At 36.7% G+C, this 72089-nt stretch overlaps 2 protein-coding genes across 2 annotated transcripts; one reads left to right on the plus strand and one right to left on the minus strand.

The window, feature by feature from the left end:
• Positions 1 to 2549: 2549 nt before the first annotated feature.
• On the plus strand, positions 2550 to 23937 carry dsc2l (desmocollin 2 like). Its single transcript, XM_007257007.4, has 16 exons — positions 2550 to 2738; positions 6288 to 6378; positions 6885 to 7081; positions 7213 to 7326; positions 7602 to 7757; positions 7940 to 8084; positions 8683 to 8837; positions 9113 to 9247; positions 10271 to 10456; positions 14586 to 14833; positions 15544 to 15686; positions 16612 to 16836; positions 17488 to 17712; positions 19515 to 19633; positions 20684 to 20977; positions 21656 to 23937. The coding sequence occupies exons 1-16, from the start codon at positions 2694 to 2696 to the stop codon at positions 21869 to 21871; spliced, it is 2694 nt and encodes an 897-aa protein (XP_007257069.3). The 5' UTR covers positions 2550 to 2693; the 3' UTR covers positions 21872 to 23937.
• Positions 23938 to 27571: 3634 nt separating this feature from the next.
• si:dkey-5n18.1 (uncharacterized protein LOC570444 homolog) lies at positions 27572 to 29460 on the minus strand. Its single transcript, XM_007257006.4, has 2 exons — positions 28895 to 29460; positions 27572 to 27943 (listed from the first exon to the last, which is right to left on the minus strand). Exons 1-2 carry the CDS (start codon positions 29363 to 29365, stop codon positions 27764 to 27766), a joined length of 651 nt encoding a protein of 216 aa, XP_007257068.1. The 5' UTR covers positions 29366 to 29460; the 3' UTR covers positions 27572 to 27763.
• Between the last annotated feature and the right edge of the window lie 42629 nt (positions 29461 to 72089).

Here is a 72089-nt window from a genome sequence, read left to right on the forward strand (position 1 = left end):
TCTCCTCAAACTAACAAATAATAAAATAGTGGGAGAGTTATTAAAAAAGGTTTGGTCTAGTGTGATGGTGACTGTGTAAGTGATTCAATGATGCGTAATATCAATGAGTATCACACACACACACACACACACACTCATGCACACGCACACACACAGCAATAAAGACAGCCATCTGATATGGAAAATAGGAATAAAGCTGGTTTTAAAATCCAGACGCCACAAGTGATTTTTCATAGTCTTACAATGTCTGGTTTACCGTCACACATATGTGGCACAGCTTGAGCAGTGGTGGAAAACAGCATAATGTATCACACCTGTTTCATGATCAAAAACATTAGGTACTAAATGAGAGCAAGTGTGTAAAATGGCTACCACAGTCCAAATTTTATACACTGCACTGCCCCCTCCTCACCAGACTCACCAAGCCCACGTGGGTTGCCAGGTTAAGGGCACTGAACCCACTTGAACACATAGAAGATTAAGAACTTGAGAAAGTGGCAATGAATAATCACATCCATAGCTATATTAAGTCTATATATACAGTCAAACATCTTCTGACGTATATTTCTTTCATGCCTGTATGCTCCTCCACTGTGACTGATTTCAGATCATGTTGGTATATTTAAGCATTATGGTGTTACCCAGCACTACATCAACTATACATAAAATACTGTGTGCCAGATAACCATGCTGAACGTGGACCAGTGAGTATAAATGCAAGCACTTGAATGTTGAAATTACTTAAATGACCAGCATATTTAGTGCTTACTGTTCAAATTGTCCATCTCAGCATCCATCTTGTAGTATTTCTAGACTATTTGCTGTCTCTGAGGCTGCAGCATGATGTTTTGCCTGCCTTATGAGTTCCATACCTGGCAACAGGGTGTGGTCTGGGGAATGGGCTGTGGGCAGGATCAGAGAATGAAACACAAACAAAATTCTGCTTCATAAACGAAAAATTCAAATAAGAAAATACTGGCTAAAGCATTGCTGTCAAGGGATACCTGTGCTTTATTATGAAACACACTGATCATTTTATAAGTTTGTTTGTAAACCCATTTCATTTTTTTGAAAGTTTACTTACAAAAAATAACTATACCTGACAGTTTCAAAGAGTGCTATTCTGCTATTAAATCCCTCATTTTACAGTTTTACTTGTAATAGCCTGTCGTAAACTCCTTATTTAGACAACTGCAAATGAGGCATGCAGCTCATATAAATGGAGCGCATACTTTCATTTTGTAACTGTAAGCAAACAGTAAATCCGGCCAGATCATAAGCTCACTACTACCAACAGAAACAGACCAGTGTTGTACTGTATTTACTGCACTTCCCATCTGGAACAAAGTCCACTCAGTATTACACACACCTCGCTCGCACACAGATACTTACCTGGACGAGACCTATATAGCAAAAGGGTGTTGAATCATATCTAATGCATTAAAACAACGCTGATCTCTTGTTTGTTCACAGCGGGTTTTACATTGATTGAACACTAAGCCAACATTATGGCTTTCTATGTACGGTTTGTATTCAACCTTAACTTACATTAAATATGTATATCTTGCAAAACTCTATTCTGTTCTTATAGCTTGTGTAGAAAGTGACATTTAAATAATTAAATCATTCCTAATATTACAATTATTATTTGAGAAAAGCAGCCTGCGCCTATATATATTGTAACTGTAGAAGAGCCCCAAACTTTTGAACATTTTTGACTTTTCTGTTCTAAAAATTCTGTTCTTAATTATTAGTTTTTATAACTTTTTCTTTTTTTAATATAATTTCATGTAATTTTATTTTAACATTGTTCTGTGTTATGTCTTAAATTAGTTTCTTATATTCCAATTTTATTCTTTTTTTTCAATTCTGTTTTACTTAGTATCTCAAAAATACGGTTTGCTATCTCAAAATAATAACTTACTATCTCAAAATAATGACTTAGTATCACAAAATAATGACTTAGTTCACAAAATAATGAGATAGTACCTCAAAATAATCAGATAGCATCTCAAAATAACAACATAGTATCTCAAAATAATAAGATAGTATCTTAAAATAATGACTTACTATCTCAAAATAATGACTTACTTTGTCAAAATAATGAGATAGCAGTTTAGTTAATAATAAATGTGCGGGATTATTTTTTTTTTTAGGTGGCAGGAATGGGCTTCCATAGGAAAGAGCCATTTTTTTATGCTTTTATTCATTATATTTTGACATTAGCAGACTTTACTTAAATATTTTTCTAACGTTATAGTTTCTATTACAACTAAGTTACAAGTGTGCTTTCACTAATGTTTATTCTGAAACATTTTTTTTACGTGATGCTTGAATAGAAATCCTCAGTAATTTATTGGTGTAATGTCAGGCAGACAACTGACAAAAATCCCGGGCTGTTAAGGGGTTAATCTCTCTCACTTTCTCACAGTCAGACAGTCAGTTTCACTAAAACTATTACTCATCTTCTGTCAGCACAGATCCTCCGGTGCTCTGTGTTCCAGGTAGGGCCTCCATAGGAGAGAGCCTGTAGCTAACGCCCCGCCGCCGCCACACCCAAAACCCCCGCCCGGCACGGAGCGAGCCACCGCCGCCCTCCGCACCACACCTCACCCACAGGACTTTAGCCTAGCCCCCCTCAGCCTCTGGAGCGGACACCACACACACACACACACAGTACTGACCGAGCTAACATGTCGCGGGTCGGCCCTTCCTGCGCTCTCCTGCTGCTGCTTTCGGTAAGTTTATAACATATATCACTAAATGGCCTGAGGGCTAGCTCTTTAGCTAACAAACTTAATAGGTTAATAGTCATTTCCCTTCGAGAGAGAGAGAGAAAGAAAGAGAGCGGTCTCTGGACTAGCGTTGTTTAGGACGTGTGTGTGCGCGTTATTTTACGCCGGAAAACTGCGCCCTGTTCTCACTCTCTCTTTTTAAAACAGACCAGAATAACAGAGAATAAACGCTGAATATACAGGGAAACATTAAACTGACTTTGTTAGCTAACCGCTGGCTGTGTTTTGGGAGGATAGCAGCTCCAGTTGCTAAGCTCTGCAGAGAGAGAGAGAGAGAGAGAGAGAGAGAGTTTACGGGACCACCAGAGGAATGTGGCGGTTAGGAGAAGACCAAGAGGGGCTTTCACCTCCCTATAAACCCGTTTACAGAGAATAACACATAACTAACTTAGTTTATATAACCTTGTTAACTTAGATAACACTACCAACGCCTATTTCACACCGCCTTTATCTACAGACACCGTCTCTCTGCACTCGTAGGTTAATAATTTACTCAGTGAATCCAGGGGTTTAGTCTGTTTTCACTAATCAGTTCTGTTAGAGGAAAGGCAGGTAGTATACATTTCCTACAGGCCTGTATTAATCTAGTCTTTTACCATTTGTTTACTAGGCAAATTTGAGTCAAATTAACATTGTTGTTTTATTCTATAAACTACGAACAACATTTCTCCCAAATTCCAAAAAAAAATTATTTAGAGCATTTATTTGCAGAAAATGGGAAATGCCTGAAACAACAAAAAAAGATTCAGAGCTTCCAGACCTCAAAAAATGCAAAGAAAACAAGCTTTAAGAGTTCAGAAATCAATATTTAGTGAAATAACCCTGTTTTTAATCACAGTTTTCATTCATCTTGGCATTCTCTTCAGTTTGGTAAAATCAAAGATTTAAGTGGTCTCTTAGTTTTTCCCAGAGCTGTATGTATAGACATACACATGTAGGTATGTTTAATTTATATTTCACTCAGTTCATATTAGGTTAAATATATTATGTTTTATGCTTTTTTTAGCATCTTTATATTTTTTGTAACTTGCCAAGCTATCAAAACTATAAATTGCCTAAAAATGTGAAATAATGTCTTCCATTGTCCCAATAAAACAGCAAAACTATAAGGCAGATTCTCGGACAGGGATTAAGCATAGTCATAGACTGCATTTTCCCTTCAATATAAAATCTCGATATAGGATGATGTCTAGTCCAAGACTGGGCCTAATCCCTAGAATCACTGATTGCCTAAATCTGCATTGAAAACATAGCTCGCTAGTCAGTAAGTAAACAAGTAGAAGCTGACTACTTTAATTTAATTTGTGAAAGTCACAAATCAAGTAGTCTCGTCAGTTCTGTGAAATTCCTGGACATCTGATCAATGACCTAATTGACCTTTCATTAAAAGTAATAAATGACTATAAATTAAATTGCTCAGATTCCAGGACTTAAAACTAAACATATACATTTGTTTTGTGAAATGAGTTTATTAAAAGTAATCAATGAATTAACTAGGGTTAGTGTTTTTTTTTTTACTTTTAGCACAGGTTAGCATCATCTGTCAGGCTATTTCAAGCTAATAAGCGACCAAAACCTTTAAGAAAAAAAGGTTCAGCCCCCGGCCATTAGGCAAAATTAGAGTGTATCAGTCATCTCAGATACAGCAGTATATTTTTGAGGAATATTGAAGGAACGTTTTGGAGGAATTCCTGGTACTGGATCGGGACTGGATCAGCCTGGGCATAAACTCACACACAGTGAAGAAAACATTAAAATATGAGTCTTTAATGAATCTAATGCATTGTAATGATTGTAATGATCCTGAGCAAGAACACAGCTGCCTTTATAAAACAGTCCAGAGGGATGTTGCCAAAATGTATGACAAGTTCAGCAGTTCAGTGTTGGACATTTTTCTTCAAAAAGATTTAGTGATTCTTTAAAAAGATCTGATGGAGGGATCAGAAAATGATACCAAATAAACATTCAATTATACTTGCCTTTTTATTGTTATTATAATGACAGTTAATTTCCTTTTTTATTTCTGTAAACAGAGTAATGATGTTTTTATTGCCCATAATTATTCGTTGGCATGTTGACAAACTTGCTGTGTCTGTTTGTATATCTGATTCCCGGGTTCATTCATAAATATACAAGTAATTAAATACAAAAAAACATACTGTTACCGTAATGTTTTGACGGTGTATAAATGTTGTCAATTCACTTTCACTTTATTATTACATATAATTCCTTGATTCCTTCTTCACACAACTGTCTTATCAAAATGCACTTCTAAAGATAAATTTAAGGTGCAATGGTTAAATGGTTCTTTGGGTAATTCCAGTGTTTCCATAAAGATCTATGTTGGTAATAGAGTTGTGTGAATGTGAAGATTTTTTTTTTCCACACATCTCTATTACAAAACAGAGTTTACCTGAATAGACCACATGGCTCTTTGTGGACAGTTTTTTTCAGACTAAGAACATCACAATATTTTATCAGCCTGTTGCACAGTAGAGTGTGTAAATGAATAGCTTGTAATGCACACATGTACTGTTACGTGGCCACTCGAAACCTGATTACATATTTTGCTGTGTTCTGGAAGTGTGTCAGTTTTTTTGCACACTCTGTGTAATGTTCCCATCACTCTGGCTCAGTGAATGGGTGCACCGCCCTGTAATGCTCATGCATTTAGCATGCAGTGACAGGGTGTGTGGGGAAAGGAGGAGGGAGTGGTGAATCAATGTAGTTTTGCTGACATTGACTGGAGAGCTACTGTTCACTTACAACATCTGCTTCTTATTACAATAAAAAAAACCTGCCCACTCATTGTATCACCCTCTGAACCACAAGCAGTGGCCACTGTAGAGCCATAGAGAGTGAAACAGAAAACAAGTCCCTCCTTTCACTGAAACATGCACCGTCTGAACTCATCAGCCTCACCCATTTTTTAAAGCTCTAGCTCACTCAGACTCATTTCCCACACTGCACTGGGGATTACAATGATGCAAGAATTAATTTAATATTGGCATGTAATGCTTAGATAATATAAGCATTAATTGATCCATCCATTTATTCACCAACTCACATATTCATCCACCCTCTCGCTTATCCTCCTTCTTATGCACTGACATATCAACTGTTCATCCATTTACAGACCCATCTTCAAACCCACCCATCTACCCACGTACTAACACCCCCTAAAAACCCACCCATCCATCCATCCACCTCCAAACCCCATCCATCTATGCATCTGTTGGCCCACCAATCCATCCAAATTTCTATCCACCCTTTCTTCTATTTACCTACCTTGCCTTGATATTGTTTTTTTTTTTTCCTTAATCATTTTCATTTGATTTTTCAAAATTGTGTTCATATGTAGATGTTTACATTTTTATTTTAGCAGAATTCAATCCATCACTCTCTTCAGCACAGTGTATTTGTGCCAGGTACATATTTAAGAAAAAACAGATGTCAGCTGGAACATTTTTCTACGCTCTCTCTCTTTTTCAGGTGCTGTGCTATTCAGTGGAGTCATGTGTTCAGAGGCATGTCAGAGCACAAGTTCCTGAGACGCTGCAGGCTGGTTATGCTGTCTCCAGAGGTACAGAATTTCAGAGTTTTGTTGTTGATCATTCGTTGCGTCACTTTTTTAAAAGGAATGTTTACTTGGGATGGGCAACAGCATCATCATTTACTTAATTTTGTCACACTGTGCTTTTTTAAACTTGTAGGAAAACATTCTGTTACACTTCATTAAATTTTGGCCTGTTTTCTGAATTTAAATTTGAATATCGATATATTTAAAACCTAACAAGATCTAAAAAGATGACATAACGAACCTCATATGCAGGTTGATTTCAAAGAAAAAAATGAGCATGGGTCATATATGAAAAACAGAGTACAGTCTTGCTGTAGAAACATTACAAAAGTAATGGCATCAGCATGGCATCTAGTCATGTATTGTAATATTATAATAGTATAAATTTTGCCCTGCTTATGTCTTTTCCAGTTGCTAACAGTTGTGTGTATGAATATTTGTTCTCATTAATATATACATTCTGGAAGCTGTTTAATATGTGTTTGTATTGTCTTTTACTCTTTTCATAGTGAATCTGGAAGGCTGTGGGATCAAGCGACTGCAATTGGCTTCTAGTGACCCGGACTTCACCATACAGACAGATGGAACCATTCTAACTGTGAGCATCACCACAGTACCAGACAGCGGCAAGTCTTTCTGCATATGGGTGCAAGACCAGAGAGGTCATAAGTGGAAGGTGGATGTCAGCCTTACTCCCACAGAGCAGGTAATTCCACTTAGTGAGTGATTTGAAGTTTGACAACTCAACTAGGATCCACTGTCTTCCTCATAGTGTGAAGATTACCAATCTTTCACTTTCACTTTCAACAAAACACCTTCTTCTGTTAATGATTACAGATTTCTCAGAAGTCCAGTAATGTGGTTCTTAGACGTGCTAAGAGAAGATGGAGTCCTCTACCTTTCAATATCAAAGAGAATGATCCAGGCCCTTTCCCTAAGGATGTGGAGTTTGTAAGATTTTCATACTTTTTATTTTGAGGAAATTTAATCTAAAGCATATACATGCAAAGAAATGTGATTCTTGATTACTAATGCAAAGTGTTGTGAAATGACTGAATGAATGAATTTATTACATTTGACTTTTTTTATTTATTTAATATTATACTGTTACTATACTGCCAATGGAAATAATATGTAAGTATAGATGATGTCTAATATGTTTCTTATGTTGCGTAATGGTGAAATTGTATTTCCTGACACCAGTACTGTGTTTTCTTTCTTGCCAGATTGCATCAGACTCCTCTTTAAATTTCTCAGTATATTACACGATTGATGGGCCTGGAGTTACCACTGAGCTTGTGGGCCTTTTCTCAGTTGTCCCCAATTCCGGCTTGCTGAGAGTCCACCAAACCGTTGACCGTGAGATGTACCCTCAGTTCGTAGTAAGTTGTACCTGCTCTGTTGCATCACTCTCTCTTACCTAGCATAGGCCATGTAGTCATTACGTGGTATAAAATTTAATGGATTTATACAGATATTTATAGCAGAATAGCTGAGAATGTGAAGCATTAGAACCAGTACGTATCCTGTGGCTCTTGCATTACAAACTGTTATTTTTCCTCAGTTCACAGCTCATGCATTTGACAGATACTCTAATAAGGAGACAGACCTTCCATTAAAAATCACTGTGAACGTGAATGACGTGAATGACAATGCTCCTCAGTTTTCAAGCCCTCTGTTCTTTATTGTGCCGGAGCAAAGTGACCCAGGTGAGTAAGCCTGATGCAGTTGTGTGCATGCTAGTGAACTACTAGACTCAAAATACATACATACAAGATGCATAGAATAATTATACATTCGTAAGTCTGGGAATTTTATGCCTAAAAACTGTGTATTAATAACCAAAAACAAACTAATGAAATAATGAAGAACATAAGCATATACTTTAATGTTTAGGTGTGACTGGCGTCCTGTATTTAATGACAGTGTTTTATTTATTATTCTGTGTTTGTAACCCTTTAAAAAATGTTATATGTGTTAGTAGTGCAACTTTTGATGCATGTAGCCCAAGCTTTACATTTTATGCATGCTTATGAGTCAAACTTCTTCCCTCTTTTTTGATTAAGCTATGCCACATACATTTATCTATTTTATTTTATTTTATTTATCTATTTTATTGTATATTGTTTTATTATTGTCTTGAGCAACTAATTCAAGTACATATGTAAGCACATTATTATTATTATTATTATTTATTTTTTTTACCAGAGCCTTAGCAGTATGGTAGTTAAACTGGTACATTAAATCATAGGTGTAAAGTCTTATATGAAGTTCAGAAACTAATAATGTTTTTTGGACCGTGTTCAGGCACTATTGTAGGACAAGTGAATGCAACAGATAGGGATGAGCCCAACACTCCCCACACCAAAATCAGGTACACTCTAATAAATGGCACGGACCTTTTCAACATCAATCCTTTCAGTGGAGTTATAACTACCAAAACCAACACACTGGACAGAGAGGTATGTCCGGCCTACATGTCATTGACACATTACACATCAAGATTACATCAGCATAATTATGTAGATAGAATTTCAGTGTATAATGACAAAATAATAATACACATAAAATTCATAAAGTACCTTTAATGCTTGATTTTCCAGCACATGCTGTATATGTGTATGTGATTTGCATTTAAGGTATTTTGAATAATTGTTTTATTTGATGTATAGAATAACTGTACATGTTGTAAAATGGCATTAAAATGATAACATTTAAACACATTTTTTTTCCTCAGACTCAGGACAGATACATTGTTAAAGTAGAGATCAGAGACATGGGTGGAGCATCAGATGGACTTTTCAGTCAAGGTTTGGCTTCGATCTCTCTGGGTGACATCAATGATAATCCACCTATCTTCAAAGAAAAAGCGGTATGTTTTTTTATTAATAATATTTATTTATTTATTTACTTATTTATTTATAGTTTAACACACAGTGTTTCTTATAATTGTGGCAAATGTGTATGGAAATTCTGTATTAAACATAGTTAAGATCCCTTACTTGTTACTGAAAGCATAAGCAGGATATCTGCAGGTCCATAAAAAGTCTTATAATATATCATATAATAAATATAATATTTTGTCTTTAATGTTTTAAATTAATCTCCTAAAGGTCTTAAAATGCCACTGGCAGAAAATTTAACTTTGGTATTATTTTTTATGTATTGCAATTTTCAGTTTCCAAATTTGACATACAAGTTAGCTTACAGTTTTGGTAGAACCAATGCAATTATTTATGGCTCAGGGGGTGATATTTTCAGGTAAGCTAATTACTCACCTTTATCTTGTACTGTAGAAATGGCAAAATCATAAGCAAAAAGGTTAAACAAGCCCAGTTTTGCACTGGACCGTATTTTCAGTGTATGAGAAGTTGTGTGCAAAAAAAAAAATCATTATACAAAAGTCAGTGTAAATTTATGCTTATTTGAAATATTGGTTTGTAGTAAAAAGCACACAAATCACATGTTTACTGTACAGTCTGTTAATAATAATAATAATAATAATAATAATAATAATAATAATAATAATAATAATAATAATAATGTGTTTGCTATTGTCTTTTAAGAGTGGTCCTAATTTTATATTTGAGTTTTATTTAAACGCCATAAAATAAATTTTCTTGTACAGACAGCCTGTAAAGGTTGTAAAAAGAAGTTAGTAGAGCAGGTGTTGGCATGTCAAAATACTGTTAATAAACCTCTGTGTTCTAATCTATTTGGACAGCTACACTGAGTTCTTTGCAACACTAAAACAGTTGTTTGGTTGCAACCTTCTATTCTAAACCAGCACCATTGTAACAGTATAGCCCAAGGGCCTCTGACACTCATCTATCAATCATGCAGTGTGAGAGTGGGTTCCTGTAATTTATTACCGTGTTTTGTGTTTGTGGAACAGTACAAGGCTCAGGTCCAGGAGAACCAGGCAAATGTGTTGGTCCTTAGAATCCCAGTAGAGGATAAGGACCTACAAGGAACTCCGAACTGGAAAGCAGTGTATGAGATCACCAAGGGCAATGAGACTGGAAACTTCTGGATCAAGACTGACCCCACCACCAATGAAGGGCTTCTCTACGTCACAAAGGTAGGACAGAGGGGATGAGTGTGGGGGAGGTGCAGAGAAAGAATTTGGGGTGGAAAAAAGTGTGTAGAAAGTCATTGTTTTAGAAACTAGGATTAGTGGTTTTAAAACCAAACAGATCTTCACCTCTTTGACCCTCATAAATTCAGCAACGACAGGATTCAACCTTTGTATTTACAGACAGGATTTAACCTCTGTTGGTAATAATAGCCTACAAAAAGGAATAGATGGGACCTAAATTTCAGGTTAACATTCAGCAAACACTCAATAGTTCTAATGTTTTACAGTGTTTAAAAAGCTGACACAGCTTACACAGTTGTAACAAAAATAATTGTATATATTTTCTGTTAAATTTGATGATATACTTTAAACATAATTAAAACACTGATACCAACATTTGAATAGTATTGTATATTTAGCATCAGGATGCAGTTTTCTTTTGTTGTCCTGAAACTGTACTGGAGCTGAAGCTCTGGTAACGCTCTGAATACATTATTTATAGCAGTGTTACACTGCTGGCATGGTATCTATGAGCAGGGTGTGAGAGATAGGCTGAGTGCTGGTCTGACGTGTTCTTGTGTGTCTCAGACACAGCGACTGACTGCAGGCACACCCTGCTCAAAGACCAACAAGCAGGCACAGGTAGAGCTTACCAATGCCTCTCTCTATTTAGAGAGAAATCCCATCCATCACATTAGTGAAACATTTCAGTTGTTGATTTTGTATAAAATGGATTAACTGTCGTGTCGTAATTGTTTTTATTGAGTTTTGTATGAGAAAGAGAATAAGTTTAAAGCTTCTCTAAACATTTATGTATTATTGTTATTGTATTAAATTTGGTGTATTTTACATATAGAGCTCTGGAAAAAAATGTAGAGACCACTTTAGTTTCTGGATCAGTTTCTCTGATTTTCCTATTAATAAGTATGAAGTAAAATGAGAAATAGCTGAAATAACAAAAAGATGCAGAACTTTCAGATCTTAAAAATGCAAAGAAAACAAATTCATATCCAAAAAGTTTAAAGAGTTAAAAAATCAATATTTGGTGGAATAACACTTCTTTTAATCACAGTTTTCATGCATCTTGGCATGTTTTCTTCCACCAGTCTTACACATTGCTTTTAGATAACTTTATGCCTTCTGGTGCAAAAAAAATTCAAGCAGTTCAGTTTGGTTTGATGGCTTGTGATCATCGATCTTCCTCTTTGTTCTGTTCCAGAGCTTTTCAATTTGGTAAAATCAAAGAAACTCATCATCTTTAAGTGGTCTCTTTTTTTTTCCAGAGCTGTATAATAACCATATAACCAAATAACCATATCATCCTTTTGAAAGACATCAGTTATTTTTTTACGATTGTAAATTATTTAATTTTAAATGGCTTTATCAGTGAAAAAATATATACATTATCTCCTAAAAATGCCTATCACATTTTTGTAAATATTTTATTATACCTTTTCGTGGGACAACCCTGAAGAAATTAAACTTTGATACAATGTAAAGTTTTTAGTGTACAGCTTTTATTGTGGTGTTCATTTGCCATTAATGTCTGTTGGCACTGCTGGCAACAAAAGTTAGTACAAGTGGGACGAAAGTGTCAATATTTTGTGTGGCCACCATTATTTTTCAGCACTGCCTTAACTCTTGTGCGTGGAGGTAAAATCATCTTCCACTACTCCATGAGGTGCTGGTGGATTTTGAGCTTTCCTCACAGATGCTCAATCGGGTTTAGATCTGGAGACATACCTTGCAAGTCAAACATTTTTAGCTTCCTCTGCAAGGAAATTGTCATCTTGGAGGTGTGTTTGGGTTTATTATTATGTTGCAAAACTGCTGTACGGCCCAGTTCTTTAGGATGAGGGATCGGGCTCTGCTACAAAATGTCACAGCACAAGTTGGGATTCAGCTTCCCAGTGCTGGCAGCACTCATACATCCCCAGACTGTGAAGCTACCATTGCCATTGCGCGTAAGCAAGGAACCATTGCCTTGGTACTCCTCACCAGGGCGCCGCAACACATGCTTGGCACCATCTGAGACAAACTGATATTGTTAGACCACAGGACATAGTTCCAGTAATCCATAACCTTTGACACTTGTCTTCAGCAAACAGGCTTTCTTGTGCCTCACTTTTAGAAGAAGCTTACTTTTAGGACAGTGCCATGCAATCAGAATAGGTACAGTATGTGGGATGTTCTCTGACCACTGCAGACAAACTGACTTGCATAAATGAGGTTTTTAACCAGCACATATTTTTTTATTATTTATTATAAGAAAAAAAAAAAACATTAATGGCTGTGTGTTGAGTCATTTTGAGGGCACAGAAAATCTACACTGTTATACAAGCTGTACACTGACAACTTTAAATTGTATCAAAGTGTTATATCTTTAGTATAGTCCTATGAAAAGATATAATAATCTATTTACAAAAATATGAGTACTTATTTTTGTGAGACAGTGTAAGTCTAAATATGTGAAATTATGTGAATTTTTATGTGAAAAAAATGTGGTTTGGAGTATATGTTGAAATTTATTTAATATTTATCTACTGTCTCCCTGGCAGTCCTTAGCTATGTATGTAGTTTATTTTATGATCTGTATTAGTTTTCTGATGAAAATGTAATAAATGTATAGTTTGCCAAGAAAAATGGACTTCCTGATAAAGCTGAAAAAGAGAGAACTCTTGGCTTTCTATGAACAACCTATGTTCTAAATTCTCTAAATTCCATTTTAAGCATGTTTCATTTAAATGACAACAATAAAAAGTCAAATCAAGTAACAAATGCTAAGATAATGAGGAAACCAGATTTGCCTCCAGGGGAATTCCATATACAGGTCTAGGGTTGCAACGGTATGAGATTTTCACGGTATGATAACCGTCTCAGAAAATACCGCGGTATCACGGTTATCACGGTATCACAGTTTGTTACATATATTATTAAACTGACCCTTAAAGAAATTACAACAAAGGTTTTTTGTTCAATTAACTATTTATTGTAGAAACCTGGAACAACTATATAGATAATGTCTCCTTAAAAAAATAAACTGTATACCATTAGGTGAAGGAAACCAGGTTTTTCCACTACTCTTAAGGGCATTAAGGGTGTATAAAAAAAAAAAAATATATATATATATATATATATATATACACACACACACACACACACACACGTGTCACACATTACATGTCCTCTAAGAAGTAAAGATCCTGTGTTTAAAATATTCAGTACAATTATTTAAGTTTAAATTATTTAATATCTGATAAACTGAGCCTGGGTCAGTGTCTGATCAACAACTGTTGTAAACGTCCGTTTTACTGCCAAGTTGGTATATAACCAGATACTGCAGAAAGAGGGGATTTATTTCTGACATGATCCTCACAATAGATATTTCTATTTTAAGGCTTTCACACAGAGTCTGGTTTTAACACATGAAAAACAGGCACGTCAGAATTTGAAAATTAACGCATGTAAATGAATGGCGTCTTTCACATCCAGTCCGGCCAGGACCTTTACACGGACACGTGAATCCGTCGTAGCACGCACTTCACGCCTGTACCTGCGTGCCCAAATTTCGGATAACTCAGCGCTTTTGCGGGCGCTTACCGCATGGGTTGTGCACGACTACAAAGAGGTTTTATTTATGTTCAGATTAAAATTATAAACTAAACACATACTTTGCGATGCACAGTGGGGTGGTGTTCTCGGAGATGGGAGAACAGGTTTGACGTATGTCCACCTTTAGCTGTGACTTTACGGCCACATTGATTATAAATCGGATAACCATCCTCGGGTGCTTTCGGCGGGTCTCTGAAATAGTCCCACACTGCTGATTTTAGTTTAGCCTTTTTGTAGGCGGACGGAGATTTGTTTAGTCTGATGCACTTTCTGCCGTTCTCACCGCTGTGTGCTGAGCAGCTGAAGCGGAGCAGAGTTGCGCATGCGCGGGTGAGTTTCTCCGCTGGCTTGCGTTTTACCGGTAATAAGCAAACACACACGGTATGATAACCGTGCATTTTAATACCACGGTATACCGTGAAACCGGTTACCGCTGCAACCCTATACAGGTCATACAGGGCGAACAGTTCTCCCCCATCCTGTATTTCCATAACTTTTATCTCTGCTTTCCTCACCTCAGCCTCTGGATCGTGAAAAGCAGGATTTGGTAAAGCTGGAGATTATGGCCCGTAATGAGGTTCCTCTGGTGCAGAGTAGCTCCTCTTGGATGAAGGTGCCTGTGGACCTCACTGTGACTGACGTGGATGAGGGACCAGAATTCTCTGCACCCATACTGCGGCTAAAAGTCAAAGAGAACGTAGCCAACGGAACTCTCATTGGAACCTACACAGCCATCGATCCAGAGACGAAGAGCAGCAAGGGCATAAAGTACGAGCCTGTGTGGTCTTATGGTGTCTGTAGTAATTGATTGACATTCTAATTCATTTTGCAGTGACACCTTTGAGGCATAGTTCATTTGAAAAATCTATATTCAAGTTTGATATTGAGTTTATTTATCAGCTCTTAGGGCTGTTTTACTCCAAGAACATAAGTAACATAAGTTGCACACATTATATTATATTGGCTACAGTGTTTAAGGGACCAAAATATCCATTGCTTTTTCTAATGCTGACATTGTGTTCCATTTTGGAAAGCAAGTGTCAATTAGAAGCGAAATTATGCCCAGTTTGATTTAGAGCTTGGAGGTTTGTCAACTGCTTGAAGTTGTTGGACATTTGCCCAAGGTACAGATTGCTAGGGCACAAAGTATCTGTCATCTTGGTTGATATTCCTAGAGATTGGTTCAGTGTGTTTATGTTGCCAGTATTTTTTTTTTATCTAAACAACAGTGACATTAAACCATTGTTGCCAAAATTGCTTTTGGTGTACAGGACACCAGCAGTTAAGATGTTATAATACATTGCACAATTTAAAGCATGCTTATTTTGTAAACCTCTTTACAAAAGGTTTCATTCTCAACTTAGTTCTTATACAAAAACCTGTAGATTCTTTCTTCAGCATGTCAGAGATTTCAATGCCATTATAGGTTTTGGGAAAGGAGAAACTAACCCATCACTTTATTTGTTATCCTTTCTCAGGTACTACAAGTTGACTGACCCAGGTTCCTGGATCAATGTGATGGAGACTACTGGTGAATTGAGGACCGCAAACACCATTGACCGAGAGTCACCTCTTGTCTACAATGAGACATACAACATCACTGTCAAAGCTGTGGATGAAAGTGAGTATATAACTATTTCTATGCAAGGGGCAAATATGTGCATCAAAAATAGAATATAACCTTTTCTACAATCATAATGTTTTCTGAATATGCCTACATGTCTACATGGTCCGATTTATAGGTTTATAAAGTATTGTAGGCCATTGTATATTACACTATGAAATTATCAGTTCAACACACAATATGAGGTCACGTCCAAAGCAATGGTGTTTCATATATTGTGTGAAACTATGGAAACACTTTCCACCAGAATTGTAGTACTCAGTGGTGCTGCACATTTCCTGCAGATTATCTTGTTGGTGCCTTTTTGGTTGAATTTTAAAATCTGTCATGTTTATCCAAGTCAAGTTTCAAGTTTTTTCCACATATTTACTATTTGCTCCTATTTTGTTTCCTACTCACAATTTTCCATACATTGAAGCAGCACTCACTTGTCACACTTGCGTCAGCAGGGCCCGTTGTTGGGCGTGATCGTTTACAGGTTCAGGATGTTCTTAAAGTTGTTGTGGTTTGTTGTGACTTTCTGCACTAATGTGCATGATCTTTATCTCTGTGTTCAACCGTCTGACAGCAAGTATCACAGAGAGTGGTTTGATGGCATTCTTGAAGAGATCTGTCTTTTGTTCTGTTTAGTTTCCATTCCTGAGACATTCAGCCAGTTGGAGAAAAGAAAAGCCATCGGCTATGGAAGTGTCCTACCATTTTTGATTGATGTTTATTTGCCCATATAATATTAAATAGCAGTTTGGGGAAAACCAAAATTGGTGGCTTTTGGTCTCTAAAAGGGCATGCAGTGTTTGTTCTCTGGTCTAACAGCTGCTGTGGATTTACTATTCACAGTAGGAACCTCAATAAGACCAGTCAGAAATAACAATGATGCTTGTAATAAAAAATGACATCATGTTCAATCCTTCCCATTTCCTAGGTCAGAAGACTGGTACAGGTACAGTCGTGATCCTGATTGAGGATGTAAATGATAACTACCCAGTGATCCCAGTACCAGACCGGACGGTGTGCTCAAAAGAAAATCAAAGGAGCTCTACGACCGTTGAAGCTGTGGACTCTGATAAATCTCCGTATGCTGGCCCTTTTACCTTTGAATTAGGGCCAGGAAATGATGGGAAATGGAAGATCAAGGATCCCAAGCCAGGTACTTTGGAAGAGACTTTAAGGCCTGAAACTGATGGGTTGTGTTTGAGGCCTCTGTTTTGAATTCAGTGAATGTTATTGTGGAAATTTAAGCGCTGCTACGCTTATATTTTAAAGAAATTATTTTATAACAGTTATTTTACAAGTGTGAGACCACATTGAATCAGTAACAACTAAAGCATAGTAAATACAATGGAGAACACTTAGATTTAAATCTGAATATTTAATTTTTAGTAAGTTTGTAATGCTTAAAGTTTAGCACTTTATGGCAGATTAGTCTGTGTCCTCAACCACAATTAATCATTTAAGGCTTTTGTGCAAATCTGGAGTTTAGGCCAATCAAGTTCAATAAAAAACACTCTACCAAATTAAAAAAGAAATCATAAAAATGTATATTAAAAATGAAAGTAATCTACATTTAATACAAAATTTTCATGTTGATAATGTAATGTAAACTTTGTTTCTTAAAAAGGAGTGCATTTTTACCATTTGGTTTAATACCTTAGGACTTGTAATACAACATTATATAACATGTATAATATAACGTAATATATTATAACATTTAAAAGAAAGAAAGAATGCAAAGAAATTTGTGTGTACAATTGTCATTATGTTAGTTAATAACTATAATCATAATCTCTTTCATTTGTAGGTACCTCAGTGGTCCTGGAGCAGGCCGAGGACTTGCCGAATGGCCAGTACAAGGTCCCCTTGATTGTGAAGGACCTCCAAGGTGAAGGGACAGAGCAGACTGTAAATATCCAAGTGTGCACATGTGTAAGGGATGGAGAGTGTGCAGCTCAGAAGATTTCTGCCAAACTGGGAGTGTGGGCCGTTCTCGCCATGCTGCTGGCCCTGCTGCTTCTCCTGCTGCTCTGTGAGTGCCCCCTACTGGCCATATTGTGAATTACTAATATACTATAGCGCTCTCTTCACTGTGCTATATTTATATTGACTGCTTTATTCATTACACTGTCCAGAGAGTTCAAGATGCAGACTGGCTTAGGAAATAAGTACCTGTATGATTTGTATAGGCTGCCAAAATATGGCTTAAACTAATGTTTCTGTCCCAGATAATTAGCCTTCTATGATGAAACAGTTAAACTGTCACTGATCATGCTGAAAAAAATGTATAATTAGCCACAAGAGTGAACTTTTCACCTTGAGATGATGAGCTTGACAGGTTCTTTTTCTTGCTTAAAAGTATGCACATTTTATTAGTAATATTAATGAGTGATATTTATATTGTGGCTGTCAGTTTTAATCAGTTCTACTCAGTTGCTCACTTGAAAGATCTTTATTGCAAATTCGAGCATCTCGAAAGACACTGACCTGCACCATTTGTCATTCATTTATCCATCATACAACATCAAAATCCAGCTGATGACCCACTTCTGTGCATAAAAACAAACAGCTGAGAACCATGAAACATCCCAACTTACCGTACATGAAGCACATTCTATTTAATGTAGATGTTAGAGGGAAAAATAAATAAGTGTACAGACCCCCCTGCTGGCCAGAGCTTAAACAGCGTCACAGTGTTAACATTACAACAACAGAAAATAGTAAACAAAACAGTAAATAAATGTCCTTTTTAAGGAATTTATATCTTACTTTGATTACAGCTGCATAAATATCGCTTCTACCACTTTTGATAAACTGTGATTTGTATTTCTGGGCTGTCTAATTACTTAAAAAAATTCTTGCTGCTCATACAATGAGAAATAGAATATTTGTATAGGGTCTTTTTGCCACATATATATTTCTAGAACAATTTAATATAATGTAATTAATAATACTAATAAATATAATAAATAATAACAGCAAAATACACAATTGATTACTAAATAAGAATATTTTATATTTGAGATAATCAATACCGAGAGATGATCAACCACCACCATCTGATACTGGCTCGACAAGAATCCAGAAGCATAGCGAACTATGTTCATGGTCCATTGCCTCAACTCAATCTGGATTCTTGTCGAGCCAGTATCAGATGGTAGTGGTTGCTGTGTTCTGCTCACGCAACTTATAATGTGATTTATTGTGTGTGATTGTGCTTAGGTAAGTGTGTTGTTGCCATAGTTAAAGGAAGTGAGCTTAGATTAAGGAGGGATTCTGTTTGTTCATAGGTTATTTTTTGGTAGGTCTGTTACTTGGCAGTTGAGGCAATGGACCATGAACATAGTGTTAGGCTGTGCTTCTGGATTCTTGTCGAGCCAGTATCAGATTGTGGTGGTTTTGCTATTGTTGTTAGTTGAGTGAGTAGTAGATCCTGGCTGAGCCCTATGCATAACCCCAGCTGTTAGGTGCAGGATTTGTCAATTTCCTGTATTATATTACTTACTAAAATAAAAAAGCAAGGAAAATTACAAGTTTATTTTCATTGAGATGTAGTAAATACAGTGTCTGTAATTAATTAAAAACAAACACAATTTTACCATCAATTCATAACGCACAGTTACTTTGGTGATTTTTATTCATATTCCAAAAGACATTTATTCATAGTCCATTGACCTAAACATAATTGGAACATTGTAAATAGACAATGTTCCAAACAGATTTGCATGCAGGGTAACAGAAGAACATAGTAAAATATGTATATTATCTATAGTAAAAATAAGAAACAAATACAAGCAATGGTGTTTGAATAATGTTTCTCTCTCCCTGTGGCAGGTTTGCTGTTTGTCTTGGTGTGCAGCACGAAGGGAGAGAAACTGCGCATGACTGATGATTATGATGGAACCGGGGGAATGCTGCTCAAATCTAACACTGAGGCTCCAGGGGAGGAAGTGGTGAGAACTCGTTTTTAAACCTCGCCCTTTTGCCAGAAGCGAACAGGGATATAAAGGCTCTTCTTAGAATATGGACGCTGGGTCTAAACAACGCCTCTGAGGAAGAAATTTAAGGCAGTGTTTTGCCTACAGCATTGACTCCTAACCAGGTCCTCCTTTAGCTAGGTCACTTCTTTCTGTTCTAGCTCCAAACTGAACAAACAGGAGCAGTCAGCGCAAGCTTAGTGATGTTCAGTTGGTGAATAAAACAACAGTGTGGACTGGCAGAAGGCCCTAGGGAGCTTGATCAGGGTTTTATTCTGTTTTGTTCTTGTTGTTGTTGCTTATATTTGGTGTTGTATTGTTTGTTTATTGGACCCTATTTATTGTGCGACGCTCTGCTTGCTTAAACAGGGGCGACAAAGGTTTAATATGTCTGGGAACTTAATGATTTAATCCAACACATAATGTATTCCTCCAATTTAAAAAGATTTCAGTCTTATTGGAGATGTTATTCTCTGGTGTGTAGCCCAGTGCGAGTTAAGAGCAGCATGTTTATAGGCTGTAATTGGACTTGGCCTGAGACTTACAATCCCAGATCAATTATATAAAAATCCCCACCGCAAGAGCAACAGTGTCAGAGTTTTACTTTCATTTCAAATCATCTTAACAAATTAGCATTTGGTTAATGTAAGGACTGAGGGCTTAACCTCATACATGAGCCCAGTGTAAATGAAAGATTTCTGCAGGGAATTGATATGTGCAATATTTAAAACTTTTACTGGAGTGTTTGCAATAGCAAGCCTTTCTTAATGGCCATTAAGCAAGTGTAGAGCTATTCTGCTCACATTTATTATTTAGCCTATAATGCTTATCAACCAGAAGCAGAGCAGTAAGCAGCAGGGCCATGATGATGAAGTAATTTACAGCATAGCTATGTGCAAGAGTTCAGAAGTTTAGGATTCTTACACACTGGATAAAAAACACTGTTGACAAAAATTGGGCCAATGTCCTGCTACAAAGCTCCTACTACGAGCCATATGACCTGAATGGTCATTTTTCTCCCAACAGAAAGACACTCTGCTGGTGATGCCTGGCAGTGGAGTAGATATAGTGGATGGCTCCAAAGGGGGAGCAACCATGGAGCATCAGACCATGCTGGGCACTGCAGGAGGGGCCTATGGGCAGCACGCCATACACGGAGGAAGCATGTACCAGACCGGCACCCAGGGCTACATGACCAACCAAAGCATGTTTTCCTCTGGACAGTATGGTGCAGGCTTTTATGGCAACACCATGTACAACAAGTTCTCTGACATGTCCGCTCTGGACACATGGAGGACCAATGAGCTTTACCTGGACAACGTAAGTGGAGCTGGTGACTCGAAATGCATGCACTCTTCTTTCAGACCTAAAGGTCATACTTCTCTCTCTTCTATTCAGCGCTTCTCATCTGGTGGGAGTTACAGTCTGGGGTCACGTTAGGAAACTTAAGGAGGCTGTTTCACATATTTGTCCTTTTTTTTTTTTGCACATCAAATCTTCTAACCTGCATTTATTTACCAAATTTATATCAGTATGATATGTAAATGTCATGGGTGTATCTGCCCATAGAAACACAGAAAATTTTACATTTATACAGCCTCCTGAAATAGTTTAAATATCTACAGAGAAATATTACACACATTAGTATTATTTAACATAATTATTTTTTCTGAACATCTTTATCTGACCAATTTGAAATGTTTTGAAGCACCTACGCAGCTCTTAGAGTTGGTTACCTGGTCAGGGATTAAGCTGACTAGGCTAAAAAGCATTCTAAAAGTCTGAACATCCGAAACTTTGTTTACATAATACATTCAGCTACATAATAGTTTCACAAAGCTTTTTAACCGCGCCTTTTTTACAGTAAGCATTATCCACTTCAGCTTAAAGTACATTTCAGAAATGTTATACCCCTGCTTTGTCTATGCTCTGCTTTACAAGTGATGCTCCTTTATCCTCCTTTATCCTCTGACCTTTTACCTTTTTTCTGTGTGGCAGAAACTGGCCTACTTTGGGGAGGAGGAAGATGGGCGGTATGCGGCAGATTTGCTAAAGGCTTATGGGTACGAGGGGATGGGTTCTCCTGCAGGGTCTGTTGGGTGCTGCAGTGTCATCAGTGACCAGGACACGTTGGACTTCCTCGACTCACTTGGGCCCAAATTCAGAACACTTGCTGATGTGTGCACGAACAAAGCAGAGAGGGGTCAGCAGTAAGACAGGTGGGCTGGTGGGTTTGGGGAAAAAATTAAAAAAGAGCGTGTGAAATGACTTGAGATCAGCTCATGAGAAGTGCTTATAAGAACTGATCTGTCCTTCCTGAGAAAAGGAGAAGAGTAAGAGGAGAAGCAGAAACACTGGATGTTGCAATCAGCAGTCACTGGAATCTATCACCAGGGCTCTACAGCCTTGCATATTACTGCCTGGAGCTTTCTAACCATGCTTTTTCTAAGAGAGGACTGATAGAGAAGAGCTGATGCATTTGTATGAAATGTGTTGGAGTGAGAGAGTGTGTGTGTGTATGCGCGTGTGTGGTTATATTTTGTAGATGAGCTATTGGACAACACAATGTTTCTACTTTTACTGTATTTTACGGACTATAAGGCACACCGTATTATAAGGCGCACTATCAATAAACATCTTATTTTCTTGTCTATTTTTATACATAAAGCGCACCGTATTATAAGGCACATTTTTAGCGACAATAGAAAGGAACATGGGTGTCACCATGTTTCCCTTCTAATGGGGAAGCGCCTAAGTAAAAAAAAAACTGTAATTCTTAAAAAAAAAAAAAAAAAAAAAAAACATTTTCTTTTAAAGTCAACAAGCACTGGCTGTAAATCTACACAGATTTCTCTGTTTATTTGGACGAGTAAAGTGCTTCTGGTTATTTACTGTAAGCTTAGAATTCCAATATTCTAAACAGCGGCTAATGCTAATACTGCTCCAATCTCAGTGCTGGAGAATCTTCACTGAAACTCCTTTTTTTTTTTTTTTTTTAGCTTTACTGCTTCTTACAGCCTGACTAGTAGAATTTATACATACACCAGAGAAAATGAAAGGATTTTAAGTGTGCCTTATAGTGCAAAAAATGTATACTAGCATTCCTACTGAAAAACAGGTTCATGTTTAACTATGGCGCCATTTTTCATTACCATAGACATGACAATTACTGTAAACAAGTTTATTATTATATGTATTTGCCCTAATCCAGTGATGAGTAAATGAAGAATTAAGAGTTTAGCTCTTAAGCTCTCAGTAGTTAAAGCGTGTCTGTGTGTGTAAGTGTGTAAAAATAGGGCTAAACTCTCATGTAATAAGTTGATAATAGCAATAAAATATTCATATTCATCAAGTAAACAATGTATCGGGCAGCATCACCCTTGTCACTGTTGAAACAAAACCTTGAATCGTCAAAACGGTTGTTTTACAAGAGAAGGAAAAAAAGTTTTGTACACTACCAAGTTAAAATTAACTTTTTTTTAATTACTTTTTGACATCTGTTGTACTTTTTACACTATGTCAAAATATCATGATGAATGTAATAATAAAAATGCTCCAAAATAAATACAATATATTTTTTTCTAGTGTAAAGTTGGCCTTTTGGAGAGAAAAAAATGTATTAACAGTGTTACAAATGTTGAGAACTGGGCATCTAAATACCTGGAAACACTGTATTCATGCCAGGCTGATGCTGCCTGGTCTCTGAAACAGTGATACTGCATTTCTACTGTAGACTGCAAAAGTGTTTACTTCCTAAGCAGCAGTTTCTGGATTTTTGTTTGTTTGTTTTTTTTTTTTAAATAACCAGGATGAATGTAAAGCTTTCAAGAGGCATATTCCAAATAGAGTTCTCTAACAAGAAGCTGGTGCTGGTGTATTAGATATTGTGTAGTAGAACCCTTTCATTAAGGTTCAGTGATTACCAAGGGACTGACTCACGTGGGACAGGTAGAGTCTTGGATGCTGTATAATTTTTAATATATTTTTTAATTGGTATGTCGAGGGCTGGGGAGGGTATAAATGCTCTCGTATCTAATGGCAGTACAGTTTAACTGGAACCTGTGGGCCTTTGGTAATGTAATTTTAGAGAACTGGGCCAAATCTGAACCTGTTAACTTGACTACATGTTTTATCATTATGCCAGAAAAGTTTCACACCAAAATTCCCAGAATGCTTTGCAAACTGTTGCCTTGTTTTTGTCGCATCATTTTTTTTGCTTGTTTCTGTTTTAAATGGTTGCAACTTTTTTAAGAGTTTAAAATAAAAATGATAAATAACAAGTTGAGTGCATTGAGTGTGTTACATAATCTCCTCATATAGAAATATGGTGAAACTACATTGTAATATTCCTTTTCTAATATTTCTTTGTGTCAACAGATAATAGAGGAAGATTTCTGACATTTATATACTATTACAAAAGAGTGGTTTCCGCAGAAGGAGAATGTATGCCGCATTGTTCTGCTGCTACATTGTAGATGTTGTGCAATAAGCTGTCTTACGACATCAGCAGGTCAGATCTAGGAAAAACAAAGGAACTCTTTTGAAGCACGTTGATTTTTACATTGGTTGCTATCAGAATGTTTTAATCTTCATCCAAGTTATAATTATAGATAAACACAATCTAAACAAATGAAGTGTATACTTGTATGTTATTAGTTTTAACATCTGCAGTGGAAGCTAAGCTGAGCTAAGCTAAGTAATTGAACCCTTGACTTAATGAACCTGCAGATCTTCCTCTAGTTTTGCCATTTCTAACACTCTTATACATTTCTTTGTTTTATTTACTTGTGTGTTTAGACCACTAGCTAAACGTCAAAAGAATGCCATTTCTTTTAGGTTTCACATTTATTCAGATGCAGTGCAGACTGCACCACCCAGGACTAGTACATCTGAGGAATCTGCCTTTAGATTAATGCAGGTTAGAGCCCCATCTTGGGGCTGACACTATGAATCCCAGAGGAGCTCATTTAGACCTTAGAGAAGAGTATAGACATTTCTAGCCATTGTTACCCTTAGGAGCCTTACATAATAAAAGCATGTGGGAATTTTATTAGCATTGTCACTTATGGCTTATTCAGAAAGTAGAGATATTTAATCAAAAGTGTGAATTTTAAATCCCACATGGAATGTATCTATAAGTAGAAGGGGAAATGTTTGATTATATTTGATTGTGATGTTTATAGTGTGCAAATTTAAATTAATATTTTGTCTTTTGTTGACCAAGAACATTTGAAAGATAATAGAAGTCAGAAATGAACAGTAGATGTAAAGATGTCTGCTAATAGAGAACGTAAACTGAACATAAAAGGAATTCTGTTAACTGTGTAATTAGGTAATTATGGAATTAAATATAATGTGTACAGAAAAAAAAACAAAACAAAAGAGATTTTATTTTTTTGCAATTATTTGCGCAATTATGTATCTTCCTGAGGTTTAGTCTCACATGTGATCTATTTTATTCTAGGTGTGGTAAAGACTTGCAAAGACTTGCACAAACTCAGGGTAACCCCAAATTAGGACATGGTATGGCGTAACATTTTGACATAATCAAAAAAATGGCCTCATCAGTTAATTCTGTTTAAATTAGCCCACTGGATTTACATAAATCACTGTTAAACTTTTCTGATGAAATCTCAATGTCACTGGGGTTTATTTGGAGATTATGTTCATATGCTTTGATGTTTAAGTCATGTTCAGTTGTAAAGATGATTTATGGTTATAGGTCACATGAATATTGCCTGGATATATATATATATATATATATATATATATATATATATATATATATATATATATATGTGTTAACGGACCTCGTGCCCAGCCTTGTTTTTATAAATTAATGCTGAGTATACAACAAAGAAATGTTAAGATGGCAGCAACAACAGCAGCCAAGAAGAACGGTGTGAGCATAAGTTTTTTTTTAATCACAACTGTGATGTGGATATTTTCTGGACATGCTCATCTTGAAGCTGGTGACAGCTAGATTCTGTTATGCCAAGGCAGCAACGATTCATTTTTGGAATGATGCCATTAACTGCAGCTCTGGAAAAAACTAAGAGAGCACTTCAGTTTCTGAATCAGTTTCTCTGATTCTGCTATTTATAGGTTTGTTTGAGTAAAATGAACATTGTAAAACACAGTAAAACACAGTAAAACACAGACAACATTTCTCCCAAATTCCAATTAAAACTATTGTCATTTAGAGCATTTATTTGCAGAAAATGAGAAACGACTGAAAAAACAAAACGATTCATAGCTTTCAGACCTCAAATCATACAAAGAAAACAAGATAATATTTATAAAGTTTTAAGAGATCAGAAATTAATATTTGGTGAAATAACCCTAGTTTTTAATCACAGTTTTCATGCATCTTGGCAGTCTTGGCATCCACCAGTCTTACACACTGCTTTTGGATAACTTTATGCCACTCCTGGTGCAAAATGGCTTATGATCAACCATCTTCCTCTTGATTATCAAAGAAACTCATTTTTAAGTGGCCTCTTAGTTTTTAACTGTATGTTAAGGTTTTGTAAGCTGACATTATACACATGTTTATTATATTTATAAACTCTCTTTATAAACAAATGTCTTTTTTATCTTTTGTTCTTGTTTTATTGGAATTCAGAGATTAATTGTTAATTGTTAAAAATATTTAAAAAAATGTTAACAAAAAGAGATCATTACTATGGTCTTTGTCTGTGATGAGTTTGGTGTATTCTTCCTGTGTCTGCATGGGTTTCTTCCCGACTCACAAGCGTGGAGTGATCTTAACAGGATGCCCACTCCTACTGACACGTCACCTGAGATATTTAAAAAATTGTTGGCTTTGTCACACGGACCACACTAACCACACACTCCTCTAATTGAAACAAATTGACTAAATTGACCAGGCACTAGTACACCCTACAGTTCAAACTATTTTGATGCCAGTTAGTTTATGGAGTTGTCATTAGCTGAGGTTCACTTACTTTTAGTAGCCTGCACTGTGGATGTGCTTGAAAAATAATAAAAGTGGGTTTTAGGGTTCGTACTGTCATGAAAAACCTGGAAAAGTCATGAAAATTTGTTCTACAAATCTTTGTGTTTCCGTTAATCGATGAAAGAAATATGTTTTGAGCTAACAATAGAGTTAATTCAGTAATTTAGCTCTACAGAATAAAGCTCTCTGGATCTGACACACATTTTAGTATTAAACATTGTGAGTTAACATTTGATCTGATTCATTATAGACCTATTCTAAAATTCGGATAATTAATAATAACAACCTTAAATTCAGTGTGTCTTCATTCTTTTACAGTTTTCTACACTATAGATTAATACTAATGTTATCCACACTATTAAAAAACACATATGAAATTATTTAGTAAGCAAAAAAGGGGTAAACAAACCAGAATATGTTTTATATTTTAGATTCTTCAAAGTAAGGCACATCTTGTTTAGATGACAGCTTTGCACATCTTGGCTGGATTTTCTCAGTCAGCTTTATGAGGTAGAGTCATCTGGAATGGCTTTCAGTTAACAGCTGTGCTGAACTTGTTAGAAATGTATTTACTTAAATTTCTTGCCTTTTAATAAAGTGTATGAGAGCATCAGTTGTGTTGTGAAGAGGTAGCGTTGGTATATGGTGAAATTTTGTTGTTGAGAATGCTTTTCAATACTGGTGCTTTTACTCCCTTCGTGTAAGAATAAAGGCAGTGGCTCAGGATTGAAATGCATTAGAAACATGTCAGCAACTGTGTTTGTGTGTGATTGAAATAGAGAGAGAGAGAAAGAGAGCTATTTCCAGTGCTTGTGCTGTAATCTGTGTGTGACATCACGTCCAATGCTCTATGAAATGTGTTGCCAAGGCCTTGGCCTTGTAGCTAAATTGAAGAATTGATTCCACCATGGCAACAAAAAGTCTGAGTCAGGGACTTGGAAACAGAGCTTTGCTTTTTATTCAATGACGAACTCTCCGTCTGAATACAAAACAGCACTAATAGAACTCACAGCCAATAAAGACACATTATTACCTTATAATTCCGACACACAGCTGAGTTCATACACACCACTGTCACATGTATGTATATATTATGGTCAAGTGGTGTTGGGATGGCAGGGTGGGTTTCAGAGCTCGTACAGCAGGTGGCCAGAGAAGGTGCTGAAAATGTTGTTTGTGTCTTTGAGGGTCCTGTCGCTCTTGTTGAGGCGCACAAACACCCGGTCCCCAGCGCTCAGCTGCAGCACTGCGCTGTTACTGGCTGTGTCAGCGTGCAGAGCATCCACTGCCACAGCACTGGCCACTGTCTAAAACACACACACATACACACACACATTTAACCTGGCGTTTTAAGCATAGTCTCAATCAATCATACACTCTCAATCATACACTCAAATAAAATATGTCCACTAAGTATGACAAACAAATATATTGTGGCGTCTGTGTGTGTGTGTGTGGGGCTGCTGTGTGCCTGTCTCTGTGTGCCCGCCTCTGTGTGCCTGTGTGTGAGTGGATGTCAGGTGTGGGGCCTCCCTTTTAGGTGGGGTTATGCAGAGTGGTGGGCACCACTCTGAATCTACCATCCGGTAGATTCCTAGTTGGTTTAGTGACCTTAGGGCTGTTTATGCTGTGTGAGCAGTTGGGTTTTGCGCTCCTAGCCTTGTTAATGGCTATAAGTGAGTGACAAGCCTGTTAATAAAGAGCTGTTGAGTACTTGCAATGAGTCTCACGAGTCCTCCTTCCTCTTCCACACCACAATATATAAATATTTAAAAATCCACAAGCAGTAAAAAAAAAAGTTTCTAGATTTTGCTATATATAGCAGTGATGGATGTGGGCAGAGCTAAAGATTTCCAATGAGTCACTGATGAAGAAAACTTGCCGGAATAAGATTCAAAAAGAATTTTAAATGTTACAGTTTCTGAGATATTAACCCAAAAGCAAAACATTGCTCTATAGCACCACCATCAGGCCAACTGAGGTCGCTTTGCATGGCTGAGTAGTGGGAACATTACAGTACCTCAATGCCACATTTAAGGTTTGGATAACTTAGAGTTACTGCTCAAACATTTTTAGGAAATGCTCAATGTTGGGATCAAACCCACAACCTTGTGGTTCAAGGGCGAGCGCTTTAGGAAGATGCCATTCAGGGAGCCACAGCTGCATAATGCATTTTCAGGCAATTTACTGTCGAGAGTAAAAAAACAGTAAATTTGATTCTCATCAAATTCATACAATAAAAAGCTTCTTCAGCTTACCTTGTCATTGAGCACCAGGTCCGCCTTGAGACTGGTCCCAGTCTTCAGTATGTGGTAGCTGAAATGGTACACGCCTGCTGACTGGCAGGTGAAAATGCCGGTGGAGGAGTCGTAGCGGCTGCCCAGGTTCGTCACCACGTTACTGAACTTCAGCACGTCGTCTTTGCCGAAGTCCTCCCTCAGGGCTGCGTAGAAGGCCACTGCTCCCCGCGGTGTAGAGCCCTCTCCTTTGGGACCTTGTGGGCCTGGAGGTCCTGCTTTACCAGGAGGTCCCGCTGGACCTGGGGGGCCACCTCCAGAGCTGGCAAGAGGAATGACCAGGCCATTGGCCCCCAGGTCATGTGTTCCACTCTGGGATTGGAAAGGGTCACATACCAGCCTGCAGGAGCCAACCTGGCTTCCACCATAGACGCTTTCAAAGCCCAGGAGGGCAAAAACCATTACTGGAAGCAGTGCTGCAGCCCGACCCATGATAGTCTCAGCGTTAACTGAAATGAGTCAAGACCTTAAGACCCTCAAGATAAACTTAAACAGCTTTAACAGACTTGATAGGAGGGTTTAGATGGTCATGTGATGCCACTGATTGCTGACAGAGAAACAGAGTTATTCAGAATCAGCAAAAACAATAGGAAGGATAAGTTCATGCTCTTTGTTATGAATCACATGAAGAGTTGGTTTCATATCACTAAACTGGCAAAATAGCAGCTTTTCCGCTGTTATTTCACAATACTTGTACCACCACACCTACACAATGCTGTTGTTCTGCTTCCGAATGGAGCCTTTGGCCTGTATTCAATGAGGTCAGTTAGTTGTATCTCAGATAACAGTACAGTTCTGTGGTACAATATGGGTGTGTGATAAATTGTTGGGAGAAACACAGGCCAACAAACTCTCTCACACACACACACACACACACACACACACACACACACACACGCAGCACCAGGCTTTGCTAAGCTGCTGCAGAAATGTCACAGGAAATGCCAGTAAATGAAAATACTCCAAATGTCACACCGCATGAATGTCATGATTACCTCTATGTAGCACACACACAAATCATCATCATTCAGACTATGAAATGTGGTACCAGGAATTTGGGATGAATTTGCTTGGAGTTCCAGTCTGCCTCTGCCCCCCTCTCTCTCTCTCTCTGAAGAGAAGTTTGGGCTGTACTGGTCAACAACAGACCTGAATATAATGATAAAAATGCTAAGTTAAGAAATGTTACTTTACTTCACAGCTCTGTCTCAAACAAACACACCTGCAGTTGCAGACAATAACAATGAATTCCCTGTATCCTACATACAAGCTGCTCTAATTTTCACCAGTCTATTGTTTTAGCAGCTGTGACCTTTGACTCTTCAGTGTGAGGGCTCACTGTGTGGAGAGGTTTAGTCACCAGTGTTCCAGGGATGCTAGAAAAGGTTCTTCGGCTTGGTACTGGCTTGCTTGAATGAGTTTAAATGAAGCACACAATTGACCATGTGATGAAATAGAAATACAAATACTTCCAATAGTTTTTTGGTTGGATATATATATATGTATGTTGGTGGACTGTTCTTGTCTAGGTGTGGTATTTAAAAACTCCAGCAGCACATCTGTGTTTGATTCACTTGTACCAGCTCAAAACACTCCACAAAACACACTGCCATCATATCAGTGTTACTGCAGGGCACTGCAGAATGACCCCCAACCACAGGAAACCTGCTCTGTGGCTTTTTGAGATTGGTGTCCATATCATTGTGTCCCAAAGTCCAAAGGCCCAATAAGATGTTATTGTAATAATCCATAAATGTAGGCTTATTGTTATGTGTACTGATTTTTTGTTATTGTACTAACACAGAATCAAAGCATATACAAATCTATTACATTCAACACTGTTTTATGGCTAAAGAGAAGAAGTGTATCCTTTTTTGAATTCTGTAAAAATGTTATGTCAGGTCAACTTAAAAATTACTGAAATGACTGGCCAATGACTGAATCAATGAAATTGAAATAACTGTTTACAAATCATTTTTGAATTATCTCAACTTAGTTTAGTCAAATGTTCTCCTACCTCACATTTTCTAATTCTGCATATCAGTTTGGTCGACAAACTTTAACTTTATATTAAATAAAGTCAACACCCCCCCCCCCCCCATCACATGACTGTGGTGATGATGGGATTTGAACTTGCTGTCATCAAGGTAAATCTGCTCAGTACTGTGTTTTAAGTAGTGTTATATAATAATAATAATAATAACAACAACAACAACAACAACAGCTATTATTATTATTATTATTATTATTATTATTAATAATAATAAAATATACAACACATAGTATACAACAAATCACCCATCTCAGTTGGGTTTAGTTCAGAGGACTGTGGAGCACAAACACTTTTTTGTTTGATACATAATTCTACAATACACAATAAAATAAATAAATAAAAACATTAATTGAGAATGTGTGTCCAAACTTTTGACTGGTACTGTATATGACTATTTGGTACCCAAAAATATATGTAACCTTTTCAAAAACACGTTTTAGACAAATCTTAATATTTCAAACTCATGCTCCTGTCCGCTGGTGGTCAAAAAGACACAAACTCTCTGCCATATACTTAGAGAAGAATTGAGGAAACAGTGGGAGTGTCCCAACTAATTACTACCACTACTAAGCAGTATTTGAGTATGTGATGAGTAATATAGATAACAGTGTCCAAGTTGAGTATATGCAAATACCCAATAGTCATACTCTGATCTCTGAACTGATCAGTGTTTGAATGTGGTTAAGACGGACTATTATCTCACAACGCAATGCAAAATAAAAAAGAGAGGAGTTTCTTATGGTTGAAACTAAATAAAAAAAACATGAAAATGCTGGATAACAAAGTTAAAAAACCCGGTAGTTGAGGTATTGTATAGTTTGTTGCAATATCAGTGCTACATCACTTTCTGTTATACAGGTTTCTTTGTATTTTCTCTCCGAACTGTTCAATTGTTCAGGATTTTTTTTCTGCAAATCTTATGAATCCTGACAAACACACACACACACACACACACACACACACACACACACACACACACACACACACACACACACACACGCATACACACATTTTTTTGAACTAGCTCAACTCAATATGTACATTTGATCAAACTGAAATGCAAAAATAAAAAAGAGTGTGAGTTACCTCTGCCGCCTATGTGATTCTAAATAATTTAATTATCAATTGTATGTTTACTAGCAGTCCAAATGTATAGATAGACAATGTTAAGTATGTTCTTTCCTGTGTTGCTTTGATTTAGTGAAAAATAATTAATCTCTATGTTGTCCTCTGATTATTTCTCTGGTTTTAAAGACCATTCCCCTGTTTTACATATTTAGTATTTTTCTTGGTTTTTTTTTGTTTTTTTTTTTACCACAACTGAACCAGCTAGTGAACTGGGAGTGTTGGAGCAGGACAACATGTAAAATGTAAAAATGTAAGAGAGGATTCTCCACCACCAGGTTTGGAAGGCGCTGGTCTAACAGGTTAACCACTAAATCAAGCTAATCTGTATCATGAATGCTTTCTTGAGAGTTGTTTCTAAACATTGTTTTTTCAAGGAAATTTTCAGATACATCATGCACTGACTGTTTTGAAAAAGTGGATCTTGACCGAAGAGAAGCTGTTCTTGGGGTAGTAAAAACTCCCAAAGGAGCTCATTAAAAGCTTAAAGAAATCAGAGGGATTTTAAACACTCACGTACGCATCTCCAGAGGGAGTGACATTAAAGAGAGAGACGGGGAGAGCTGCTAAACTATGTCTAAATGCTCCGTCTGTCTTTGGAGATGAGACTGTAGCCAGACATTATGCACAAACAATTTTTTTCTCCTCTTGTTTGTTTGTTTGATTTATGGCTTATTGTGGATGAGTCACAGTGTATCTTTTATATGTGTGTGTGTGTGTGTGTGTGTGTGTGTGTGCGTGCGTGTGTGCGTGTGTGTGTATCTGGATGTGGACAGAGTTGGAATATGTCTGCATGTAAGTGCTCGGCTCAGCAGGATGCTATCGTAAGTGTTTGTGTCACTATGGAATCGCTCCGTAAATCTCCTTTGATCACCATGTGCTCTATCCAGAACACTCACACTGATGCTCACTGTTTAGAGCAGTTCTTGTTTTATTCAACACGTACAGCTCTGGAAAATAAAAACAATGTGTTTCTTTGACTTTACCAAATTAAAAACCTCTGGAATATAATCAAGAAAAAGGATAATCACAATCCATCAAACCAAGCTGAACTGCTTGAATTTTCACACCAGGAGTGGCATAAAGTTATCCAAAAGCAGTGTGTAAGACTGGTGGAGGAGAACATGCCAAGATCCATGAAAACTGTGATTAAAAAACAGGGTTATTCGAACAAATATTGATGTCTAAACTTAAAACTTTATGAATATGAACTTGTTTTCTTTGCATTATTTGAGGTCTGAAAGCTCTGCATCTTTTTTTGTTAATTCAGCCATTTCTCATTTTCTGCAAATAAAATGTGGAGACATTTGTTCGTAGTTTATAGAATAAAACAACAATGTTAATTTTACTCAAACATATACCTACCTTACCACATTACCGCTTTCAATTATGTCAAATTTGCTGCTCACAGGCTGTCAGATAACAACCCAAAACAAAAAACACCCAATAAAAAGACAAGAAAGAAAGAACCTCAGAAATAATGGTCTGCTTTAGTGCAAAATAACAAATACTGTTAAAATATTGTCAAAATTATACTGTGATCTGCATGCTCAATTCTGTGCAAAACTGCTGTTCCATACAATTCAAATCAAATATAATCAGCAAGTTATTTTAACGTCTCTTTGTTTCTTGAGAAAATGGTGTGAAGACTAAAGACACAGGCAGCAGTTGGAGGTAATTTCTGCTTCTTATGCTATACACAGTTTCACAGTGGCTAAGGGCCTTATTAAAAGAGAAACACTATCAACTATTTGTATTGCTTTGAGACTAGGAGAGAAACGTGCACCCCTGTGTGTGTGTATGCGTGCAGATCCGATTGAGAGAGATATATTGTTTTCTGTATATCTTTCTCATTATGTATTGGTGGGTGAGGCAAGCAGAATGTAAGAGCAGAGCGATGCTTCATGCTGCATAACGTCCCTTACATCTGTGAAAGGTACTTTAATCCTGTATGGTATAATTGGAATTTTTAAAGTAAGAGTTTACCTCACTTTTGGGAGCTTGGGGGTCTCTGATATAACGCCAAACACCACAAACTGTTTAACTACATTAAAGCCACAAGCTTACTAAAACGTCATGTACTCTGTACACACATACAGTCCCCCTTCAAAAGTATTGGAACAATCTGAACAAATCTGAAATTGAGCGCTGTTTATTATTTGATTAGGACGCACCTGACAGTCACATGCTCCAATACTTTTACTCACAAGAAAAATGGGTGGGTTCAGATGTAAATACCTGAAAATAAAAGCTAAAATGTTGGTCTTTTGTCTCATAATAATCTTTAAATATCAAATACAAATGTTTTGTTAGTTTAAAGCAGAATTAAAAGGAATTGTTTTCACTGTTCCGGTACTTTTGGAGGTCAATATGTACAACAGAATTGGAAGAATATAAGCACCACACCACACTGTACCTGTCTGTCTGACTACTGACTACAACTCTCCATGATCTCCAAAAGTCATTTCCACCCCAATTGTACTGTACAGGGAAATGTCTGTAACTAAAAAAAAAAATTAACATAAATAGTAATCAAAAATGGATATCAACACCATGCTATAGAGCAGTTTGAGGGAAGGTCATTTTTCATTCCCCTTACCTTTAAAAAAAAAAAACTTAGTAAATGAGACCACTTTAACTTTACTGAAATAAAAAAAACATAAGCATTCCTTTTATTTGTATTTTTGTAATTTCTGCTTCAACTGTTTTTGTAAAACTATTTTTTTTGTGTAGTTTTTATATTATATTGTTCTAATAGCTTTATAGAAGTTTATAAAATCTTTTAGATTATCCTCAAAGGGGAAGCATGAAAACCATGAAGGCATGCCACGATCAATAACTTTGATCATGACTTTTTTTTAACAGGTTTTATGGTATTGACAGGGAAAGAACTTGTAGAAACTCCACTCAAACCACCACCATTATTATTACCATTATTACAAATAGTCGACCTTCTGTAAAACTATTCCCATCTCTGAAAGAACGAATTATAAAGATTTGCAGCATAATTTACTAATATTACTGAATAAAGTAATGAAGAATTCATGAAAGTGTTCTACACAAATGTGTTTTGCATGAACATTTATTCACATCAGCAGTTCATCGTATAATGAGTGTGTTTTGAAACAACAGTTTTTGGTTCTTTTCTAAAAACAGGGAAACGCATAGAAATGATGCAGTCAATAAACATTACGCTGAAAATGTATTCCTCTAATTACTGAATAATAAGTTTAGAGATTAGGGGGTTAGGGTTTAGAAAGCAGTAAGCACAGCTGCAGTGTGCTCTGTCTGATACCTCTCTGCAGAGGCAGCTCCTGCTGTTCCTTATGCTAAGATCTTTCTTCACACTTGAGTAAGGTAACATTATCAAACTTAGCAAATATCTCTGAGCCAGTACAAATCTATGGTAAGATTAGACTGACGGCAGGGTGCTGAAGAAAAGTGTTCATGTTTGATTTATCTTCATGTTTTTACTTTGGGTGCATTAGACACTGTGAAGCTGCATATAGCGTAAAAAGCAAAAACTGCACTGAATAAACTGGAGAGCATGGAGAAAGCACAGATAGTAGAGCATGTAGCCATCTACTCATACACACTGTTAGTTCAAAAGAATTTTTGAAATGATGTGAATCATATTTGAACACATATGTGATTTCCGCAGCACAAGGCGTCTGTGAGCTGATATAACCAGATATGAGTCGCTGCACTTTCCTCCGAGTGCGCTGTGATGATACTCGGTAATGCTGCATCAGCAGCAGTGCTAAAGGAACCGGTGACTGACTTCACATGTATTGGAGGAGGCATGTGCTAGTCTTTACCCTCCTGGTATTGGGCATCACTAGTGATGGGGGGAATCCTAATGAGTGGATTGGATAAGTGTTCGTGTAAATTAGGGAGAAAATGGAAAAAAATATATATATAATAAAAAAAGATATTGTATGTTTAGTCTAGAGAAGTTTACACAACTTCCAGAAGTGGACAACGTAAGGCTTATGATACAATTGAATGATGTGCAGTGCTAGTGCTAGTGATAGTGCAGTACAGTCTAAGGAACCAGAGATCACATGTGTTCAGCTTAGACTTGAGATAAAAATATCAGTAAATGTAAGAAACAATGAATATTTTAATTCTGTGAATTATGATTAAATTTAATGATAAAAAAACACACGAGTAGAAGCTTAAGTAGAAGGTTCAAATGTGTACTTTAGTACAGAGTAGCTAAAATGCAGCAGCACAATCCTTTTATTATACCCACAACAAATAGGAAATTACTTTTGTTAGAAGCTTTTCTTTCCTTTTGGTTCTAAAAAAAATAAGTGTTTTATTTTCATGATCATTCTGATAGAAATTTTAATGATATTGCTTCAAAAACAAAACATTCAGTTATCAACGTAAACAAATTTAATTGAACAGAATGAGTTAGTAACTAAATTGATGAGTAAATAATACCCATGTAAAAAGTGAATGTCGTTACACACGTCTAATGCATCTTTATAGCTTTATTACAGTAGCAAAGTTTTCATGTAATGTATGGTACTCACGAATGAAATTGTACACATGTACACATTTGATTTCAACAAAAGGAAATGTAACATTATGTTGTCAGTATTTTTAGTCTTCATGGCTGTCTCATACCATGCTACATGGCACTACATTTTCACAGTGTAGAAACTTAGGAACTACTAAGTTTAGGCCCGGACAATAATCCGATATCAGTATTTATCGCGATAAGAAATGCTGAAGCCTAGCGGATCCTAACCGAGGAGGTTAGGTTTGCCTATGCTCCACTCTACATCTAAAATGTTCATCGTGTTCCTTTTATGTATATGAAGGCTTCTTGTATTCTTTATGCTGGTTGAAGCACTTTTTTTATCTGTTTATCTGTGTAATCTGTGTGATTTGTTTACAAAAAAAGCTCTGCCTCTGTGGTAATTTAAAATTATTTATATTTGTAATAGGTATATAGGTTATAGGTTTATGTTTGACAGGGATATCATGATTTTATTTAGCTATATGCAAATAAAAGTGAGCATTGATTTATTTTGACCATTTTTATTTCTAAAGTATGATATAGTTTTTGTGAGAGGAGGCTTCAAAGACTTAAATTAAATTTTCAGACAGTAGCGTACAGATTTCCATTGGAATCCATTTCCATGGGATTCTTAGCAGTTTTTCTGAGGCCTTCAAAGTATTTATATCGATATCGAAATTATATCGTATCGACCGAAATTAAGGAATATATTGCTATATAAATTTTGGTCATATTGTCCAGCTCTACTTATGTTTTTAATGACTTGAGGAGAATGCGATCCGACAGAAATATCTTGAATCTGACATAGACTTTTTAAAGATATATAAGATTTAATGTAAGGAAATAATACATACAGCAAGCATCCACAAGGCCACTGGATGGCAGTGTTGTTTTTTTATTTTCATTTCTGCTTTCTTTAACTGAAAGAGGACACAGACACACTAAACAAATCACTGTCAATAGTGAAGTCAATGCATGTTTACCCTGGTGTCAACCAAAGTGTGGTAAATACCTGGTGCTTGGGATGGTAAATGGAATAGGCGATACCAACAAAACTACAACCATCAACATCTCACTTTTTAACTCTCTCTTTCTGTCTCTCTCTCTCTTTCTCTCTCTGTTCTTTCTGTTCCTCATGAAAATATTTGATGCTGTATTTGCATTAAAGAAAGCACTTATAATGCTGATCTTGATGTGTGCTAAATTAATCAAGCACTAATGTAGTAGCAGCAGTAATATAATAATAGTAACAGTAAAAGTAGGAATGCTAATATTAGTATTTATAATAATCAAAATCATATATTTATAATTTATAATAATCAAAGTGGGAGTTATGATATTAGTATTATTAGAAGGAGCAGTAGTGGTAGTAATATCATTCATAATGTTGTTTGTATTAATATTATTATTATTATGCTTAGAGTTTTTTCAGGGACATGAGATTAAAAGATAAGATAGAAAAGCAGAAACTCACACAAAATTTACACTGAGGGAGAGGGAACTACTTTCTGTCCACAAACTACTTTCTGTAAAGTCTGGCAACAACAACCACAACACACACACACACATAGTAAAATATAAGCTTCTCTCATGTCTGCGTATTAGACCAACAGAAACCAGTGTTTTGTACAAACACACACAACCAATAGCACCTGCCAGGTAAATGTGTGTGTGTGTGTGTGTGTGTGTGTGTGTGAGTGAGAGGCTATTTAAATTGATGACATTCTGTCTGGCTCTGTTTAGCCCCCACACAGATAAAGTTTGACAGAGCTTCTAGTCTTGAACAGTCAGAGCGACAGAGCGCATCAGCAGAGGAGAGAGGCTCATCACTCACAATATCAATGAATAAACAAACGGCCACCACACATAGATAGCCTTCATCAAACACACACAAACATGTTCGTATTGCTGGCATTCTGGGGGACTTCCAATGACTTACTACTGTAGTGATATTACTGTGCTGCACTTGAACCACCGGTAACCTTAACCATTAAGAATCAAAATCAAATGTAGACACAAACCACATGTTCCAGCCAGAAATAAGACAAAAGAATAAAATCCAAAAAAAGAAAAAAAACAAACAAATGTAAATGCAAAAACCTTAGCCTCAGGAACCAAAGCATCAGACCCTTTACTTTTGGTCTTTTGCCATTTTGACAAATACAACTTTCAAATTGTCATAGAAACAGTTTTAGACACCAGCCACAAGTTTCACATGACACAAAGTATCTATTTTTTTAGTCATTCTGAAAACTTTTGGGTCCCAAAAAGGATGAATATGTAGACCAACTATACTCAATTATTTTGAATTTTATGAATTAAGAGTGTTTGGGGCAGTTTAGCTATACACAGATTATTGTTCTGCGTGAATGTTCATTGTTCATGAACCATTTGTTTGGATATTTTGTTCCATTAAAGGAGAACTGCAGTGTAATATTGACTTTTGTTGTAGTAAAGTAAGTTGTAGTACCTCTGTTCTCCCACAGTTTTTTTAACAGCTTGTCCAAATACCCTTCAGACTGGGTGACATGGGGCATAGTTTGCCCTGATAAATCGCTTTTTCCACCGTTATCCAGCTCAAAGTAGCTTCACACCTTCTTGCTACAATCCGGAGAGCCCTGACATTTAAAACGAGGCATTAATAACTTAAAAAGTGCATAAGAAGCTAATTAAAAACCACTGATTACATCCCATAATGCTAGCTTCAGCTCCGTGTGCCACCATTAGTGATCTGAAAATAACATAGACATATATATATACATATACATAGACTCCGCATAGTACTTTTTTATCATGTTTTACTTAACCAAAAGTCCATTTTATACCAGAGTTCTCCTTTAATGGCAACAACACTCAAACACTGCCCTAAGTAAGATGTAAGATGTCCTGGAGACAGTTCATCTTACAAAAGCCCTGCCCAAACCATAAGAACCATAAGCAGAACTTTTTGATAAATAAAAAGTTTAAATTGTTAATAGCAACTTTAGATACCAGCCAGATGTCCCTACAATGACAGAAATATGTGTTTTTAATTATAATGATGAAAAATACATGGCTTAACCTTAACCAAGGAAAAATATAAATTATATAAAAAATAAAATTAATGAAAAGTAAAAAAAAAAATAGGACTATTAGTATAATAACTATAGTTATTTAAACATAACTATGTCTGTTTTTGCAAATAATCTCTCCGCAGATACAGTATGCAAGCTGTGCCAAAATGTTTTGGTCCTCACAAAGAGATGAATACATGAGCACACAACCCAGCACACACACACACACATCCCCTGCAGTGCCACAGAGGCAGTCCTCATCAAAAGGCTGACTGTAAAAACCAACAACATGACACAACTCAGAGCTGCCGACCCTGAAGGAAATGTTACATGTAGCTCATAAGAAAAAGGCTTTGTTTATCTTTGGGCGAGCTGAGAATGTGATAAGCGTAACTCCGACTCCACCGCCTCCTGTGTTCTCCGCCTCTCCTGCATGACAATAGGCCAGCTAAATTGATTGCGTTGTAAACAAGTAAACTTAATGAAAAATCTCTTATCAGGGCCAGTGCACTCGCCAGTGGGGACCAGACGTCCTTAATATAGCAATTAAGTTTCTGCAAATGAATTATGCCAAGAAATATTTTCTCCCATTACCACAGTGCTATATCCAATTTATGTGTCTTTGATAGCGAAGATGCTGATGCTGTAGTGCAGTTCTGCTGCACAGCTTTGTCTGACCAAACACACACACACACACACACACACACACACACACACACACACACACACACACACAAATGTACAGATGGCTATTGGAATATACAAACATTTAGTCAAGCATTCTATGATTTAACAGTGGCATGGCGGTTAGCATGTTTGCCTGTCAATATTGGGGTCTTGGGTTCAAGTCCCAATCTGGGTGGAGTTCCCATATTCAGGCCATGTCTGTGTGTTTCCTACAGTCCAAAAACCTGAACATCAGAGGATGTGTATATTTTAAACTGCCCATGATTGGTTGCTCTCAAACTGTGTTGTTTTAGTTTGTTTTTTTCTAAATCCACAAATTAAGACATGAACCCCCAGAAAAGGACTAAAAACAATAGTTTGGTGGGGGGAGGGGGTTGTCTAGGGCTATAGGCCTGAATATTTTTAATAAGCCCTGTACACGTTATTGACGATGGTGGAAAGTGCATCTAGCAGACTGACACTTTTGTAACATTTAGTTCTTCAACGCATTATGATGCATGCAGTTTTTGTAGAGCTGCTGCTCAAAAATATACTAAACACACATCAACATTTACAGACCTTTTTAAAATAACAAAACACATCAATATCTAATCTGTTTGTGATTTTTTTTTTTTTTTAACAAACCAATATTTTAAACAAAACTAACGTACAAAATTTAAACACTGCAAAATGCAATGTGCAAAAATAAAAGCAAAACTATTTTTACTGTCTGTAAATGTCATATTTGGACAGATTCCAAAATAACATTAACATTCTTTATTAAATAAAGGATCAGACAGAAGGTTAGTCAAAAAGAGCAGGGTCAATACTGGTAAACAGCAGCAATGAAGCCATAAACAAAACACAGTCCGCTTTTTAAGAGTATAACTCCATCAATACTCGGAGAATGTGCATGCTGAGGGACTATTTATACTAAGAGTAATTAGTATTCTGAAGAAAGACTTCCTGGTGCTGCCGCATGCAGTGTCATGTGATCAGATGAGAGAGAAATGTCAGAGTGTGGTGCTTTCTGGGTTGTGTTGTCTGGTGCATTCTGGGTAGTAAAGTCTGGAGATTGCACGCAGAGGTGAGTGTGGGAAAGACAGGAACGCTTTCTGCACCAGGTGTGAATAACATTTTTAAGACTATCGCGGGATAGATTTAAGACATCTTCAGACAAAGTAGGGCCTTAATTTTTAGATAAATATACAGACATCCCAAGTTGCAAAAGTTGATTTCAGGGAGGTTACCCCCAAACCCCCCCCGACCAAAAAAAAGAACAAAAAAAAACTTGCACACAAACCAAAGGATAACGAAACTTTAATTTTATTTTAATTATTTTTTCTTTTTTTTTTTTAATTAAATTTAGAGTATTCAGAGGTGAAATGAGTTTTATATTTTTTCTTTTTGGAAAAAAGGGGAGGGGGAAACACTGCCCGCCCACACTAAAAACTGATTGGCTGTCTCACAGACTCTTTGCAGAGAACAGGCCAATCAGAACCCTCTCTGTTTTCTCTCTCTCCTTCCCACACGCGATTAGAGAAAAAAAAGTCTGTCGCCTGCGTGCGCGTTTGTGTTCATTCTGAATTCCGGGAGATTACAGGGAGCCACTACCGAAATGCGGGAGACTCCCGCAGCTTCAGGGAGACTTGGTTTGTCTGAATATATGGAAAGCTTTTTAAGGATTTGCAGATACCATGTCAAACCTTCATGTAGTAAATCAATACACTGATGTATGAAAATTAATGTTTTTGTAAAATACTAAGAATTAAATTTTTAGGGCAAGAAAACTATTTACAGATTTATTTTTTATTTTTGGATGGCCTATGCTTTTAACGTAACAGATACAGATCAATATTGTATATGGTAGCACACTGCTATTCAGCTGTAGTGTCTTGGGGTTAGTTTGTGCTGCATGAATCTTTCAGGCTGGATTAGGCACAGTCCATTGATGAGGTTACCGATGACGTCATCTGTTCAAGCTTTCTGAACCCCTTGTCCTCACTAATTTGCATACAGGGTTATGGGGTCACACAGCCTTCAGGGTTGTAGTGTCATAAATGATGGTGTTAGAGACACACCCCAGAGCTGCAGCACACTTACAAACACATACACACACACACTCAAAACAACAACAAGTACAGCTTAGAGGTCAGAGGGCAAGACAGAATAATTATTACTTTACTACTTCATTCTCTTAAAGCCATAAACTGTCTCTTGGTTTAAGCCACCTTCCAGATGAAATAAAGACTGTGATTAGTTTTGCTGCTGGATCTGACCACCTTCCAGATAAAATTGTGAGTTTGATTGGTTCTGCTGCTGGTTATGACTGCCCACAAGTTTACATGAAGATGAAACCGTTGATTAGTTCTGTCACTGGGATTGACCACATTTCAGATAAAGTGGAGATTATGATTTGTTCTGCTGGGATTGACCACCTAGATTTTAAATTGGGATTATTATTGTTTCTGTTGCTGAGATTAAATACCTTCCATATACAATGCAGATTATGTTTTGTTGCTGGATTTTGGAGATTTGAATTGGTCCACATAATTTGGAGAGTGTTTAGAGAGTGTTTTTACGTAAATGGCTTATAGTAATCAAAAAATAGTCACAGTAATGTGTGCCATGCACTGTAAAAAAACTTAAAACTTAAAATTGTTCTCCTTAAGGTGATTTTTAATTCAGCTGTACAATAAATATTGAATTGCACCGTAAACTATAGCAAACTAATTGCATTAACTAACATTATTAAGTTTCTTGTTAAAAGTTGGCCACTAAATAATCTGTGTTTGCAAAATTTACAAATCGTAGTTGAACCATAGTTGAGGCAGAGCCAACTACTCTGCACATGCTCAGTATGACTCTTTAGTTGAACAGGGTCTACTCAGCAATTATGCAGGGGTTTTCATATGATGTCGGTCACGCTACTTGCATATTGGGGCATGTCTTCATTTCTCTCACTTACCATCAGTGTGTAGTCATTCTCCACAGGCTGCTGCTCCAGTTCTCTTGGGATTTCTATATGTGTTATATAATAGTTACATAACTGCCTGGTCTCAGTGTTGAAGGCTATACGAGCAAGTTACTGTGTTTTGTGTTTCTCAGTGTGACTATATGCTTGTTGGATTCAGCTGGTCGTATTTGCATTACCGCAAGCTTATATGACTGACAATAAGCAGATATGTATGTACGTCATAAATTCTCAGTTGCTAACTTAAATTAACACAAAATGTAGTGTTGTGCTCATTATGTAAGTTTGATTTGTGTAAAACATGATCTTAAAGTACTGTCAGCAGAACTTTAACACAACAAAACACATTTCATGGAACCTAAACGAGTCCAACTAAAAACACAGACTGAATTTGAATTTTGAAAAGTTGGTGAGACATAATATTTAAAGTTTAATGCATATGAAAATTGACTTATCTGAATTAAAAAATTCTAGTTGGCACAACGGTCTTTTTTCTTTTTCAAAATGTAAAAGTTTGAGTTGCCCTTAAAACTCAAAAATCTAGTGCAGTAAGTTACCTTGACATTTTGAGTTTTCTCAATGTTTTCATTTTTACAGTGTGGTAATGTTAGGTAATGGTAATTGAATTCTTCACTGTTTTCAGTGCAGACAGCAAGGGTCAATACAATGCTGATTAATCGTGACATAATAGGTACAGAGGGTACCTCATTATATAGTAAACTACCAGGTTTCTAATGATTAAAGTTATTTAAACGTTTTTTTATTATAGTAGGCATAGTTGCAGTCTACAGTACGTCCTAATAATTTTGAATCTTTTAAATGTTTTCATCTCTTTGTCCTCTTTGCTGTGTTTCGTCTCTTGCAGGTTTTATTTACAGACACACATTTCTACAAACCTCAGGTGAAAGCTGTGGTCTTGTGTAGGAAAGGGCCCTTCAGGCACCATACCTGACAGTGCGGATGTGGAATCTCTTTACACGAAGGCTTTGAACTATAAACAACTTGCTTTTGTTCTGTGTGTGTCTCTGTGTGTGTGTTTGAAATCTGTTTTTTTTTTTACAGTTTGTAGACAGGAAGAAATCAAGGATCAAATAACGCCATAAAATCGTTGAAGAACACATTCCACACTAATAATAATATATGTATCAAGTGATATTAATGTATCATTTTAGAGTAATGGAATGCAAAACTTAGGAATAGTGTCCATTTGTTTTTGCAAAAAAAACATATAGATGTATATATATAGATATATAGATTTTGCAGTCCTATAAAGCCAAGAAATTAAATAAGTTATCAAATAACAGAAAATGTACAGTTAATTTTTTTTAATATGCAATCATAATTATACACAAAAAAGAACAGAACTAAACTAATTTAACTGTATATTTTTTCTGTCTCTTATCTTTTTCTATTTTTTAATGAAATGAGCTTAAACATGAATAATATAGAAATCTGTGATTTGATAACCTTTTGATTTTCTTGTTTAATAATAAACCTCTAAATTCTAGTCTATAGACGACCAAATAGACATTTGATATAAGTTTGCTTTCCTATTACTCCATAATGCTACAGCAATATAATTTGAAACTTATGACATTAATAATAAAATAAAGGGTTCTTCAAGAATATCATGATTACTATGGAAAGTGGCTTAGTAGGACTTTAAAATCTGGTCTACTTACAACCACATAAGCAATTCTCTTAAATTCCCCATCCTATTACTCCATTTTCTTACAGTAATAATACTTGTATAAACCGAAACCGAAAAATTGGTCAGTAATGTGTTTTGATCTTTATCTAAGTCACAACAATAGACAAACACAGTCTGCTTAAACTAAAAACCAAACAAATATATGTTTGCATGGTTTTATTGAACACAACATGAAAGTATGTGAACCTTTGGATTTAATAACTGGTTGACCCTACTTTGGCAGCGCTAACCTCAAACAAACACTTCCTGTAGTTGAAGATCAGGTTTAGTTTGTAAACACTAATATTTTTTATGATGGTAGGTTGTGTGTTCCTTGTACAATTAAAGAATTTGTTCCTTTTACTAATTTTGTAATGGTATAAGGAACACACAACCTCTTTGGTTTATTAAAGAAAATGCAGGTAATATGATAATCGGTTTGAGCTAACACTGTAAAATTATTCCATTTTAATTTCATATTGCTGTGAATATGGTTATGCTTCCTTGTTAATTGAACAACTTTTGTTTATAGTGTGGAGAGCTGCTTTTGTGGCCAGAGATTTTATTCAACATGCTCAACCATATTGTGTCAAGACATGGCTGTGTGTGTGTGTTTAAGTGTGTGTGTGTGTGTTTTTGCTGATGTCATTAGTGACACATCTTGATTGATGGCTCACACTGGGAACAGAAGAGGCTATCACTCAAACTTACAGAGCATGCTCAACTGTTTATTAATCTTATGCCATTCCGTGTCTAAACTCATAACAAGAGGAGAGCAATAACATGATCATAGGAAAAAAAAACACACTCTGTTGATCCGAACATTTCCTGCCAAACCAGAACAAAACAAGACACACCTACATAGAGATTAATAGTAACGAAGTAGAACTACTTAATTACAGTACTTAAGTACTTTAATTCTGTATCATATATATACTGGAGTATTAATTTTTTCTCCTATTCCCACTTTTTCTTTACTACATATTTTCACAGAATTTAATACCTTTACTTCAATACATTTTTACGTGATGCCTCATTACTCGTTACCAGGGGCGTCGCCAGTCCTTTTTATAATAATAATAATAATAATAAATTTTATTTGTAGTGCACTTTACATTTGGACACAAATCTCAAAGTGCTACATAGTAAAAAGCAAAGTAAAAAAACACTATAAAACCACCAATTAAACAAGAATGGTAAGTTCTTCTAAAAAGAAATGTTTTTAGTCCTTTTTTAAAGCTATCTATTGACTGAGGAGCTCTCAACTCGTCAGGTAGCGCATTCCACAAGCGAGGTGCGGCAGAGTAAAAAGCCCTATCACCCATGGTACTGAGCTTAGTTCTGGGGAGGAGGAGACGGTTTGAATTTGCAGAGCGAAGGGATCGTGATGAGGTTTGCGGTGTGAGAAGTTCTTTCAGGTATGGAGGAGCATTGCCATGTATGCACTGGTAGGCAAGGAGGGAGACCTTGTATTCGATTCTGACAGAGACAGAAAGCCAGTGAAGTGATTGAAGAACAGGTGTAATATGTTCATGTTTCCGTACTCTCTTCAGGATTCGAGCAGCACTGTTCTGAATGTACTGTAGTCTCTGAAGGCTCTTGTTTGGGAGCCCAATAAAAAGTGCATTGCAGTAATCCAGTCTTGAAGAAACAAATGCGTGAACCAGCTTTTCGGCATCTGACACAGTGAGGGTAGGGCGGAGTTTGGCAATGTTTCTAAGATGATAAAAATAAATCTTACAGAGGTGTTTGATATGGGATTCAAAGTTTAGTTGTTGGTCTAATTTTATGCCAAGAATGGTAACTGTCGTGGTTAGAGGAGTGGTGTGACCTGATAGTGTAACACTGGCTATGGGAGATGACTGGATCTGATGTGGCGTGCCAATCAACATCACTTCCGTTTTTGCACCGTTCAGCTGAAGAAAGTTGCTTTCCATCCACGCTTTTATCTCATCCAAGCAGTCAGCAAGTATTGAAGTGGACGAAGATGGGAATGAAGCAGCAGTGCAGGAGGACTTGTGTCAATTCTAATGTAGAGTTGAACATCGTCAGCATAGCAGTGAAATGGTATTCCGTGTTGATTAATAATTTGACCAAGGGGAAGCATGTATAAAGTAAAGAGGATGGGTCCCAGTACTGACCCCTGGGGAACCCCATAGGTCACTGCATATGACTGAGACTTTGCCGAGCCAATAGAAATGTACTCAGTTCTGCCAGTGAGATAGGACTGAAACCAAGCAAAAGCGGCATCTGTGAGTCCGATGTGTTTTAACCGGTCGAGAAGTATACCATGGTCAATTGTGTCAAAAGCCGCTGACAGATCGAGGAGAATGAGCAGGGAAGGAGAGCCAGAATCAGCTGTCATCAGAAGGTCGTTGGTGACTCTAACGAGAGCCGTTTCTGTACTGTGAGCCGGACGAAACCCAGACTGGAATTTTTCGAAGAGGTTATTGTATTTAAGGTGGTCCTGAAGATGAGTAGCAACAACTTTTTCCAATACCTTGGATAGAAAAGGAAGATTGGATATAGGCCTATAATTTGAAAGAACATCAGGATCCAGAGTTGTTTTTTTAAGAAGTGGTCTGATTATGGCAGTTTTTAATGAGACTGGTACGTGGCCAGCTTGTAGAGACTGATTTATTACTTTTGTAATCATAGGACCTATGGCAGGGATGTGTGCTTTTACTAAGGCTGTTGGAAAAGGGTCCAGAGCACATGTGGAGGATCTCATCTTTCTGATGATGTCTTCAACCTTTTGTTGCGTGACTTCAGGGAAGCACTTTAGAGGCTTGGAGACCTTTAACTGTGTATTTGAAGTCTGCATGGATGGATTTGTGTTGCCAGTTAGGTTAGTACGTATTAAGTCTGTTTTAGTCTTGAAAGAGGCCATGAAATCATTACAGCGCTCTTCATTAATTCCATTTAATGAAGGAACCCGTGGTTTGAGGAGATGATTTATAGTAGAGAAAAGCTGCTTAGAGTTTCCCATACTGTTGTTTATGATGCCTGAGTAGAACTGTGAGCGAGCCTCTCTGATGGACCTCGAGTATGTCCTTTGGTGTTCCCGGTAAGCCACTCTATGGACAGTGAGGCCGGAATTCTTGCAGCGCCGTTCAAGGACACGCCCAGCTGTCTTCATTTTCCGCAATGCTTGGGTAAACCAAGGAGCGGAACGGGAGAAAGTAACTGTTCTTATTTTCATAGGGGCATGAAGATCCAAGATGCTGCTCAATGATTTATTATAAAAGTCCACTGCATCACTGACTGATGCAAAACTTACAGGGCAGGCTAAACAAAGGAGATGCTGTAAGTCATCTGTCAAGGTAACTGAGTTGATGTTTTTCAGATTTCTAAAGCAGATTTCACGTTTGGGTCTGATGAGGGGTGATGCAGATGTCAGTTTCAGGGAGATGGCCTTATGATCAGACACACCCAAATCATAGGCAGACAAACTACTTACAGGGGCAGAGTCAGTAATCACCAGATCAAGGGTGTGCCCTTTGGTATGTGTTTTTATGGGCTCAGGAACCGCCAATGATCATCTACATTCTCTCTGCTGAGCACGCACATAAAATATTAAACAGCGCTCTTTATTCTTTTGTTGTCTGATGTGATGTCCCACTCCTGATATGTCCTGTGTGTTTATGCACATGTGTATGTAGGTACCACTGTTATGCCGAATTCAGCACCCCCGCCAGAAAAAGCACCCCCTATCTGGAGCATATTTCTAAATAAAGTTAAAGCAGATTATCTTTGCTTTTATGAAGAAGACGGCGCGTACACGCTTCTGAGATGGGGTGCTTTTCATAGCGGGGTTGCAGATTTCAACACTACTGTGGTGCCGAATTTAGCACCCCTGCCAGGAAAAGCACTCCCTCACGTGAGAGGCTGCAGGTGACATGACTATTTTCATTATTTCTTTAATCAGCGTAGCTCGGAAATGCATCTTGGGTATTTTCATTTTCTAAAAAGCGTTAAAGCCAAGAAGATGAACATGTGCACTCCAGATAGGGGGTGCTTTTCCTGGCTGGGGTGCTGAATTCGACACGACACCGGCGTGTGTGTGGCCAGCTAGTCAGTCATGAATGTTGGGTTGCTCAGTGTAAGCAGAGGTTTGAGTAGCTTTCCACTTTTAGTAGATCAGATAACTAAGCTTCAGGAATTGTGACTGGGTTCGACATGTGCTCAACACCACTAAACCTCTGATCCTAGAATCCAAGAATAAAAAAGAATAAATTAAATAAAACCTTTTAGGAACCCACATTATCACTACCAGCAAGGTAGATGCTCTGCACTGTCAACAGGTTTGATGAAGCTGCTCCTTATCAAGTGAAAATCAAGTGATCAATCTGATCTTATAAGAAGACCACACTGCTCCTGTTATGCCTTTTGCTCTGCTGCCTGCCTGCACTGAGATCACTGGAGCTCTGCTAGTTTGTTTTGAGATGGAAGAATGTGCTCTAATCTCTTGACATTTTACAGCTTTAGTTAATTTTACAATAGTGATAGACCAACTTGTGACCTTTTACACTGAATTTGTTAAAATATCTTAACAGCTTACTGTTTAACTTCTCTTCTGGGTAAGCTTGTTTAGTAGAGAGTTAATTTAAGACTTTATGTAAATGCACTTGTGCTGTTGCTACAGCCAAAGGAGTTGTGAGTGTCCTTTAGCCTAAACATTTGAAATAATATAAACAATAATATTTAAATTGATTTGTTCTGATTTCTTTTTGTAATAACTACACAATGCAGTACTTGTACTTTAACGTTTAGTGCTTGAGTAGAACATTTTAGAATAAACTACTTAAAATACTTAAGTACAAAAAATACTTTAGTACTTCTACTTAAGTGTGGTGCTTCAAGAACACTTCCACTTCTACTCAAGTCACTTTCTTGATAGAGTACTTGTATTTTACTCAGGTCTGGTTCTCTTTTTATACATTTCTACATTACAGCTGACAGAACCTGCAATCTTGAAAAAAATTGTCTTGGATCAGGCACCTCTGTGTGAAGCCAATAACAGATATGACAAAATTTCCATAGAAAATAAAAAAACAGTATTAAATGTTATAATGATAATATTGAACAAATATAACAGGTGATCACTGTAAGCGTATAACATATGGAAACTTCATACTTATGGTTTGTACAACACATGAATGTGTACTTTAAAATCGCAACTTCAAAGTCATGTTAATTGGAAATGGGGGAGCCCAGGAGCAAGAAATACCAGTTCTGGCACTGAATTTAAATCAGTGCTGAATTAAAATGCAGTTCAGCTCATTAGAATTTATAAGTGGTATGGAATGTAAAATGGATATCTGCCCAGTTGGACATCTTTGCATTAATAGAAATTTACTCAAGATTTAGTATAGATACTTGTGACTGTTTTCCTTTAATAATGACAGTTGACATTCATCTTGACTCTTACAACTTAAGTTGTAAGTCACTGTTGTTCTTGTAGAAAAATAATTAAATTTTAGAACATAAACAAAAGGTTTAATTACAATTTATGCTTTCTAAATGTTGCTTTAGACCAGGGGTCAGCAATTAGTTTTGGCCGTGGGCCAGATATTTTCTAAGCCATTATGTGGCAGGCCACAAAAAAAAAAGTTTTTGGAAAATGAAGCAGGTAAACCCAGGAAGAAAGGAAAAAAATAAATAAAGAATAAATAAATAAAAAAAAAATCCTCACGAGGGGATTGAACCCAAGTCATCAGGATCACAGTCCAATATATTACCGCTGCCCTGGCTAGTGCACTGAGTTAGAGCTGGGAAAAAACGCCTTATAATGAGAAACTGAACCGGAGAACAGGTGGAAAAACTAGTCACGTCGAGTGCGACAGAGAGACAGGGGAGGCATGTAAACTAAAGCTCACCAGAGAAGCGTTTTATTTTTTATTGTTTTCATGTAAATATATATGTTAATTTCACGTAAATGTAAATATTCTCAAAAATGTTTTGCATTTCTATCTCAGTTAAGCATTAACTAGCTTGTTCATGTTTTGCCATTTACTAAAATCTACCACTAAGGTGTGGCAAAAGCTCAGTATATACACTCACGGGCCAATTTATTAGGTACTGCTGTCTAACTGCTCATTAATGCAAATGTTGTGCCAGCCAATCACATGGCAGCAACTCAATGCATTTAGGCATGTCGACATAGCCAAGATCTAGAATGGCAACAGTAACTCAATTAACCACGCGTTAAAACCGAGGTCTGCAGAAGAGCATCTCTGAAAAACAGCACAACACATCCAACCTTGAGGCGGATGAGCTACAGCAGCAGAAGATCACACCGGGTGCCGCTTCTGTCAGCTAAGAACAGGAAACTGAGGCTACATTTCACACAGGCTCACCAAAACTGGACAATAGAAGATTGGAAAAACATTACCTGGTCTGGTGTCGATTTCTGCACCGACATTTGGATGGTAGGGTCATAGTTTGGCATCAACAACATGAAAGCATGGATTCATCCTGCCCTGTATCCACGGTTCAGGCTGGTGGTGGTTATTTCAATGGTGTGGGGGATATTATCCTGACACACTTTGGGCCCATTAGTACCAATTGAGCATTGTGTCAACACAACAGCCTACCTGAGTATTGTTACTGACCATGACCATTCATTTATGATCACAGTGTACCATCTTCTGATCACGACAATGAGTTCTGTACTGTACTCGAATGTTCTCCACAGTCACCAGATCTCAATCAAATACAGTACCTTTGGGATGTGGTGGAAATGGGAGATTCTCATCTAAATGTGATATCAAATGCAACTTCCATCCAAGGTCAAGTAAAAAGTAAAAAACATTTACAGTAGGCATAAAAATTGGGCTGCCCACAACAGTCTAAAATCAGAACACCAAGAGAGGCAGGTGGTCCTCAAAACACTTAAATCAATACATTTACATACAGTAAACAGACATAACAGGTGGTTTGTCTTTCACATTCTCTCTCTTTCTTTTCAGTTTCTGATTACCTGACAAACATTAATGCATTTGTTATATTCTCTAAGTGTTTGATTAACGAGCACCAGATGGCTCAAAAACTTTTCTGTTGATATTAAGTATTTCTTATTTGTACCTAGAGCACTTATTTCTCCTTGTCATATTGATCTGTTCTTAGAGTTGGTGGGAATACAAGGCAATACAGACGACCTGCACAAGACAAATTGTGCTGGATTTTTTTTTTCATGCAGAAACAGAAAGGGGGAAAAATTAGAAGGTTTTGAAATGATGAAAAAATAAGAGGTAAATCTTCTATATAGATAAGGGAGTGGAAGGACACTAAACCCTCTGCGTTTGGTTATTCTCAAACAAAGTGTCAAAACAAAAACTCTTTTTACCTTTCTTTCTTTCTTTCTCTTATGTGCTTGTGTCTGTGCTAGAATCTTCTTTTGTGTCTGTTCTGTGAGCTTTCAACTCTCCAGGAATAGAGAGAGAGAGAGATGAAGAGAGAGGGAAATAGAGGTGTAAAATAACACCTCTATAAATAAACGTGCGTTCTTGCCACTCCTGTAGAGCATATGCAGACGTGACAGTGAAAATCCTCCACAACAGGATTTAAGCAGTACTTACCTGCAGAGAGGACACAGTTTTCCCTTCACACTTCCACCTCTAGCATCCATGGAAAAATAACACCATCTAGTTTCTAGCTGTTCTTGAAAAAAACAAACAAAAAAAACAGCAAATAACAGCAAACACAATATGTTTTGAACAATGACTTCAAAATTATACCACCTTTTATTAATGTTTTCAAGTATATTTCTGGCGAATTGCTATCTTGGCAACAGAAAACACAGACGCATTTTCAGACGTTCATTGCTGTCTTGGCAGTAAATTGTCAACAGCCACATGTCCAACATGCATACACACTCGCTTGTTATTCACACATGGACATGCAGCAGTGCACAAACCCATAGCGTGTGCCTGCTGGCAGCTATGCAAACTTTTATATCAACAACGAACAGAATGAACAAGCTTTTTCTCTACGTTAGACACATCCAGGTAGCTGCGCCCCTGAAATAGAAATCTGCCAAAGTCCGAGCGCAACAGCACATTACGCCCAAAACACACTCATAAATAGAGAGAATTAGTACATGTACTTTGTGTAATTTCCCGTTGTTACAATATCAAAGACACACTGATACCCTAAATCAAGCTTCGTGGTTCACATCTGATGGCCTGCCTATAGATCACAAAAACAGAACCCATTATCTCACTCTCACTTAATTTTCTTTAACTTACTGTCTTTGTCATGTGCTGCCATCCTTTCCTCTCCAAAAAAAACACTTTTTCCTTTTCCAAAAAAAAACCTCTTCCTTTCCAGTTCCGTGTTTTGACAGACCTTCATATTAATTTCGGTAGTAATTTGTTTTCATTCAGAGCTGGAGAGTGTGTCTGTGATACAGCGGGCCAGGCTAATAGCTTTCTGTTGCCTGTCAATCATCTCAGGACCTCTGAGGAGACCACGTGCAAAGGTTCACTACCCTGAGAATAACAGAGAAAAAAAACCTCCAAAAACATACCCATACGGACAGTGCAGGAATGTACAGTAACATAGCACTGTGTTTTTGATTTTTTTTTTCCGAACACAATAAGGGCTCTGAACTTGTTTGGGAAATAAGAGAAAACTATAGAATGAAGAGTGTGTTGCTAAATACACAAAATTCAAGTTAAAATTAAATTATACTCTTTACACATTTACATTCATTGTGTAAGTTACTCTTTTTTTGTTTCTAATGTATTTTTAAAGCCCACTCCTTTATCAGTATCATTTTTTCGACTGGATTCTATGTAGTGATTTATTTTGCAACACAAGCATAAAATTCAGTTAATTGTTACAGATAGGCAAACAAAATTAATGAAAAATATTTGTATTTTAAGTTTAGGTTGTGGTATAGGTAAAGTTTCGGTTCAGGTACATATTTAAGTAAAAATTATGCACTGGTTGCTTTGTAATATTCTCTGTTCAAATTGTTTGAATTTTATTGTCTGGCTTGCGTTAGTAATTTTGCATAAACACAAGGGCTGAACTTTATTTAAGTGTATTGAACAAATCCTAAAATTGAGGTTTAGTAACATTTGTGCTAATTCTTTATGTAAATGTCACGCCTGGTGCTGAAAGCTCTCCTGTTTCTCCCACACTCAGCTCTAACGGAGGTTTTCAGTCTAGCAACTACACTACCCAGAACCCACCACCTGCTGATATCACACACACCCCCGATCACGTGACACCTCACCTGCGTCCTCCAGGAAGTCCTGAATACTAATTACCTGCACTATAAAAGAGCGCACCACGCACACACCTGTGCTGAGTATTGTTGGTTCTATCTCCAGTCTTCGACGCAGATTTCTGCCTGTACCTCTGATATTGGATTTACCGTATTTGTCCTGGACTGTATGTCATTTCTGCCTCTTGGATTATCTCTGCTGCTGGATTCCCTGTGTTTGATTCTCTGGACTGTCCCTGTTTATGGTATTGTTTTTACTTTATTAAAATCCTATTTATCTGCATCTGCACATATTCCTGTCCAAAATATGACAGTAAATCAACCTGCAATTTCTGAAATACAATGTTTCTTCCATTTACTTGAACTTTTATTTTATTGCAGACAGTATTAAGCTATTTAAGAAATTTCATGCTTAATCTAAGCTAAACTTCATTTCATTTATTCATTTATTCATAAAAATGCTGTTCTTGCATTTCAGGCCACACAAAAATGTTGGACACACAAAATATTGACACTTTTATGGAGTGAATTTTGTGCCAAAAGTTTTACGTAAAAAAATAAAATCCACAATCAAAATTTTAAGAATCAAAAGTAAAACATGTATGTTGCAAATTCAAAAGAGAAAAAAATATATCAAATATATATATATATTTAAATATACTTGGTTATTTTATTATTCTTTGCACTTATTTGAAAATTATTTTAGTTTGGATTTTGCCAGTCTTTGCTTTCATTTTTGGATTTTTTTGGATTTTCTGTGGATTTTTGTGGATTTTGCTGCTAAAGACTTTTGCTTCTGGAATCTCTCCTTTGCTTCTGCTTCATTTTTTTGGTTCTGATTTTTGGCACACTTTTCACGGGTGGGCGGGGCTTAGAAGAAGGCGTTCCCCTTTAATCTCTATTGGTCACCTACCCTGAACCCTCGTCTGAGACAGACCACGCCCACCCCGCCAGCTTCAAGCGCTCTTCCAAACATGGCGGAGCGAACGGGGTTCAGCTCACAGCAGCACCAGCAGGTACTTTTCCAATTAAATTTCATACAGACGTTATGTTTAATGTTATATTTCTTTTTTAAGTAAGTGTTTAACTCTATTAAGATGCTCATGTTAGCGGGGTGTGCTAAATATCCATGCTTAAATTATACTAGTTAGTTAGTGAACACTAACCTACCTAGTCAGTGAGTTAGCTAGTTAACCTAGGTCATCTGGTCAGTGAGTTAGTGGGTTAGCTAAGCTAGTTAGGTTACCTAGTCAGTGAGCTAGCTAGTTAACCTTAAAGGGGACATGAAACATTTCAGTTTGTACAAGTTTTCTAAGGTATTAAATATAATGGAATTTATTTGGGGGGGATTTTTTATATAAAATGTTTACACACTAAATTATAATATATTTATGTTTGTTACGTTTGAGCTAGGGCGCCGCCATGTTGCCCGTGCAGCACTGGTGACGTCACGAGGTTGGTTGGTTTAAGATCCCAGGCATATAGCTAGAGGAAAAGAGCTTATTGTTTGTGGAGATTATGGATGAAGACGAAGCTGAACTAGGCTAACATGGAGCATTTACTCAGAGATCTTTCCTGTATAAACCTGAGCAGGACTTTTCAGATGCTTTTCCGAGAGCGAAGGGTTTTGGGAGTGTTTATTCTCTCTCTACGTGGAGCCGTGCAGAACCCTGCAGCGCGTCCACAGCAGGTACTACCATCCAGTTAACCAGCTATTTTATATACATTTAGCTATTTAACATGCAAAGTCCAGAGTTCATTAAGACTGAATGAAACGAACATGATTTAAGTGGATATTGAAACATCCAGGCGCTGTTTGGTTGATAAACCGTTCAGTTTAGAAGTTAGAATGCTTACTGGGTACTTAGCTTCATCTAGTTAGTGTTAGCTAGTTAGCTAGCGTTGGCTATCTAGAATAAGATAGCTAGCTAAGTAGCTAACGCTAGCTATGTTATCTTTAAATTGTCATTTTATCTAGATTTTCGGTAACGGTACCTCTCGCTGCTCTGCTGGGTGGGCGTGTTGTTTGGCTGGTGCGGCTCACAGCTGCTGCTCTCATAGTAACGTTACCATCAGTCAGACGGTCTGTACATTCCAGCTGATCAGAGGAAAAATAAAAAACGGAGGAAAAAAGCCTCGGACTTCAGCTTATTTATCCGGCGCTAATGCTCCTGACTCAAACCCCTCTCCTTCACATAGTCCTGGTCTAGAAAGTGCTCGCCACTAACCCCTAGCGTTGCAGCTAACCGGAGGATTCTCACGCTTCAGCGCTGCAAGCCCCCGCTGAAGGTATGAAAGTGAAAGTAAATATTTCTCATTCCTCACGCTATTAAATTTCACTACTCCCAGTATTACTACACACAGGGGCAATACAAAAGTGCCCCCCCCCCCCCCTCTGCATTGAGTTTTGGTTTGGATTTTATTATTTATTGAGGAGCTAAATTACGTTATTCTCATAGATTCTAGTAGTGAGGCGTGCGAGAACCAACCTCGTGACGTCACTTTCAGCGCTGGGACAAGATGGCGCTGCCCTTACTTAAAAAAATGACATTTAGATTGCTTATTATTTTAATTCCGCTTCACTGACAACTGTTAAACTTATAAAATTTGTTAGAGTGAAAATACATCTTGTGAATTAAACTAAATACTTGAAGTGTTTCATGTCCCCTTTAACCAGCACTTACTTGGCTTTACCCTGGGGCATAATAACTAGCTTAGCTAACCCACTAGCTCACTGACTAGGTAACCTAACTAGCTAATATAATATATCTTGACATTACAAACCATACGTTTTCTTCCTACTCTATCCTGACTGCTCCACCCTTGACAGTTTTAATAAATAAATAAAATTCTCATCTTTTTCAAACTCATAAAATTATTAGAATAATAATTCCCTGGAGTGTGAGTGGAATGAAGCTTTTATAACTGCCATGAATGGCAAATGGCATGAAATGGCAAAATCATTATATGAAATATATTTATATGAAAATTGTACCTCAAGTTCAGGGAAATTGCAGGTTTATGTGTTCTTTATTTGTATCTATGTTTAAGTATGAGTAGGACCCCATAAGTATTTTGTATAATATTGATTCATAGAGGACAGTTACACCATAAGTGTTGGAAAGGTACATGTTAAGTTTCAGAAAGTTACCTAGTTGTTACACTTGTGTTCCTAGTCGTTCTTTATTTATACCTACAGTTAAGTACCTGTAGGACCCGGTAGGTATTTTTAACGTACTGGTTCATTCAGAGAAGTTACACCATAAGTAAAGTAAATGGAACTTACCCTCTAAAACGTGGGCTGTATTATAAAGCGTTACCAATCATTTTCTTTTGTGTTGTCTTTACAGTAGCATTTGTATTTGTTTATTGTTGTAGCTGAGTAGCAGTGTCTGAGATACTGGTGTTCTAGGCTGACATCTAGTGGAAGAAAGGGTCAAATACAGAACCTTTAAGTACACTGGCACTTAACTGCTCTCATCACACACCAGATAAAATTATAAACAAAGAACGGAAATTTAACTGTTTAAACATGGCAGTCTATTAAATGCTGTCTAAATACAGTGGTAAATAATGTGTCAATAGTAAAAATAACAGGTCAATATCTGACCAACAGATATCCTGTGCCTTTTAAGGGTCTACTTTTTGGAGGGGGAGAACCCTACTCCCTACTCTTTCCTTATAGTAGGCTGGCTACACCACTGCACTAAAAGAATTAAAGAGGAATTCGTTCTTTTTTCCTTTTTTTCAAGAAAGTGCTTGCTTTCACTAGTCTCCCCTGGAAAAGCTGCTCATTATAATTTTATGGCTGAGATTCTCACAAAACCTGATTTAATTTAAGCAGACATTCCAAACCAGAAGCTCTAACTAAAGCAGAAGTCTAGAGTGAGGAATAGCAGCTGTAGACTGTGCATCCACTCAAACCTAGACTGTGTTTGGCCTCAGGGTACACCTGCAGTCCAGACACTGCGTACTTCACACTCATGCTGTCATTCCACTCTTCCTGCATCCATCGCTGAGCTGTCTCTGACTAAAGGTATTGCTCCTGCCACTCCTGGATGACCAGGTGGACATTGCTCAGTTAAAGCGGGTAGGCCTTTACAAAAGGTCGAGTTTAGCTAAAAACTAGAAAGTGAGTTACATAAAGGGACATGCATTTTAGATTCAATTCATTTGTGCCTATAAAAATTTGGAAATGATTTTAAATATGTCCAGATTCATTTGGTTATTATAATGTTGCATCATCACAATGGCTGTAGATCAGTTAAAGCTGCCTCCTTGAAAACTCCTACTTAAGAGGTTGGAGATCATAATTATGACATGTGTTTAAATGTTTTTTAGTTGGGTGAAAATGGAAGCCCTTAGAAAAAAATATTTTATTTATTAAAACATTAGTGCAAGCTGCCTTCAAAACTAAACTCAAGAACAACCTGTACAGCTTAAAACTAATGCTAATAAGCTTAAAGTTTTGACTGATTACTGTAACTGTTACTGGTACTGACACGGCCCCAACTGAGAAACTCTGGGCTTATCTAAAAATCTGAGTTTCCCGTTGATAAATTCAAGTTTGTGGTGGCGTTCATGCGCTCTCTTCTCATAAATACGATCTTTCTGACTGATTTAAAGGCAGCATTAGTTCTGTTGGCAAAAAAAATACATTTAGATTTATCTAGTTTGAAACACTTTGCTTTAAAATGAAAAAGTCTTTCAAGTTTCATTTAAAATGAAATCTTACATTTGTACTCGGCTGACATCGTGTTGTCTGATGTTGCTTTAAAAGCAGCTACCACAGCCATTAAATTAAAATGTAATCAAGACAGAATGTGGAAGATTGTTTGCATATTTCTCATATTTCTTAAAACACCTGTATCAATAGCTATGTAAATGATCCATAATTGTATTTACTAGCTTGTAATTAAACTCCAAAGCTTTCCTTTAGTTTTGTTTTTATAATCAGGTTGTGTATAAGAAGTTAAACGGCAGATGAGCTGATGAGTCTGGATAAAGCTAAAGGTCATATTGGATATCATTTGACTCCATTTGCCAGAACACCCCACACACTGATCACATGGCACCCTCCACCATTCACCTGTCACCCTGGTCACAGTTACCTGTTTTTTCTAAGTATCCAAGCTAGCTGCTGGATACTGTTTTATCTAAATCTATTTTTTGTTGCTACTTAAATATGCAGGTGTGTTTTTTACACATTTACTATCCTATTTAAAAAAATGGTGCTTTATGGAATTAAAAGGGATTCTTTTAAAGTGTCATCACTCAATGAGCATTTTTATAGTAAAATTCCAACCAAAACATTGATGAAGATAATGGTTGTACAACTTTTCTTTTGCTTTCTATATCAGCTGTTACATGATCCTTACATAGCTTTGATAGGTTTTCTTAAGGCATCCTAAATTCAAACCGATTGCAAATGGCAAAAGAGAAAAGACGTGTGAGATGCATTCCATGATGAACTTATAGCTCTGCTTTTAGGACAGGATGAGTGGGGCATCAAGTTCAAGACTAATGGCTACTTAAACTTTTACTTTCCAGAAGAAGGAACAAGGTTTTTTTTCCCCCCACCCACTACACTCTAAGGCCTAATTTCCTTATTAATGAACTTAATAGTTAAGTTAATAATTAATGAACATACATTCTGCAGAAAGTTGGGATCACTCAAAGCTTAAAGCCATAGTGGGTGATTATGTAGAAACCATTAATGTAAAAACTGAAAAAATATGTTGTTTGGAATGAAAATGTCTGCATTTAAATATGATGTATGTAAGTAATTACAGTACTGGAGTAAGAGGAAAACTTTTTGGAAAAAAACAAAAAACAAAACAAAACATCCAATTTAAAGAAGGCTCTGGTACTCTGCTGTTCTCCCTCTTAAAGTCTGTCAACCGAGCAAGATCAAGTCATAGAGTAAATCATAGAAGCATGTCTGGCAGTGCTTCCTAAAACTAGCCTCTGATAGCATTTTTATAGGACAATAAGTAAAAGCACTTTTACGCCCTCTTGTGGTAGGACCCAGTGTCTAATCAGACTGCACCTGTATGCATTACACTCCCCTGAAACATAACTGCATACACTCCAGAATTATTTATTTATTTAGTTTTAAGAGCTGCCTTTAGTTGTTTTAAGACAATGGGAGCTGTAACTCTTTCTCTTTTTTAGTAGATTACAATAGAGCATACTAATTGGGGCAGTGGTTACACAGACCACAGCAAAGCAGGTTCTTTATGGCTATTTTCATGTGTTGTTTCTGCTCTATAAGTGTTGCAGTGTTCAAACATCAACTTCTTTCACAAACAAGTTAATTTAGTCTTCGTGGAAGTCTAAACTGATATTGATTGGTTGGCTTAATGATATCAGGGTATCACATTTTTTTTTTAAATACAGCTCTGGAAAAAAATGAAGAGGCCACTTTAGTTTCTGAATCAGTTTCTCTGATTTGCTATTTATAGGTATATTTTTGAGTAAAATAAACATTGTTGTTTTATTCTATAAACTACAGACAACATTTCTCCCAAATTCCAAATATAAATATTGTCATTTAGGGCATTGTTTTTTTGCAGAAAATGAGAAATAACTGAAAAAAAGCAGAATCTTTTAGACCTCAAATAATGCAAAGAAAACAAGATCATATTCATAAAGTTTTAAGAGTTCAGAAATCAATATTTGGTGGAATAACCCTGGTTTTTATCACAGTTGTCATTAGGGGTGTCACGATTCTCTAAATCCTCGATTCGATTTTATTTCCGATTTTAGGGTCACGATTCGATTCGATTCTCAATTTTCCTACTTATGCCAGTTTTAGGTTAGTCTATGATCAGTCATTGGTTTGATTAATCAAATTTACAATATCTGGAGAAAGGGCTGCTCTTTGAGCAGTCACAGTGACTGCGGCGTCGGCTACAGTGTGCTGCGCCATTTGCGTAGCGAGCTGCGCCATTTCGTAGCGCGCACGTGCATAGCTTAGAGAGAGGGATTGTTGATCATCTTTTTGACTTTGATGCTCGAGACCATGACATAATTTCGATCGATTTCGATAAAATATCGAAACCGTGACACCCCTAGTTTTCATGCATCTTGGCATGTTCTCCTCCACCAGTCTTACACACTGCTTTTGGATAACTTTATGCCACTCCTGGTTCAAATATTTAAGCAGTTCATCTTCCTCTTGATTATATTGCAGAGGTTTTCAATTTGGTAAAATCAAAGAAAATCATAATTTTTAAGTGGTCTCTTTTTTTTTTTCCCCAGAGCTGTATACAAAAGAAAAAAAGCATCAACAACTACATAAAAGCAACTTCAAAACATTTTTACATTTTAATCTTTATTTGATTTTTTTTTTAATCGAGTCATAATTATAACAATATATGTATATCTTATATGTAACTCTCACAGTGCTGGCCTTAATTTGCTTGTGTGTGCTAACTAAACTGAGAGAGCTGGAACTGATTTCTCTTTGTGTTACACGAGTTTGATATGGTTGGTATTTGAAACATGGCATTTAGGGGAAATACAGCAGTAAAGGACACAATGAAACACAATCAAGCAATTTCTGGAACAATTAGAGTGAATCTGAGAGGACTTATTTACACTCGAGTCCCAACGCTATCTGATAATGGCTGCCCTCCATTCATGCTTAACGAGCATGCCAACCAATTAGGCACAATGCAGAGATTAATTACACCGGCAGAGTGATTCATGCGTTCAGCCTGAAGTCTTAACCACTCTCTGTGTCTGTGTGTGTGTGTGTGTGTGTGTGTGTGTGTGTGTGAGAGTGTTTATGTGTGCATGGCAACAATTGTGTGTTAAGTGTCTACGTGTGTTTGAGACCAAACAACATAAAAAAATGTAAAAAAATGTTTAAAACAACAAAAACATTCTCGCAGTGTTTACTGACAAACTGTGAATGATTAATCTTTGTCCTAGAAGACAATGACATGAAAAGAGGAGGAGGTATGAATATACTGGTTATTCAAACGCTTTCAGTTCAGGCAATTAATACTGTCCCTTGTGTCTGTTTGACCCAGTTATAGCTGCCAAATCCAGACTGCATCACAGCTCTGCTACACAGCTGAGGGCTAATTCTCTGACCTCTGGAGCTGCTGCATTGGGGTGATAGTTCATGATGCAGCATTGTATTTTCCACCGACACTGAAAAAAAAACACATATTTCTATTACCATATTTTCTGCACCTTAAGGCACACTTAAAATCCTTTAATTTTCCCCCAAATCGTCAGTGAGCATTATAATCCAGTGTGCCTCGTGTATGAATTTTACCAGTCAGGTTGTTAGGAGCATCTTTATAAAAGAGTTTCAGTTCTAATCTCTAGCTCTTTCGCTGCTCAGAGGTGAGTATATCGTATTGTAGGCTGCTGCTAACTCCGGCTAGCACTCCTATAGCAGCATTAGCATTACCTGATAACCAAGTATACTACAGACTACAGAGTATATCAGACTGTAGTCTGTGTGTTTACCCTGTTAAATCAAGCTATGTGAGCCTTGGCTTACCGGAACACTCAGTTTCTCAGTGTAGATTACTGATTACATCACTCAAAATGTAATTTGTAACGTAATCAGTTACATTACTTCAAGTGAGAAACGTAATCTGATTACTTTGGATTACTTACAGTATGGTCGTTTTTAAGCCTGAATGAATGTAGCAACCACATATTGCATATTATTGTTTTATTTTTCTTTCCAGTTAACAAATAGATAAACAAATAAAACAGCCTTTTCAATCACCCTATAAAAATACTTATGAAACCATTTCATCAAACAATTTTATGAAACACTTCTATAAATTGATGATAAAATCTTTAAAAGCATTAAAAAACAAACAATGTAACAACAACTGTAAGCTATCTATTTGCAGGTTTGCCACTTTCTGCAGGTGGATTTTTTGCCAGGATTATCTAGGGGTGTAAATCACAAGATTCATTACGATACGATACGATTATTTTAGTCAGCGATACAATAATGTACGATACCTCAAATTATGTCACGATACGATACGATTCGGTTTAATGCGATTACAAACTGTTCCTTTTATAAGAACTCACAAATGAAAACAAAATATAACAAAATGTTTTATTATTAAATGTCAAATGCAGTGAAATCATAAACAGTGTTTAAATAAATAATTCACTAATTTCCATTTTTTAGGTTCCATTTGAGAACATCAAATGCAGAAGAAAATGTAAAAAAAAAATGATTCAGTAGGGTCTTGACAAACAAATTACAAAATTTGTAATTTATAGCACAAAGCATTGAAGAGTTACACTGCATTATATTAGGTGTCCACCAGGCGTCTCCAAAGTGTTCAAAACCTCTCCAGAGTGCCTTTAATCTAATACAAAGATACACAAGTAAATCTGTCTCTATACAACAACAGTTTGTAATGCTTTTGTTTGTTTGTGATAAAATAAATTAATGTAAGTCTATTTTAGAGTAATATTAATATTTTTTTTGATGAAATGACAAAATCACACGTATGCGCCGCTGTAGGCGCGCCTTTGTTCAGCAGAGGAATTTTGGTGACAGCGGTTAGGCATGCCCCACCCCCAGCCATTAGGAGACCAATCAGGGCAAATTACATACCAGTGTTTTCGTCTAAGGGTGGACTATTGGTTGAAATAGGTGTCAATCACTTTTGTGACCCTGGAGAAAGGCTATGACCTGATTTGATTGGATTGGTCCAGCGCTCATGCCATTGGTTCAAAAGACGATCACTCAAGAAAAATAGTGGTTTGTGGACCAATAAAAAACACAGAATCTAGAAGAGGACATCCTTAGCTTTGTATTCACAAACAACTTTACGTGAAAACATTAAATTGCATGGTCGCTAGGAGCCTGAGAATATTACGTTCCGGTTGCGCTGAAACTAAACGTGTGTGTGTGAGGAGAAGTGAGCAGGCGAATAAAGGACTTTTTTGGATATTTTATCTGCGGTTCAGTGCTGTGTTGTAGATGCTGTGATAGTAAGTGAATTTTCTAAAATATAATCTGATGTTATTTTACATACTAATATTATTTTATAAGGCTATTTTGTTGGGGAGGCGTGTTCCCCATGTAAATAATGTGAAAAAACAGGCTGTTTTCAGTTGGAGATTTCTGGCGACTGGTTTCATGTAGATGGCTGTAAATTTGCATGCAGGTAGTTAAAGTAGTACTAAAGAATATGAGTCGATTAGTTGGTCGGTGTGTTTAGAATATTTGACGCTTTTAAGCATTCTACTTTACATAGTCAGAACGGGCCCGCTAGAGGGCGCTCCTGCAGTAAAAACATTCTGAGCAGGAGGTTGTGAATCATAGAATATTCTGATGTGGTGATTTATGTGATTGTGTTTTGTCAGTGTTGGATTGGAAGAGCAAAACTAGGAAAGTACCGCAATGTAATCCATTTATTTTAGCAGAGTAACTGTAATCTGATTACCATTTACTGAAGCAGTAACTGTAACGGATTACAGTTACTCATAATTTGTAATCTGATTACGTAACGCCGTTATCTGGAAATCTAAGCTAACTGTAAATAAATGGAAAGCCTTTACTCACCCAAATAAAGAGTTTTCAGGAGATACATCTGTGTAGATTAACATCCAGTGCTCATTTGACTTTAAAAGAACATTTTTTTTTTAAGAATAACAGTTTAGTTTACTTAGCTTAGCTTTACTTAGCTTAATTTAGTTACCCATCACCCACCACCACCCAACGGTGAGACGTGCTGAATTAGAAGGAAAAATGATTACACACATGTTCTTTACTAGTTTCGCATAATGAGCCTTATAATCCAGTGTGCCTTATATATGAAAATAGACCAGAGAATAGACCTTTATTGAGTGTGTTTTATAATCCAGTGCACCTTATAGTGTGAAAAAAGTCCATAATGGGATACTGGAAAGTATGTCCAAATATGTAAAAAATAGAAATGTTGTAGACATTTTTTTTCAATGTTTCTATTCTATTTTTGCTACACATCATGCAAGTAAACAGGATTTTTTTTCACTTTCTGCTCTCTGTGTTTTGTAAGCTCCCTAGCTCTATTGCAGACACCTATACATTCCACTTAACTGCTTTATCAGTTTCTCTTCTTCTGAGGGGACAGTAGATTGAATTATCATTATACATTGTAGTGGATTCTGCTGAAGGGTTGGACTGCATTTGGCCTCAAAAGCATACTGATGTTGGAGGATTAGATTTGGAACACAATCACCACTCCAACTTCTCCCAGATTTGGTGGTGTTCCATCACTCCAGAGAACAGCCCTGCTCACTGCTCTACAGCTTAATGCTGGCATCTATTACATGGAGATTAAACATATTGCAGGGGTGCATTTAAAAGCATTTAAATTAATCAATTAAATGAGTATCCAGATACTTTTGGACATATATAGAGTACCTTGTAACTCATTACAACACCAGTGGCTATTCTGTGTTTCAAGCATTCAGAGAAGTATAAAAAGCTTTAAAAAGTTAGCTAAGCAGACATGATGTAAGAGATTTGAAATGTAGCAATTTAGCTGCAGGTTTGTTTGTTTTATATGTGTGTGGGTGGAAAGATGTCAAAGTTTGCATGTAATGAGCTGAAAAAAGGCTTGTCCAGATGGAAGTTAATTAATGTGGCTGTGAAAATTTGCAGGAGCACACTTCACTGTCCACGCGGATGTTGATCTTCGAAGGGGCTAAATGTCACTGAGCACAGTATCTGTTACTCAAATCCACTTGAGCAGCTCATACTGAAGCAGCCAGCAGTGTGTCAGCAGGACTATGATATTGTGTCTGATTCTACACACTCGCTGTGGTCTCTTTTCCCCTCTATTGCCTGGCTCTGGCTCCTGGGCACAGCGGGAAGCTCCGGTTCTGCTCACGTCTCCTGCTTGCAGATAACAAACCATCTTTGGCATCCACTGATCGGCTTGCGTCTGCACAGACGCAGATGTGAGAAAACATGCCAGGGTTTATGTGCTTGAGAGTGGAATGAGCTCACAAGTGTGAACTTAGTCACAGTGTTGTTTATGTCTGTGGGTCTTGATATACATGTCATATATTTGATATTCACTATATTATATTTAACTGTGTTATACTATTTTTAGCTTATGGTAGTGCAGTCATGCAAAAACTTCTCCAAAACTGTAACTTTAGACGAGAAAGAAAGAAAGAAAAACCTTCTTAGTTTTTCATAGAAGTCAATGTAAAAAAGTTTTTCTTTCAAGTAATTTTGGACCATTTCTGTTGGTCCATTTATCATACATTTGTGACTAAAACAATGGACAGGTCCCAATTTTATTTTTATTTTTTTTGCGGGAAAGCATAAGAACATACATTTCTGTTTTAAATTGAATTTTTTTTTTTTTTTTTAGATTTTTCATTCAACACCAAGTTTGATGAATTTAAGTATATTTTTATTAGTACTGACATTGATGCATGCAGTTTATTTGGGAACTTTTAAACTTTTAAAAGTTTGCCCCCAACTGCCTCCCATAATTTATTTTTACACTACCTAATAATTATTTTACACAACCTAGTGACATATTAGTGATTATTATTTTATCATGTTAATGTTGCATTACTACTGATGTGCTCAGATGGTAAATTACTTTTATTTATTTTAAATGTTGGATTAAATCATGCTCTGCTCTGCTCTTGTGAGGCATGCTTAGTCTCTTACTGGGCCTAATCCACACATTTATCAGTAAAATAAGCAGTTGTGTTACAGTTTGAGCTGAGAGCTGTCGTGTGGTAGCTTTTTATTTTCTCCATTCTGTGTCTGTTCTTCAGCAGATTAGCAGATTCTAATTTAAAAATCATCTAATCTGCACTGAGATATTTTAATAAAATGTAAAATATTTACTGTTGCCAGTTTGCAATGCATATGAAACTGCACAAATATTAGATTTTTTTCCTCTCTTTCTAAAATACAAGGAAGTACAAGCATTTTAACTTGTGATAACTGTGATTTAATCAAAGAATATTTTTTTGATAATTCTTACTATTATTTTACTGATTGCAAGCACTAAATAAAATATGAGTATTATTTTGTGCAGTTTCTGTATTTTCAAATGATATGAGATTCCTATATTTCAAGGTCTTCAATAACACCCATATATCTATATGTCAGTACAAAGATCATTTGCAATGGGATACAACTTGTCTATTACAATCTATTACCGATCCTGGTATTAATTAATATCATGATTATGGAAAGAAGTTTATCTCTGGCTTTTGTTTAGCCTTCATTTATATCTGCTGACTTATGGTTGCGCTCTCCAGTGAGTCAGACTACATCATTCTGTCTAGTGTAAAGGTCAGAAAGTACTCTTAAAACACAAGTTCCAAGAATCCATTTTCAGGAAAGATAATCTGCTTGTATATGGGAAGCGGGGAAGTAAAAAGAAAATATGTGAAAAGCTGACAGAGAAAATCTTTCTTGATAAAAATCAAGAATGACCTGGTAGACTTTCAAAACTGTTTCGATGAGATAAAGAGCACACAGGAGAAAATAATACTCCACTTTTACTTCAGATCTGAAAGCACACACAGGGCTTTCTGTCTATCCTTCCGCTGTGAGAAGCTGACTCAGTGTTCTGGGTCTGAAAGGATGTGGGGTTGATCAAGAAGCTCTTACTGAGATCAAACTGCTGAAGCTGCTATTGTTCTCAGAATAACGGACTGACCCCTCCAGAGTCCAGACCTCAACACCAGTGAATGTTGGTGAGAAACAGAAAAGGCTTCTAAGACAGAAGTTTGGTAAGTCTCCCTGCAGACCTCTAAAGAGAAATGGAAACTAAGTCTCTGAAAACAGTGAAAGCTTTAGTGAAGATAAAGTGTGTGAACCATAACACTCAAACTCCTAGATATTAGATGTAGTTGTTTAAGTTCTTGTATGATTTTATGTATTATGTATGTTTTTGCTTTTTCCCCTTAATGCCCAATAGACACCCTGATAGCAAAAAAAAAACATTTATTACACTGCATCTTTGGTTTTGGTTTGAAGGGTACGATTGGAGATAACTACATCCTCACACACATGTATAGAGATTTATATACAAGTCAGTGTTTTGCTTTTGAGGAAAGCGTGACCCTGAGTGTCAGAGAAGCTCCACTGCTGTTCCTAACAACAAGCTATCTGAGTGAGGTGCTGGGAACCTCTTCTCAGATAGCCAACACATGCCTGATCTACACGGTGTAAAGTTTTACACAGGCCAGAAGATCTTTCCATCCACTCTTTTCTTCTGTTTCACATTGTCACAGACTTTAGAGCACTTTAGTTTGATACACAAGGAAGTAGAGCTGGACAACAAGCTGTTAACTGGAAACTGTTGATTTCCATGTCATTTGCATAAAGGCAGAACTGCGTGGATGAAGTCTGTGTTGGGTTAGAGGAGGAGACGTCCAAGATGTCACTCTGTCTCTCTCTCTCTCTCTCTCTTTGTCTTTTTCTATTTTTCTCTCTGGGTTTTTAAGGTGTTGACCTACTGTTGAGCTTTTACTCAAAGTCCTACAGTGTCCTTTTACTCTTTTCTAATGCATCTAATGTATCATTTGTTTCTTTAAACAGTCATTCAGTAAGACTGGCAGTTCTCACATCCAAGTTTTATCTAAGTCATGCTGTGTAAGTATACCCGACACTTTAGTGTTGAAATTTCTACATTGCAAGAATAGTTCAAGCTATAAGAATAGAATACAAATAAGAAATACGTATTTAATGTTTAGTACAAACAATACATACAAAACCTGAAATGTTGGAGATCAACACTGTTTCAGTGTATTAGAGATAGAAAAATGAATGTTGATTCCACATACTTTTTCTGTCTGCTACAGCCTCCCTAAATGTTCCCTAAATTGCTCCCAAAATAATCATGTAGCCGAGGGAAATATTGTGGGGTAATTCTGCTTTTTTTAAATTATTTCTTAAATATAATTTATTAAATTAATAAACATAAAATGTTGAGATACTGAAAATTATATTCAAGATTTTAAAACTTGTTTTGATGACTTTAGAGCTATAGATTGTCAGGCACTAAGCTTGTATTCACCTGTGATTGGCACTGTATCTGTGGGGGGCGGGGCAGAGTGAGGTAAGGCAAGAAGTGCAGCTGCTTGCTGTTAATATATATATATATAAACTTAGATTTATTACTTTTCATAAGACAAAAGAAGGTTGTTAAAAGAAGCCCTGTTCAGTCTACTGACACCACAGACTCCCTACCCTAGTAGTTTTCAGTGTTAGTCTTGGAGTAGCCTTTCTCTGCAGGTTTTAGAGTTTATACTAATTACAGCACACTTAATCAAACTAACGGACGAGCTCTAGCCTAGGTGAAACGTGTGAACTGCGTGAGTAACACTCACTAAAATGAGCAGGACTGTGCTAATTCATTACCAGTAGTGAGAACCACTTATTTAACCCACACACTACAACTCTGAAAGGAAGTGCTAATGGCTTAGTTTGTTGGGTTGCGTGTATTGGGAGCAGGGAGGTCACTAATAGATAAAGAACAGTATATAAAGTATATAAACCCACATAAAAACTGTTTTGATTTCTTTGTGTGAAAATATGTCAAATTAAATATTGAAAATAAGAAAATAAAATAAAAAAAAAGCAAACAAATTCATTTGATTGCATCAATCTATATTCTCAGTATTTTAGTAGAGTATTAAAGATCTGGGAGTCTTAAATTTAGAACCACTCAGTTGAAGCTTAGCCTCCCTATTTATAAAAGTCTGGTGTCTGGTTTCTGGAGAATTGGACTGAATATGCATTCATATTTCCAGACGAAGCTGGAAGCTGTTCTCATTTATAATGAAACCCTGGCTACTGAAGAGTGGTATCGTGAGGCACATAAAAAAAAAACCTCACGTCATCTGAAAACCAACTTAAATCCCCATATCAAACCACAGCAGCACTGCAGTTCACTCACATATTAACAGTTATCACAATGTCTCCATCTGACCTTTTCACCTTTGGTTTCCACATTTAAAAACTTTATAATCAAAATAAGGTGTGTCATATTTACACTGAATTCCATCGTTTTTTGCATATAGACCACTTGACAAAATGTTTGTGGACACCCCTTCTACCTTCTACTTACACACAGCTTGTCTCGTCCATGTAAAAAGTGCTACCAATAAAGTAAGACCCATTGGAGCAGATAAACATATAAACAGAATGGTATCATTGCTAATGTACGGTGTGGGCTAAAAGGGTACAAAGCCCCACAGCACTGTACTGTGCTCTCTGGAATCATGGCACTATACAATACTTGGATAAGTGGGTACTGGTGAAGTTATTAAAGGTAAGCATTTATTTTGATCATATTTTAGATCCAATATTTTTGATTAATGGAATGATGTAACTTTTTAAACACGCACCTTATTATTGTATTATTTTGTATTGTGGTTAGTGTGATAGTTTATCATGTATATCATGTTATTTTAAATATTTGATATTTGTATTTCATAAATAGGGTACAAAAAAAAATGGCTCAACTTAACTTAAAGTCAAGTCATCATTTTTCTTTGACTCAGTTAAGTTGTAAATATATATATAATTTTAAGTAACATTCAGCTTAACTCAGTCAAAGCTAGTGGATAACTTGAATCAGTTAAGTTTATTCAATAGTTTCATTAACTCAAAAGGTACTGTGGGCTTAAGGAGTTTAGTTTATTTAATATGTATATATGAGTATTCGCAACATATTTAGCATATTTTTGGAGAACTTTTAAATTCCTGACAGCATAACACTGCAGCAGCACAACTCTGTAGCCCCAAGTCAACATACTGTGACAAGCAGGGAACACAGAATAAAGGTAACTTGCTCTTACAGCCTACAACATTGAGGCCTTACAATTAACACATATATTACGCTAAAGCATGCAAAGGATAAGGTAGCTTTGGGAAACAAACAACACAAAGATGGGAAGTAAGAGACGCCACACCCAATATGCAAGTATATGGTGCCAGGAGCCTATGGGAAAGCTTGTATGAACCAACACTGTGGAAAGAGCATTGACACATGTAGTGACTAAAAGTTGGTTGAAATCACATTTTTTCATTGGCTTAACAAACATCTTTAAGTTTTCTGGTCTGAACTCATTTTATTGAGTTGTACTGCTTACTTGATAATTCATTGAGTTGTACTGGTTACTTGATAATATTAGTTCTTCTGACTAAAACACAAAATCACGTTTTAGAGTGTATTTAGAGTGTATTTAAAGCAGCAGGTCTTAAGATTTTTTTTTCTTTTAAATTGAAAGAAGTAGTGTTCCTTAATGGTCAGTTCCGTAGTGGCAAAATATTATAATAAATGATAAATAATACATTAATAATAATCAATGTGCTTTTGCTAGCATTTCTGCAACAGCACATGTAATCAATCTAAACATAAAGAAGTCTGGCAGGTCCTGGGACCTTTTACTGGCTTTTGCTGGTTACTTGAGCAAATGCAGCACTGCTAATGGTGCTGATACAGGTGCTACTGGACACATTGAGGTATCAGAATGAGATATCAAACCCAGTCTTAATCTGCTCATTTGTGCATCATTACAATAAAGAAACAAGCATTTAGAACAGAGGAGAGCTGGCAAGCTAAAAGAGAGGACAACATATTCCAACAGATTGCAAAAATCACCAGGTTTATCCACTCTAAAGAGAGACTGCACCAGAATGCATGTTTAAAAAGTATTTTTTAGCATGCTCAGTGTTTTTACACATTCTTGGCAAAAACATACTTAAAAATTACTTTAAAAATATATTGGTATTATTGCCCCCCAAAAAAGAAAAAAAATAAATGAAATAAAGTATACCATCCTGTTGATGAGTAA

Source organism: Astyanax mexicanus, chromosome 1 (assembly GCF_023375975.1).
Source record: "Astyanax mexicanus isolate ESR-SI-001 chromosome 1, AstMex3_surface, whole genome shotgun sequence".
Lineage (NCBI taxonomy): Eukaryota > Metazoa > Chordata > Actinopteri > Characiformes > Acestrorhamphidae > Astyanax > Astyanax mexicanus.

Excerpts from the sequence above, each read along its gene's own strand:
- dsc2l (XM_007257007.4), top strand. The coding sequence starts at position 2,694 with ATGTCGCGGGTCGGCCCTTCCTGCGCTCTCCTGCTGCTGCTTTCG. Across the intron at positions 2,739-6,287 it reads CTCTCCTGCTGCTGCTTTCG|GTGCTGTGCTATTCAGTGGA; the intron begins GTAAGTTTATAA and ends TCTCTTTTTCAG. Across the intron at positions 7,758-7,939 it reads AGATGTACCCTCAGTTCGTA|TTCACAGCTCATGCATTTGA; the intron begins GTAAGTTGTACC and ends ATTTTTCCTCAG.
- si:dkey-5n18.1 (XM_007257006.4), bottom strand. The coding sequence starts at position 29,365 with ATGGGTCGGGCTGCAGCACTGCTTCCAGTAATGGTTTTTGCCCTCCTG. Across the intron at positions 27,944-28,894 it reads ACCTGGTGCTCAATGACAAG|ACAGTGGCCAGTGCTGTGGC; the intron begins GTAAGCTGAAGA and ends TGTGTGTTTTAG.